Source organism: Pleuronectes platessa, chromosome 7 (assembly GCF_947347685.1).
Source record: "Pleuronectes platessa chromosome 7, fPlePla1.1, whole genome shotgun sequence".
In the NCBI taxonomy this organism is placed as follows: Eukaryota; Metazoa; Chordata; class Actinopteri; order Pleuronectiformes; family Pleuronectidae; genus Pleuronectes; species Pleuronectes platessa.
The window spans coordinates 22485884-22557972 of record NC_070632.1 but is presented as its reverse complement, the minus strand read 5'-3'; the positions used below and the strand labels follow the sequence as shown (position 1 = coordinate 22557972).

The window sequence follows — 72089 nt, the reverse complement described above, 5'->3', positions numbered from 1 at the left end:
ATAGCTTTTAAGTCAGATTACTAGTTTAAAGACCTCATTCGTGTGTGCATGTCTGACGTGGAGCCGGTGATAGACCAGTGCGGCACTGGCCCACCCACATAATTCACTGACCCAACCAGCCATATAGGGATACCCCTTCCACTTCGATCAAAAAATATTCTAGCTGTTGCCGCAATGTTAGTAGCAGGTGACAACATTGAAGTTGACTATTGTCATGAAGTTAGATTCCACATTGCTTTTTAAAATCCACTTGACTCAGTGATTAAATGTCATTTCACCATCTCATCTGTTTGTTTGTCTTTTATACAACCGGCAATGTGTGCACAGCACTGGAGCCAATGTCATAACAGCTTATCATTTTCATTATTGAGAAATAATGTGGCTGCTGGGAACCTGTGGAATTACAGTTTGGAAGTGAACCACATGCAACCATGGATAGACAACTCTGGCAGCGAGCTTGACACATAATCCAATGAGAATCAGCAGCTAGCAGCAGCAGCAGCGATGATGCTACATGCGTCTACTCACAAACCATCATTTCATAGCAAGGGTAAAACTTAAAAGTGTTGGCATAAACAAGTCATGCTGGTGTGCTGCCGGCATTCTAAAAGCTCCGCTGTGCTGACTGCTGTTATTGTATTTGTAATATAATGTATGCTCTCTGCTTTTATAGTCATCAGCCTGCTTCTTTATTGTCTAAATGATTCACAAACTGAAACTTGGAGCACTTGTCAAACACAGAATATTCATGAATCAGCCTTAAACACAGTAACAGGGAGCTGCCTGACCTGAAAACTGCTGTTTATTCCTGCAGTGTACCATATACAGGCTTCATAAAACCCAGAGCTGGGACCAGATTGTCTAACAGGCAGGTTCATTCCTCAGATAATGAAAATTTTCTACCCAATTTTTCACAGTATTCTAGCGACAAATATATTTATCTTTTTATATTGATCCCATAAGCTCTTATTAATTTTGTGATGCTTCCTACCCCCCGCCATATACACGTCACTCATGACGCCAATCAGAAACCCATACAATGTAAGCCTGTAGGCTATGGCTGCAGGTTTATGTTTCAAAACAATAAAAATAAAACTTAAACAACTGTATCAATAGCTTTGGCTATGCAACGTTAATAAAAGCCTGCAGGCTGTGTGGCTGCAGCTTTATCGTTCAACGATAAAATAAAATCTCAGTCATTAAGCTTTGGCTAAACAATGTATACATAAACGTTTAATTTCGTCCACATACGAGCGCCCTGTGACATCGTTTTGATGTCGCCCCTTTAGTCAAACACAGTGTCAGAACACGGCGCGATCTGGAAGGGACTGTCTAACAAAAGACAGACAGACCATAACATGGACTGTCTAGCTCAGTTACTGAGACTGGGAGACACACTCAATACTCCCATGGGGTTTTTCTCTGTCGCTCTGTTTCCGTGACCAGAGGGCCAGTCCTGCATTCTCTCATCAAAGTTGTGAACAGTGACACCTGCTTTGATACGATGAGGGCCCCCTGCCAAGTGAGCATAAAGGGCACTGAGCTAATTATTGACTGCAGGTAAGCCGATTTGCCTTCTTAGCCAAGTTCATGGTAACTGGTAGCTAATTACATTAGCCTGCTAAACCTGCCAAGAGTATTCACAGACCAAGGAGCAAGTCTGGAAGAAAATAATGAGTAGTTTTACTTTGAGTTTGTTGGTTACAGCTGAACTGCATCTGTTGCTTTGCCTTAGACCGTATGCTGCATAAAGATTGAGGATATGACTCTTCCCTAAAAGTGAAAGCCTCTCGATCACTACGTTGGAGTTGGCTACAGCATGGGTCAAAAGTCATGCCTCCTCCTTGTTGCTGGATGGGAGATTGACCAGACTAAAAAGTCAAAATACAGATCAAATTCATTTTCATCAAAGATGGTTTCTGTCATTTTAGGTAGTTCTTACTGCAGGTCACAGCCACAAGTGCTCATTTCTGGTACGTTTGGTTTTAAGGAACTATTTGATGCGTACAAATGGAGTGAAACATCATGACTGATAGCTGAGCCTGACTCACAATTGGTTGATCTTGTGTCTTGGCAAGACCTCGCTACCATGGTTTCATCCCTGCGACCACTACCGCGCACACGCTGACTTCAAGTGTGGAAAATGGCAGCGTTCATGTCAGATAAATTTAAATTTCTTGATAGTGGGAAGAAGAGATGTGCTGTCCATCTTTATATCGGTTGACCCATCAATCTTGGGTAACTTATATAAGGTTTAATGTTAAACTTGACAGTATGGTGCTCAGGAATGGACAGATGCAAGAAATAGCATTATGTAGATATGCTATATCCATACATACGTTAACAATATGCTAATCTGAATCCTTAAAGTGTTATGCCAACCCTTTAAGGATTTAAGTGGGTGGATAAAGGTTTGCTATCTGCCCTGCTGAGGGTTTACCTGATTTATACATTGTTAACATTTTTAATCATTAAGCACAAGTAGGTATTTAAAACTTAACCTTGACCTTGACTGTTGGCTGATCAGCTCCAAAGATTAATCATCTGAGGATACCCTCCCATGCAAGAAGAAAAAATCGAAGTGAGAGATACATCATTCACAGGACTAAATGTAAGTGTAACGAGAGAAGTCTTCGCCTCACAAGTATTAGAGTTACAGACTCATTCACCAGGAGGCTATTAGTGGTTTTGCAAATATCAATAGATGAGTAGAGTACCCCGAGAGATAAATCGAATCCCCCAAAAGGGGATCCAACTGCTACATAAAACCCTACAATGCTCTTGGCACCCAAACTGTAAATCAAATCATAGTTTCTGTGAAAAAAACATCTTCAATTCCCACTGCAGTCACACTGTCTGTAACCTCGAGAAAAACTTGGCAAATACGAGCTCTGCTATTAAAAACCGTGAGGAGATGTTACAGTGTTAGTCACATGTTGTTCTGTGCTGCCTTGTTATCACTTCATCAGCTTCCAGGAATGTCTCTAATGCCGCTGTCATCTATTTAGCTCAGTGAGAAGTCGGAGCAGTCATCGAGTCACAAAACGAAAATGGGAAAGCTTTGGTGGTGCTGCCTTGACACAGCACACCGGTACAAAATACTGTGTGTGGCTTTTTATAGAGCACTTCGCTGCACCTGCTTCTGTGTCTTTGTCTCTTTTTAATCTGTGTCTTCTCTACGGGAACCTTCATTCTCCTTTACCAGGTGTGCAGCTGTCATGAATTGTCTGCGTCTGCAAATCTGTGCCTCTGCCATTGACTCACAAATTACTACCCTGTGCAGGTATGACAAAAACAGCACTAATTATTTTTCTTGTTTTCTTTACAATATCTCAATCTGCACTTTTTTCAGAAGTGCCAAGCTGTGGTATAACAACACACTTGTTTTTGCTTTTTTCCCCTTAACAATACTTTTTAAAACCACACGCTCCCAGTTTATAAGGATTTCGTGGTTTCAGAGATCTTAGAACTTTAGAGTCTCAAGGCCATCTTTATTGTGTCAAGAAACTAGTCCTCAGGTAAATTCACCCCAGGAACACTTGGTCTCTGCAGTCAGAGGTGTCACAGCATCTGTCAGTGTGGGATTAGTGAACAGATTCTTCCTCACTCGCTTGTACCATTGTTCCAGATTGCTGAGCCTACTAACATAGGCAGGCAGCAGGTGGAAATTTAGATATGTTGTCTCTAGGGCAAAACTTTGCAGCTCCTACTTCCAGTTACAGCTGACCATGACACAACTTAGTTGTCATAGCCTTTATGTTCCAAAACGTAGGCTCTCACATAATATTAGCTGTAGACACACTTATGGTTCACACGCAAAATACTTACTCATCCACATTTGATGAAATTAAGGGAAACAGTAATTCACAGCCTCAAATGGAACATAATAATATAATCTTGTCATTATTATTATTTATATTATTATCTCAGCCAAGATAGTTCTGTTATCAACCCTGTCCGTTTGCGTGTTGGTTGGTTCGCACAATTTTTTGAAAAAGATTACACAAAGACTGCAGGACGGAGGAATGCTGGCTGTTGTACAATATTACACTTGAATTCTTAGGGAATAATTCATGGATCTTGATTAAAAAAATGTATGCATTTTTAGGAAACTGATATCTCGGTATGTGCAACTTGATTTCGAACATACATTGCAATTTGTACTTTTTCATAAATATTTAATTAACGGATTTTTTTTTAGATCAAGTAATTTGTAATTTACATTTTCTAAAGGTAGGGATTTTTTTGAATTTGAACAAAAAGTGCTCAGGCAACCTCGCTCTCGATAATTAAGCTGCATATTAGAAAGCTGAACATGTATTCCATAATTACTCACATTACATCTACATATGCAAATTCAACCCCATGTCATGAGCAGTCCATGCAAATCCACAAAGAAAAGCACCAAGCGTCTTGAGCTTTGTCGTTAAACTGAATCAAAGAGCAGAAGTCAACACGTTGGCAGTGGCTGATATTGTGTTCGTGCAACTTGTAGAACCAACAAGCCAAAGCTGCTTTAGTGTTTCTTTACAAACCTCATCTCATGTTGTACTGTCTGATAAGTGAAGTCATTGTAATGATGAAATATTGTTGGTACAGTCTATAGACCTGCTCTGAGATAGCTCCTGCTATGATGTGGCGCTAAATAAAAAAAAAAGAGCTTGACTTGTATATTTGAGTGAAAAGATATTTGGCTATTTGTTGTGCACAGATTTTGATTGTAAGATGATATCTATATATATATGTATTTTTGTTGGAGCTCAGTTTATACAGGTCAATCTACCTTATCACCGTGTTTTTGTTTTCTTGCCAATCATCAGTGTTTATTTGATAGTTGAACAGACATGTTAATAGCTTTCAGGACGGAGCAGAGAGTGGAAAGTATACAGCTCAAGCGGATTAGTTGTGTAGAAATTCGTCCAGAGCTTTTCTAGAGCACTCAGATTTAGGCTGACCTGGCTCTGATGTACAGTGGACATGTGCAAAAATTCTGGGGAACAGACTACCATCTACCAACTATTATTGTCCTGTAATGGTATGAGAATTGTATTTGTATTCAAGCAGAGACATGCTAGTTGCTAATGGATAAAATGTTCTGGTTTATTTTTTTATTTAATTTTTTTCACAAACTTGAAAATGACTAGAGACAATCAAACCAGTAATTAGATCACACACTCAACATGTTGGAGTTCTGACCTGCGGGTAGATTCAAGTACTATTAGATGACTATTTAACGCTCATTACCATATATTTACTTGAGTACTCTCTGTTTGAAGCCTTTTTGATTTAAAATTAAAGTAAAGTAGTTAATTTAAAATCGTATGCTTTGATTGTGTTGATAGAAATATGTCCACAGTTGAATGTGTAGCCGCCACATTGCTCAAGGCCACCTCTGTGAAGGCTCCTGCTACAAGAACCACATGTTGCCATGGTGACACACACACACCTACACACACACACACACACACACACACACACATAAACAGACTCACAGGATGCAGACAATAGCAAAGGCACTTTGTGGAAAATGTTTTTGCTTTAAAAGTGATGAATACATTCTAGACAGTCGTTTTTAAACGTTCAAAGTTTTATTTCTCACAATTACAAACAAGCTATTTAATTGCCTGGGGATTGTAAGCTTACTTATTCTTGAGCTAATTAGCTGAGCCAACTCCTCTGCTGCCAAAATACTGCAATACATTATATGGTTTTTCACACCCTGCAGCATCTTATTTTACTGTCATTCTGATCTGTGAGTAAAATAGGCTTTTAGCATATAATAGCCCAAATTACTGGATAATAATTCTTCCTTTTAAAGCTGAAATAACAACAGAAAATTAGCTGATGTCTAATGATTTGTTTGTTACAAAAATCTACTTTCTGACATTTCATAACAAACACACCTTATTGGCACAATACACAAGCTGCTGGTGTTGGTGTTGTTTTGATGCAGGGAATAGGCAATTTCACAGCCAAGTAATCCAAAGTCCGAAAAAAGGGAGAAATAAAGGAATGTCAGTGCACTCTGTATTATTCTATTTGACAACTGAGGCATCTCAAGGGCTCTCCTCTGTGGCGTAATGTGAGAGAAACAGGATTTTCTCACCCTCATCTCTCTCCCTGTGACTCCTTTTAAATAATTGAAAGCCGAGCAAAGCCGGGCAATTCTGTCCCACTGAATGAGGGGAAATTCTTCTTTGGGCTCCTGCAGTGAGACTGTTGAAAAAGCCAAAACAGCTTAGATTTGTAATATCTCCACAGCTGTGTGGCGCCTTGCCATTGTTGCATTGCTCATCCCCAGAGCTTTGCACAGAGGAAGTCTTTGCTGAGACATTCAACTGGTTTTCTGACATCGGTGCTATTTTACTCCGATGGATTTGGGTTTCAGAGAGACTGGATTGATCGGAGCTCATTTTTGTGCTGCTGAATCCCTCTGAAGATGTTTCAATGGGAAGTTTGAGATTTCAATTGGTCCTTTGAAGTTACCCTGTCACATCTTTATTACCTCCACAGAAAATTACCTTCTGTCTCTGTAAATTACTGCATTTGACAAAGCCCATTCCAAACAATAATTATAATGTTCAGCCATTATAATAGTAAGTGATTTTAAAACACGTTCTGTATCCAGCATGTAATCAATCAATATGGAGTCTTTTCACTGTATGCACTTGTAATATAGGGAGCACATTGATCATAATGATGACAGCCTTTTTAATGCAGCCTATCATTATTTTAATGAGTGCTTGAATGTGCTCAATTGGGAAAACGGGCATTTGATTAGGCACAGCTGTGTTTTGGGAATTATTTACTTCTAGTATACAAGGCATGAGAGTTTCCATCGACTATTCAGTGGTTGTTTTGCCCAACGAACTGGAGCTTATCATTGTGAAGGTGTTCAGGATGTAATCACGTATAGTAAGAATTTTTTAAGTGGGAATAATATTAGGAGTTTTCTGAAATAATAATTGTAAACCCTTTATTTTCTAATGAACAGTTTTGCATACTGAAAAATAATTTGTACTGTTTTCTTATCATTCAACAAAGTAATGCAGAGAAAAGAGGAAATAAAGCAGAGCATATGAAGATGTGTTTCTGGCTAGGACAGAGCTCGGTGTCTCAATGTGGATCCCATTCCCCTCAGGACCAATGGACCTTCATTGAGCAGTGAGCAAAGGCCGAGACACTCAAACATCACAAACACAGCCTCTGAGTTGATTACAGCTCTGTCCGGTCCACCGTGGGGCTGCAATACACCCGGGAACGTAAGGGAAGATTTAAGTCTGTCAATAACTTCAATTGAACAGATAACGGATAAAGGGACTAAACTAACAGCACTGAGACCTGGGAATTAGATCGCTTTGTGGTAAGACAGTATAAAGATAGCTAAGAACTGCAGCTCTCATTTCCATCATATACCTTTTACTCATCTTTTATTTATGACACATTTTAGATTCATCAAATTATGGACTAAATGGCCGGACTATCAGTGATGGAATATAAGAAGTACATTTACCTTGTTACTGTTCTTTAATACATTTTTCATGTGTCTGTACTTCAATGAAGCAGATATATTTTCAGGTCTGTATTATTCTTGTATTAAATAGAATATACAGAAGGCACAGCGAATGGAGTAGTTGGGCTGTTGCATTAGGGAATAGGATATACCTTGCAAGTTACTTTTAATACTTTAAGCTTTAAATATATTCAAATTTCAGTACTTGTACTGACATTGTGTTTTTGTAAAGAAATGACCGGAGTTGCCACAGTTGCAGGGCAGCTCCCAGCAGAAGGACCTAATTGTCGGCGGGTGTCCCTGAGACGTCTTTGAGGATCATCCAATCACATTAGATTAAAAAAAAGTAAATCAATACCAATTTGCTGTAAATAAAAGTGGGAGTGTCTGTTCCGCAGAGAGCTTCATCCCGAGGAAGCTCTTATTTGGCTGGCGCCCTACACCAGGAAGTAAATGTATTTAGACAGAAATTAATCCAATACAATTGAACGCTCAAAGGAGCTTACCGTCTATAAGACATGTCAAAGATGTTATCTAGGATTTTTGTTCTCATGATGTTAGCGGGGGCACCCCCCTATTAACAAGATGTCACTGATATAAATTATAGCTGTATTAAATACCACAGAATTAAATGCATGCAATGTAACATGAATAACAATCGTATTAACACCAACTAATGGGATCCTCCGTTTCTGGATCTAATTTTATGAGAGCAAAGCCAAACAATAGCAGATGTACCAACATCACACAATTTCAATTTCTTTTTTGTGTTATTTATGTACATGATGATGAACCTTTAACATCCCGGAGCTGACGTGATGGTTGGCGCTCTGAAAAACTCCTTAGACCAGAACCCAATAACAGAGGGCAGATGTAGAAAATAATGAAAAATGAAGCCCACACTCACCTGCAGATATCTTGGAACAATGCTGACAAATGGAGGCAGCATCCCGGCTGGGCCGTTTTCATCAGATCACGTCGTCTATCTTGCAATGGCACCTGCCTCCGCTGCCCCATCAAATTTCAGCAGCTCGCTGTCCTTGAGGCAAGTACGCAGAAGCCAAATTATTTGCAGACTGGTTAGTCACTTCAAGGTGAAACAACAACTGAGCTCTCAATTATTTCACAGTGGCATATTCAGGCCTGACGTGAGGGAATTGGAAATAGGGCAGAATTATAGGATGGATCACCCCTTGCCTCCTCACCTATTCACCGTGATAATCATTTCCCAGATCACCTTGGTGATACATCTGCCTGCAAACAAACTGCTTTCCCAATAAAGTGAGCACGAATTATAGGTCCGGAATAGACGCTCCCCGGTGGTGAAGCCATTTTAGCAGCCTGCCAGAAAGATGGTTTTAATGGCAGACAGATGCAGTCTTTTGGCTGTCGCATTTTTGGAATTGGGAACTCATAACTCTTTCATGGGGTTGTTAAATAAATAAGGAGGGTGGATTGAGTCACCTACAGAGACATGAGCTGTGGCATATGGCCCAGGCAAATATGGGCCTCAACAGATCCCCCTTTTGGATGCCATCCTGCTGCATGCTATAGCCACGAGCCAGCCTAGACTGTAAAACAATAGCAAGGCAGTTAAAGGCAAGTAACAGAGGAGAGTCAGGTGGCTTTTTATTTATTTTTTCAAGCAGCAGGGCTCAGGGAGGTGGTTATTGACTATGCAGATCTGTCTGCTCAACATCAAAGCAAAAGCTAAGTCCCCTCATGGGAGCCACAGCAGACATAAACCTGTGAACCCAGAAGGATCAAAGTTTCACCTACTATTGAACTTAAAGCACATTAAATACAAATGAATATTCTGAATATATAATATGATGTCATAAATAGAAGTAAACCACCCAAAACACCAGGAAACCATCTGTCATATTATCCAATGTTAATTTGTTGGAGAATGTACAGTGAGTAGACGTCATAACCCCCCTAATGATCCAGTGCGGTATAGTAGTGGGTTACTTTTACTTTTAGTGAGTAACTTTTGCTTGATTGTTTTTCGCTAATGCTTATGTTTCTTTTATCATTTTCTTTGCTATAACTTTTAATTGATGTTGTATCATATTTTGCCTTTGATTTTAGATTTAGTTTAAGATCATTTATTGTATTTTACATTAAATGTAATTATGCTAATTTGCTTCTTGCCTTCAATGTTTTTTATTTTATTTGTTGTATTTGTTGTATTTGTCTTTTTTGCGAAGGTTTAAAAGGTCCAATACTATAATTATAATAATAACAACTGTTATTAATTCATTTAATTATTATTTTTATTATTATTATTATTACTACATCTACTTTTTCTACTTTCTACTTTAATATCCAGTCCCAGTAGCTGCTGTTCCAGTGAGGGTCCCATAGGAAACAGAAGGTCACTATCACCTTGGGAACATCCAGTAAATGCAGTTGAGGACGTGCAGGCACAAATCCATATGGGATCAGTGAAGCGGTGTCCCAGCTAACAATGATATAAAGTGGGCTTGCTGCTGTCTGGCTTATCTGGTAGCCCCTGTAACTTTATCACTCAGTCCATGGGAATCGCTAACAAAATCAACTGTCATGTCCTTTTCCCCCCCAACAAACCTGAGAAGAGAAACCCAGTCTCCAGTAACTGACACATTGCTGCTTGCTCCTTAACAAAGAACGCTGCTGCTTTGATTTGTTCTTCTCTCAGTGAAACAAGACGAGACGCTCCTGCGCTTTGTTCCCCGTCTCTTCAGCAGCAGCAATCTGTCTAGCCACATGTACTGTGGTCAGTCTTATTCACATAATGGCTGAATTTCATGAACTCAATCATATCTATATGTATTTACAAAATCCATGCTTGTTAGGTTGTATTCGACCGAAGATACCAAATCATGTATGAAAGTGCCGGCTTTGTGAACATGTATAGTGTGCGTGTTTGTACAACATGCTGATTTAGTTGTTTTGTATTTTAATCAAGATTTGTTTGGGTTAAAGTTGTTTTCATGGGCGTTTAGCCGAGCGTCTACCTGTTCTAATTAGGTATAGCATGTCAGTATTAACACTTTATTTCGTATATGCCAAGGTGTGAGTAATGTCCACCAGGTTGGTTCAGAGAGATGCAAACTTCTCTTTTCTAAGTAAATAAAAACACAACTGCTTCTTAGAATAGGTCTTGAGGGTTAAGTTAAGGAGTATTTTGTACATAAACCTGTACCCTGTATATTCAGTAATGACAGAACATCTGTAGTCAGTCTGAGAACATCTGACGCGTGCAAATCTATTTACTTAATCCTCCTCTCATCCCTCTGGTTTTCCTTCATGGAGTACTTAGCCTGAAATCACTTTAAAAGCAAAGGATGCTAACTGGACAGACAGATCACAAATGTTCAGTGCCTGACATGTGCAAATATATTGTTCCTTGTGAAATAAGAAGAAATTCCATTCGCAGACATGTATATCTAAATTTAAAGAACAATCAAACAAACTAGTATGATACCCTTTGTGATCGGCACATGCACCCAGCCAATTGCAGAGTAACCATGGAAGCCTTCCACAAAGAACAGTCAAATGATAAAAAATAAGCAGCCATGTGTGACTGTCGGGGGAATTGATGCTTTCAGACGCCAGAGTTAACGCTGTTTTGTTGAAAATTGTTTGCCGCTACAGCCTGTTTTGCCTTAATGATGCGTGCAAATGACTATCTGCAGCAGACAAAGTTTTACAACAGCGAAGTAATAAACCCTAAACAACCACACCACTCCACGTTAAGCATGATAAGTTCTACGTCTCTGAGCCGAACGCATCCCATCACATTAGTACAGTAGTCATTTCACTATTTAAAAAAGCATTAAAGCTGGTATTTCGGATTTCACCTTGTACATAAGACTTCAATTTGTGTCTGGGGGGTTTCCAATTGGAAATGATTGTCTGAAAGAGATTATGAGATACAATATTCATATTGGTATCATAACCAATGCTTATTCTAGGATTTTTATATGGTTTTAATACATTGAATGTGGCTCTTTCCAGTGCACCTCCAGACAAATCAATGGACCATACAAGTCATATTGTATGGTTGAGCCTATTTAGAGTCGTGTACTTTGCAAGCAGGTGTACCGATTGATTTTGACTTGTATGTCCAATGGTATGGTCTTTGAAAAGTCCCTCCAGGATCTATGCATATTGCTCTGTGGTAGCTGAGAGGTTATCGAATGAAGTGAGGATACTGAATATGTACAAATTCTGATTAATATGTAATAAGAAGGTTATCAAACCCTCTACTATGTAAGATTTATAAGAAGAATCCATGTATTTAATTCAACTGCTCTACTGGGCTACAGCTATACTCTTGACAATATTTGTTTCATGTGACTATAGGTTTTTTATTGTATATTCTTTTACAACATGTTGTAAGGGGTAGGTGCTGCATTTCATTAGTGGACTAGTGTCAATTGCAACACATTACAGTATAATCTCTAATTTCATAGAGTAGGCTGTTTGATGCAGTTGCCTGATTTAAGTAATTAAAATGTAACCCTTGTGAATTAAATGGCATTTGATAGTTAATAGATGCTGTGGCACAATAAAATACTTGATTTACAGTCCACTAATCCTTATTTCATTAGTTCAGTCCTGGGAATTTGACATATGTTGGACTGGCAGTTTGTAAAATAGAAGAATTAGCATAAAGTAGGCATAATAAACACACCCGTACCTCGTAGAGCTAAACAAGGCTTTAAATGGGAGTCTTTGATATGGATATGAGAAACAGCAAACCTGCCATGAGTTGGGATTCAACATCTAAACATGAATCTCAAGTGATTTCCTCTTTATTTTAGGAATCTGAAGCGTCTGTTGTGTGACAGAGGCACCGCCAAAAGCAAATTCACACTTTTGTTTGCTTACATGCAGTGTTTCCCCAATGTTGTGAAGCACATGGATTTGGATGAGTGCAAGGGACACCCAGAGGTGCGTCTGTATTTTCATGCTCAGTTGAGGAGAGGCGACTTGTCGCACGGTGTCAGAATCCATCAGTTTGTTCCTGACCTAGAATTTTTTAAGCACAGATCTAATATCTAAGGAATGAAAACAATGGATGTCTCCATTACTCCCTGAGGCTGTGAGGCCTCAAGAATAGCTTCTCAACGCTTCTATTCTGCCTGTCTTATTTCAAGTCAGAAGATAAATGAGCATGCTTTGATACAGCTTGAGGGGGGAAGAGAACGGCATACGTCCCTGTAGAGTCCTAACCAAGGCAGCCAAGATGTGAAATAAAAGGGAAAGGGACCGAGATCCAAATTTAATGCAGAGCAGCACCATGTTTTATAAAACTAGGCTGTCCCAGTCATATCCCTGGTCATTTCCCGTAACCTTCAAAGTGTAAACTCATTTTCTAATGTTTTGCTTCGAGACTTTCCGGATTAAAAACAGTTGTTCAATGCAATGCAGCTACTAATGTTTGTTTCATTTTGAACTTCATTAACTAATTACTTGACCAATTTTGTCTCTTTAAGATGACAAATGTGCAGCATAAATTAGTAATATTCCCTTAAAAGATCATCATGTCTGTGATCCTTCACTAATGGCGGCTAATTAATGTTTAGAGGCCAGGCAAGTAAACAAGTGAACTACCAATTCCCCTGTAAACAAGCAATTACCACTGGAACATGTTATATAAATTACCTTGCAGATTGCATCATCATTTAATGAGGAAATCAATCATATGAATCAAACATTAAATTGCTCATTTGGTCATTGACACGTGAAAATCACACCCACACATTCAGCTAGACTTTAGTTTCTGCTTGGTTGGCAAAGCGCTAAATTTCGCTTTCATAAATCAAGATAGGACCATAATGTGTTTAAAAAAGTCCATAGATTGTTTAATACAACATACCATATTCTCAACAATTCAACATCAACAAAATTTTGTTAATTAAAAAAAAAATCTGCATATTACCTTTATTGCACAGAACAATTTAAATGTATTTTCCATAGATTTCTTTTTTTAGTATCTTTTTTTGTAAAAAGTTGGCTCGAACTACATGGTCAATATAGTCCAGGGTCAAAATTTAAAAAAAAGAATAACGGAAAAGAAAAAAACAGAATCCCGGGTTCACTCGGGACCAAAAAAAGGCTAGGTACAGTAGCCACACTTTGAACGAAGAGAGCATTCATTATCAGCAAGAGGGAGAACCATGAGCCATATCCAGTCTTGTTTTTTTTTTCCTTTATGCAAAACGGATTACACCAAAGCTGCTTCATATTGCTCCTTGGGTGAAAACATCTGCGTCCCTCCAACCATCTGCATATCAGTCCATAGTTCCAGGCCATTACTGTGTCATTGTCTGTAATGTCATCCATGGTTAATGACCTAGCCTTTATCCTCACACACGTTTGCAAAGCCCAGCAGTCCACAGTGTGTACTTGTGAAGGTAAGGCTGTAACATCGGTTTTGCGTATGCAGGACCAACTGGGAGCTTAATATGTGGCAGTTCTTTTTTCCCCTCACAAACAATACACATTTCATGGGGAGTAGCAAACCTGTAAATGATCCTGGTGGGTAATATTTCCATGGCTTTAATGGGGGGGGGCAGGCGCATTAGTAAATCACTGATTTCATCAAACAATCAAGAAAAATAACCCCACAACGAAAGGAAATATTCTACAGCTTGAGGAGCACATTGTGTCCAATGGCACCCTGACTTGTATTCCTCACAATCACGTTGAGCACGAAATAATACCATTACATAATCGTTTTTTTTAATGCAATTTCAAAGGTCAGGGATAAGCTTTTATAGTATCAAGGAACCAACGCCAACCACACAGTTTGATGGCTGAACTGTGTGACAGATGTTGCATCTATTCTTGTTACAAAGTTGTTACAAATCATATCTACAACCTCTCACAGTTCTTTCTGTATCATGCTCTCAATCTATGAGTGTGTACCGTCCCGGTTGCATCTGAGAACTGGAGGGGGAGTGACTCTGATCAGATACAGGGCTCAAAAGGCTACATCAGAGCATTTCCTCAATGTTAAAGTCTTACATTAACAACTGGACTTTCCTCTACTTTTCATAACTAAAACATGAACATGAACCTTTCTAACAACGTCATTACTCTTACATACTTTTAGATCTTATTGTGCTGTATGGAGAAATGGTATTCATAGTAAAGGTGAGTTGATGCATCCCCATGTCACTGAATCTACACATTTTCAGAGCACTTACTCTTGTACATCATTCAGTTTTTCAGGTCACATGATGGCCAGTGTCAGGAGCGTCATGCAAGCCAAAATACCGGGGGGGCACATTTAGAGCTGGGCTATGGACAATATATATATATATTAGACTTTTGGTTTGGATTATTTCACTTAATGTGTTTAAGAGCGCTGTTAAACTCCCAACTGATTTCAGGATAAATATTTATGAATATTTAGATTTAGATTACCATGTCAATTTATTCTGCCGTTATGTTTAATTAAAGAGATACTTTGACACATCTGCTAGTTTTATTGATTAAGATTTAAATCTTGTCCACTACACAACCCGCCTTCACTGTGAACCTATAGACTGAAGCATAAGCTAATGTCTTGACGTTTTTCTTAAGAATGACTATTTTCCTCTGCATCTTCACCTCAAGATATCACATGGAATACGGTGTTTTTTCTAGTGGTGTCCACAAGCTTGAGACAGCTCTTACCAATGCTATATTGCATTTGACTAGCTAGTAGGCCAGAGGGCTAAACAACCATATTGAGCGATGGCTATTAACTATCTTGCAAGGCAAACAATGCAACATTTCTCAAATGCAGTCAAGTGTGAATAACTAATTGCATTTTGTATGCAAATTTGAAGAATTGATTTATGCTTAACAAAGCACCACAGCAAAATACCATTGAGCTGTAGCCTATGTCTTCTAAAATGTTTTGCAACAAAGCCCTGTGCAGGAATAACCCAATAAGACAAGGACATGGAGTGTGTGACTTTTTGAGGTATAATCTATATTTCTTATTATGCTATATTATAAAAAATAACTTAGAAAAATAAGATATTAAATCATTTGGTGAAGCATGTGCCCCCCAGTTTAAAAGGGCATGACGCATGTGACAGGTGTAAACTTTTGTATCCAGTCCCATTCCCTATACTTTTTTGCTTAACAAGATGGTTACAGTTGCAGTTTACATACGACAGTTTTGTATTTCCCATAATTATTGTTGTGTCATACTAACTCATGTATTTCTACAAATTGCTGGGGAATATAACTTCAACAGAGTTTATCATGTACTGTGACAGAGATATACATTTGATGGATCACAGTACAATCATCACTGTAAGAAAGAAATGGACCCTATGTAGCACATAGCATTCACTATTGAAACACTAATGAATTGTAATGATGTAATGCATCCAAGTGGCATAAATGTGCTCACCGACCCATACACATCTCTTTCATAACTTGACATCTAACCTTTGAAACAAAAAACAAACTTTAAATTAAAAATACAGACAAAAAAAGCGATGGCCAAACTATGATCTGCCCCTTCCATTCTGGCTGTTTGAAGTCTTTTTCTTTTCTGATAAATTTTTTCCCTATATAAATCCACAGAAATATGAACCGCTTTTGTCAAATCTGCTGTTCAATCAGTGCCCCCACAGGCCATGTAGAATCCACCAATGCCCTGTAGTACTGGGTGAGCTTTTATTCCCTCTCACTTGTGAAAGTCAGGAACTGAAACTCCTCTCTAGTCCTTCAGGTTAGGAAAAACATATTACTCTGTGTTGACAGACCAGGATCCACAGGAAAGAAAATGTCTTCTGTTCCATTTTTCTTATCGTTAAGTTCAAAATTAGTAAATTCCACACCTCCGTTAAATCATTTTCATGTTGAACTTGCGAGGAGCATCCACTGTGCCGCTGCTCATGCCAGCGTCGGATTTCCGTGGCACATACTCGATCTCAATATTGTGTTTAGTGTTGCCTTTTCCTCTGCTCCAAAGGAAGAGCAGCACCAGACAAAACAAGACAACACCGAGAAAAGAGATGAAGCCCATTGTGGTCGCAATGATCAACGTCTTTATGTCAAACGGGAATGGGACATTGGCTCTTGTGCCATTAGCACCTGTTTCTGTGGGCTGGTTGGAAATAAAGGCAAACGTCTTATTGGGCTGGTGTGGCCAGTCGGGCGAGTAGCTATGGATATGCAGGTGAGAAAGGGAGGTGTCATTACCGCCTGCGTTGCTAGCTATACAGACATATGTTCCATTGTCTTGAATCTGGGCATAGCGCACCTCAAGGGTACCGTCTGGCAGCACGGAGAGCCTTCCAATTGTCTTGCTGGTGATGAACTTTTTCTGTGGGGATAGCCACATTATCACTGGAGAAGGATCTCCATCTGCTTGACAAGCAAAATGAACAATGGCTCCCTCGTCAACAAACTTCTGCTGGGGCTTGCGATCTCTAATCCTTGATTTGCGACATGTGAAGTAGTTTGGCTGCAGAACATCTGGGAAGTCCTTGAATTCTTTGCCTTGCACGAACTCGGGAGAGGCACAGGTGGGCTGTTGCCTGTTGAAGTTCAGTCGCCAGCGTCGCCTGAAAACCCATAACAGTCGGCAGTCACAGGCCAGGGGATTATCATACAAGGCGAGGGTTTCCAGGTTGCCGACTGAATGAAAAGCAGACTCCTCTAAAGTGGTAAGAGAGTTACCAGACACATTTAGAATCTTCAGGTAGTTCAGACCACGGAACGAGTAGGGCTCAATCATTGCCAGTCTGCCTCCCACCAGGTGGAACTCCTGCAGACGCAGAAGATCATGGAGCTTATTCCCCTCAATGGTATGGATAGGATTATATGAAAGATTAAGAAAGCGCAAATAAACCAGGTGGCGCAGGGCGACATAAGGGATTGTGGTCAGGTTGGCATTTGCAATTGTCAGGGAGGTGAGATTTAATCCGTACAGGCAATTAGGAGTCATGGTATCCAAGTATGGCCAGTTTGCTATTTCCAGCACTTTCAGCCGATAGAGCCTTTTAAAGGAGTAATCCCGTATCACATTGATATTGAGATGACGCAGCTTGAGAGTGATCAAACTGTGGAGGTGAGTAAACGCCTCTGTTGGCACAGAGGACAAGTTGCACTTCTCGAGACTCAAGTGCTCAAGGCTACTTAGGCCATGAAAAGCCCGGTGGGAGATGAAAACCAGATCGTTATCACCTACCTCTAAAGATCGAAGGTTGTACAAATCCTGGAACATATAGTCCAACAGGATGACGATTTTGTTCTCACTTATGTCCAGCTGTGTGAGATTGCTTAGGCCTGTGAAGACACCGAGCTGGATCAGCTTAAGCTTGTTGCTACGCAGCCCCAATGTCCGCAAGCCGTAAAGGTTGTTGAACGCTCCGGGTTCAATAGTGGAAATCGTGTTTTCACTGAGCTCCAGGTGTTCGAGGTTGGCAAAGTTGACAAACTCATCTGGGTTAATGGTTCTAATGCGGTTCTTGCTCAGATCCAGCAGTCTTGTTTCTGCAGGGATGCCCTCAGGAACTGTCATGAGCTTCTTGCGGTGGCACATCACAGAGCGCTCTTGAACATTGCACTCACAGCGGGATGGACAGCCTGTGGTGGAGCCAGACAGCACAGTGCCCAGCATCAGGATCAGAATGGGCTGCCAGCAAGCCACCAGGTAGCTGTGCCCAGTCGCTTCCCTGGCCACCATCTTATCGGTTACCTGGGGAGACACATAGATAAGCAGAACATTTAGAAGATTAAATCACACGGCTGTGACACTGACGATTTCGACAACCCAATCCAAAGGTCCGTTGTGAATCTTTTTTTAAGGCAAGGGGATTTTTCATTGCAGATTGCAATACATTCAAATGCATCAGCTCACACGTGGACAATAGAAGGATATTCAAAAGAGATATTATTGCCTCCATACCACTGAGCTATGGGCTGATATTCAAATCAGCAACTTTGTGCTAAATTCAGCAATTTCTCATCACATATGGTGGACATGACGGACAGCAGTATGAAATCACATCAATGTGAACACTTCCCTTTGGACATTGTGTCTATTTTCGGCAAGTTAGTGCTGCAATAATAAGTGCTAAAAGGATTGCATTCTCATGTGACACAGTTCCTAACAGAACAGAGAATAGGATTCCTGCTGCAAAATTGATGCCACGGACACCAGATGAATGGAGATGGGCGGCTACAAGGAATAAGGTATGTGTTTGCATAATTGAGAGTGCTGACAGTTTCGAATTCTGCATTGTTCACTTTGTGCACAAAGCTTCAAAAGGCTATTTCAAATACAAGTTACTGCTGCGGATGTTCAGCGTTCTATCAGACCCATTTATGATGTAGAAAAGTAGTTAATGAACCTAGCTAGAAAATCACAGGCCAAATGCTCCTGGTAAATTACATATATCTGGCACTGCACCCTCATTTTGTCTGCAGTGGAATGCTGAGCACCATTTCCACTGCACACCTTGCAGGCGATCAATCAGTCAATGCTATCACCCTGATATGAAGTGAAGGGGCACGGCTTCAAGTGGAATTAACAGCATTTTTCAGATAGTAATCCAATTCCTGCTGTGTCCCAGACACATCTGCTGAGAACATCTGTGGTTTGCTCTGTCTTTTTTCGCCCCTGCTCTTTTCTTTGTGCTTCCAGTCTGAATTTTGTGCGCGGGCAAAAACGGTGGGGGGTGGAGCAGCAGTAGCAGGAGGATGCAATCAAAGACGGATGGTGGCAAGTGTGATGTATGTGCTCTGGCTGACGCGCGGCTCATGCAATCTTTTATGATAAAATATAGACCACACAGCACCAGGGAATTGGATACAGAGGGATAAATACAGGCTTTAACAGCAAAAAAAACAAACCCTATTTAATTTGAAATACCATCTGTTAGTGTGACTCCTCCCTTACAGCTAACAGTGCAATCAACAGCTCAGATGATCAAAACAGAGTTTCCAGCTTTATGCAAAAATGGAACCAGTTAAATTAAAGCACGGAAATTAACATGGCAAATTAACATTTTTAATGGTATGAAAATTTGACAGACTGCTAGCCAAACAGCTAACTATTCATGTACAGTATGTCCAACCAGCTACTTAATTTCATTAAACCTGTTTAACTTATTAAATCTATTTAACCCTGATAAAATAGTTTTGATTAATACACAGCATGTTGCTTTCTTTTATTACTACAGTCCTATTCAAAACAATGTGTGCATGGTGATAGAGAAACGCGCCTGTTTGTATCAGTCGAGCCCCGACATGGTCTATAGGGATGTAGAGAGTAGGAGAGTATTCCTCAGTGATACATTAGCAAAATAATTGATGACAACAAACGATTAATTGTTGCAGTGATTGCACAGACAGGGAACGTCCTACTAAGACAACGAAATGTCCACTGAAAGTGCCTCACTTTCCATATACGCCACCTTTTCAGAGCGGAACATCTCTAATAAATTTGAAACACACTAAAACACTCAGTGGATTCAAAGTAACATGTACAAGTGAAATATAGAATATGCCTCACTGTAGTATTTTCTGGAACACTACAGTATGTTCTTCGATTGACTCATTGTGCTGACTTATGGTTTAAAAATACAACGTGATGCAACTTCCTCCAATAATATACAGTTTATGATTAATTAATTGTTTCTTCACATCATACATTTCATCCCTACTGGACACAGTGAAAGTCTCAATAAATAAATACAACTAAACATAAAAAAGTAAGGTCATTCAGTCAATATGGTTTATTAAACTATTTAAAGATTATTTGAGTCAAAACATTTCTCCTTAAAAACAATTCACTCAAAATTTGGTAAGGAAAGTCATTAAAATGTGCAATAATTAAGAATTTGCCCGAGGCCATTCAATTTGGGCTTTTAAGGCCGAAATGTTTGTTAAGTGTGGGACGATGTGTGAGTCTGTGGAAGGCTACTTTTCCTCACTGCCTGGATCCTATGTCTCCTCGTGGAAAGCCCTGAGGAGGTATTTCTACCGAAGCAAATGGAGGTGGAGTTTTTATTTACTGACATAATGTAGGCAAGAAAAAAAAAAACTCACATCTAATTCACACTCAATTTAAGTCATGTCTCTTGGGAACTCCTGTCTATGTGTGGTGGCTGTTATCATACTACATAGCATTTTGCCAGAGGTACGCAGCTTCATCTCTTGTTTTATATTTGTCTTTGAGGTTGATTGCGAAGTGGACACATTGCGCTTCTTCCTGATTCACATAAGGTTTTTTGAAGAATGATATTGTACCTCTTTTTGCTTCAGCTCATTTCAAACACCTTATCACATTTGGCAGATTAAGACTGTAAGGAAGGAGGAGGAATATGCATTTATTATGGTTGACATGGCACTGCCATTGTGGTCATCACTAATAACTTTTAGTCAGTCAGCTGGACATCAGACTTATCTAAAAAGGGGGCTTTATGAGTGAGATTTACTTTACTCCATTTCATTTGATTCCCTCCAAGGTCAGAGTTCAGATTGGGGAATAGATGATACCATCTCTAATCAAGGGAAAGCAAGTGATTTCAAAACAGGCAGAGATGATGGTGTGTCGGAGATCAGAGACCTGCGCCGCAGCCTGCTGTGCTCCTTGTTGCCTTCAGCTATACTAAATCATTCTTATTCTGTAACCCACATTGATCAAGTCGGTGCTGAGCGCTGTGAGATGGAGTAGTGTGGGGCTTTGTGTGGCATACTAAGACACCTAAGAAGGAGTGGCCTTTTCACAGGCTCAATTACCTCTGTCACCGTCTATCATGTGGCTATCACATATTTGATATCAGTCTATGAGATCGTATTGTCCAATTTTATTACCAGTGACACTGAAACGCAATCAGGAAAACAATCAAATCATAATCCCTCATTGGTAAAGCTCCATAACTGCAGCAGGTTATAGACGCCAGTCAAGACATCTCAATGAGTCCTTGGAGTCCTCCACACAGGGGGGAAATGGCCACAAAAAACAATACACTTCACTAAAGTATTTTAAGCAGCTGTTATGAAGGGGGAATTGTTTTCCTAAAGCTTTTACAATCACTCCCTCAAATTGTGCGCAGCCCAGACATGCAATGCACGTGACTTAGGCGGCAAATACGCAGAGAGACGAGCAAAGACAGGGACACATTAAGATGAAGTGTGTCATCCAATGGGTAAACATCCACAGCTCTGTTTTGTTAATGATCTGGTGTTATCGTTCCCTCACAGGCATGTAGCCTGAATGCATTTCCTCATTCCAATCAGCACTCCAGTGAGCTCCCAGAGAATTACATTAATTGAGGTGAAATGAGAGGGGGCGTGCTTCTGAAAGGAATAAATGTGGTTGAGGATAAGTAAGACAACGGTGCTCAATAAATGAGGACCCGCTGGTCCAACACCAGTAATAACTAGATCGGTGAATGGTGAGATTAACGCCTTTATGACAGGATCCACTGGGATCCCAAAGATGTTGCTTGGCTTCTTGAAGAGGATGTAGCCCTTCGGTCCTTCTACAATAGATGGCATTACAGCAGTCACTTCATCGGTGGATGTACTTGGTGGATCATAATTAAATGGACGACAGGTACAATTTTCACTTTCCCTTTGCACCGAATAACAATGTGAGGGTTCACACCTTCAGCTCCGGCCCCATTGTAGTCATCAGATCAGGTTAATTGGAAAGTGTAAATTGCATATAATTCTCTCTCTGAGGCTGCTTTCTTCTATGAGGGTCACTATTCCTTTGATTATCTTCCTTTAAGACGTTTGGCTCCCCATTAAACAAGTTGAATGCACCCACTTGTTGTAAGTTATTGATTGCCTTGTGTGGCTTTCACATACAATACGCTATTGCTTACCTAAATCTCCCTCTGTGCATCTGAATGAGTCTGTCTATCATCATTAAGTTCTCCACAATAAGCACATTATACACAGGTAGGGAGGGGCATTGTTAAGACCTAACCATCGCCCGCGCTTTAGTTTACCTGTCACCAGCGATCACTCCTGAGCCCTGTTAAATACCATAGTCAAACACCTGTAAGCTTCTGGGAAATCCTTGAGATGATGCTGACGTTATCTGTAGCACAAAGTGTTAAAATCCTTTAATGCCCATTCCTCTGTAAAACTGCTCAGTCAGCTGCTAGGCTAATCCTGAATGGACGGACCCGGCTGCAGGAATTTATTTGCTGTACTATATGCATGACTTTGATAGTCTATCCAGTAGAAATTGCAAGGCTTTTACAGGTTTTTAGAGGTAAGCAGATGTCCCTATCTCCAATTTAATCTTTTAGCAGATGTAACTTATATCAGTTAAATTTTTCAGGAGATAATATTAGATAAACTGCTTCTTAAGATGCTTACTGATTCAACTTTCTCTTATTAGAAGCAGCTTTGACTTTTAACACAGAACATCTATATTGACAGCCATACTTTGCCCAAAATCCATCTTAACCAGGAGCGTCTGACCTTTAGCTCCCCAAGTAAGCTCACTTTCACACTGCTTTGGGGTCGCTGCGCAGAATTTTGAGAGAAAGGTTACCTTCGTGTCATTGAGAAGCTAAGCCGCCTGCTGGGATTGCTGGCCGTGGCCTGGCCTGTGAAATGGCAGGGCTTAAATGTAAGCCAACGCCCGACAGATGGACGGCAAAGCCCTAATCCAGGCGAAGAAGCTGGTTGGTGCAACAAGGTGCAGAATTCCAACAGTGGCCAGCTGTTGTCCCGAGGAAACTCTGTCATGAATCCTGTCAACATGTCCCACCTGAACTTCACCTCCGGGAGGGGTCATTTAGTGGCTCTTTGCGGGTCCTCAGCTTACTGATGCTGCACGGCTACAAATATATTTAATTAGAGGATATCACATCTAGAGGGACTAGGACAGTGGCGCTTGCACACAGTCAAGTTAATAGAGAATTTTAGGTTTATCTGATTTAAATTAATGGGGCAGAGAAAAATATTTGTATAGGCCATGTTTATTTAAATTTTTCTCTGATGTACTCAGGTCTCTCACAAAAAAATATTGATTATTTGAACGTCTTAATAATGAAACGTTATAATAATGCAATAATTCACCTGTATCACACACTGTGGCAAACAAATTTGAATTAAATTGGAAAAAAAATAACCTACGACTGTAACCTTTCAAGACATCAGGCTGCACTGCAAGACTAACGTACTGAATAGACTTCATTACCTTTAGCCAGACGTCCCTATTAACCTGGAGACTGAGTGGATATCCTTTATCTGCAGGTATTTAAATACATGGCTTGTAAGAGTAAAATAAAAGGTTAATATGAGAGATGCGAGAGTCTTATATAAATTGAAAATTTTCTGATCCAAAAGTGATATTGTCACCTGTAAGGGCTATTGGCCCTCTGCTATGACCTTACTTTTTTTTGTTTTGTGGGTGAAAACAGTCAATAAAAAATATTATTGTTGAAACTCTGAAAGTTACATTTCTCCAACAGAACCCCATAGATGTGGTTCTGTGTGAGAGAGGGACTTTGCCTCCCTTTGTGATGTTCCATCATTATTAAGCTCATTAGCCCTGTCTCCCCAGCTCGATTCAGAGAATCACCATGAATTTTTTGCTCATAAGGAGACGTGTTTTCAAAGAGGAGCGGCCTCCAGAATGTCAGACTTTCATAAAGTGGATCCAGGACTGCGGAAGGACTCTGATCAGTGCTCGCTAATGAGAACCTGTGTTTCTTGCACGACATCCAGCTAATGGAAAGAAGCCAGCCAACAGAGTGTTTAGAGGAATTAAAAAACCAGACCTCATTTCCCCATGAAAACTAAATTTGACTGATATCAAGACTGGTTTAGCAGTGCAAACGTTTCTAATAATGTCAGCATCTGGCTACATTAGATCTAAATAAAAAAGCTACAGGAAACTATATGCCTGTGAAAAAAGAGGGCAGTATAGTGTATTCAGTATATTTTTAAATGAATAATATACTTTGTCTAATATTTAGCTTGTTTGGAAGGCCTTTATTTGATTTCACCTGTGAAAGGATGAAACCTGTAAAACCAGTGAAATATGAGAACATATAGGCTGTATTAAACTACTCACCTACCTTATACCCAACATATTCAATTTATTACTTGTATAACCTTGATCAAAAGTCTTTAAAGTGCCTCTAAGGTAAAGCATAAAGTTCTTACATGAATTTCACTCTTATAAACCTAGTCTACAATTGTATTATATCATATTTTTTTTAATTCAAAACTCAGAAAAGGGAACCATGGTTCGCAGTTTCAACAAAAGCATTTTCTACGTGGACTCACAGTACTGATCTTCTGAGCTGAATGCTAAAATCCTGATGCTAATATGATCATTAAAACAACCCTGCTTTGTTGATGTTTAGCAGGTAGACTGATCAGTGGGTTGTCCTGATCATTTGTCTTTGGTTGTGCAGTTATTGCTTCATAAATCAAGATCATGAATATTGACTGACCCGATGACGGCAATGTACAAAAAGGAATTTGATCACCAAAATAAGTACAACTCAATTTTGACTGTCTTTTCCAAAATTCTAAAACAAAACACTCTTAGTCTCTAAATACAGATAAAACATGCAAAGACTTAAAGGTTCAGTGTGTAGAATTATGTGACATCTAATGGTGAGGTTGCACATTGCAGAAGAATACCCCTCACCTTACCATCCCCTTCTAAAAATGAAAGAGAACCAGTTTGTCCAGTTCGGATGACTGTAAAAAACCTGGCAGCCTCCTTAGAGAGGACCCACGCCGGATATAGATAAATAAAATATTTAAATATAAAGGGTCCATTCTAGGGTAAAGAAAACAACAATTCATACAATTTAGATGAAACACACTAGTTTAAACATCACTAGGTTTTATATAAAATGTCTACCACAAATACCTTTCACCTTAATCGTACACACTGGTACCTTTTTAAAGTATCAACCAATTACTCCGGACATACAGTGCTCGGAGTGGGGGACATATTTATTTTAACAGGCCAACTGAAGTGTTTGGGCACAAAGTCAGTAAACAGAACAGCTACACTGGGAAAGGTTGAGCTCCCCCAGAGAGAGGTGCTGGAATGGCAGTTTCCTTTTTTTCCCCTTAAGGCTGAGAGAAAATGCTTGTCAGGCAACACACACATGCACACACACACACACACACACAATGCTGCCAATGCTGTTATAAAATCTCTGTTTGTCTGTGCGTTGCTTTGTCCCATAATACTGTGCCCCTTACTCTGAGACTTGATCTTTTAGTTTGGGGACAACTTGCTGACGGAGCCTTCAACACTTGAGGCGATTATGTCTCGGGCCACACGCAGCTGCACATTGACTCCTCTGCAAACACTACAGGAGACGCCATCCTTCGGTTCACCGCAGCACCACCGAGTGATACACTGGAAAAACACAGTGACAGTGAATGTAGGACAGACAATATTCCATGAAGGTCACACAAGGTTTTTATGTTATACTTGGATACTGATCTTGGGTTTTGTGTGTTGCTGTAAATAATGTGCGTGGGACGAACCTGGCCGGATCTACTTTGTTTAGTTTGGAAGATAGAGAGGCCAGTACTAACAAGGCCCCAGGAGGTTCCTTTTGTCTGTTTAAAGCAACAGGCCAATGGGCACGGTCCTTTCTTCAGTTTTCAGTTTTTTTCAGACTATTTTATTAAAGTTTGTGATTATCATCTTATTTCACCAACCAGTCACACAAATTGTTCGCAAGATGTAAACGACTGTCAGGCCAGCCATGTTTAAAGAGTCAGCCTCCGATCCAATCTTATTCATCGATCCACGGAGGATAGCCGGACAAGATTGATAAGCGATTAATGATTAAATTGACTTTATCAAGAAAGATATCACATATTAGCTCGTTCTGGATTCTTAAACTGGAGAAGTTGCTGTAATTCAGATTTCTTTCATCAAAATGAAAAATCTTAGCTTTTTCTTGGTTGGTAACCTCCTTTAAGACGTGACCATTGGAACTGATGGGCCTTTTTGTGACATTTATTTATAACAATGAACTGAAATGTAAAAAATGTACCTGTCATTCAAATATTCATCTTTCGTAGCCCCACTCAAATAACAAGCAAGCAGTTATTCTGGAACTCAGTGGTGGAAGTGATTTCACACAGTGTTGGTGCAGGGCTGTGTCTGAGCATCCAGAATGTGTGCACTGTGCACACAGACGATATTTGCCACTGAACTTCTGAACTTTTCTGTTTGCAAACAAAGTCAACTTCCTAGAAAAGGTTAGTTCAGATCAATTTGCTTTACCTTAGTCAGTACACACGTTTTTCTCGACAGGAACTTAACTGAAAATAGGCCCGGATATGTTTCTTCATATAAACCCTTTTAATAGTAATAAAAAAGAAAGAGGCCCTGATTGTTTGCACTACAAACATGAGCTAACAGTTAAGATAATTTTTTTTTTAAATGACACTTTATTTCATTCTTCCCTTGTAGTTTTTCATTTCCAAAATTAAGGAACCCCCTTTCCTCTCTGGCATCAGGGAGCACAAGCTTCTGATTATGAAGAAACACTCACGTCTCAATATTATTGTTGTAATGAATTCACAGGCTTTTGTGCAAGAAGCAAAGGAGCTTAGGCCAATAAGCAGGTTCGCCCATTGCTGCTTTGTGGAGCACCCATGAAAACATTTAACTTGTGTAATAATCCATCTTTTTTTCATCTGCACGATGCAGCTTTTTTGTTGCACAGAACTAGAATAGATTTTTATTAAAAAGCAGCTGTAAGAGAATTGACTAAAACTCGACTTAAAACATAGACCAGTAGTAACTGAAATTTCACAAATGACTGCTTCATTTGCTTTTCACCTTAAATATTTTATTTTTTGATATGACCATCTACAGTGGAGTCCAACAACTGACTTTCCCATGAATGAGAAACGGTGCACTGTTCATGTTTTTATGTATGGCATTAAAGACTGATATTGAGGAATCTATTTGCACAAGGCTGCAGGACATATACAGTTAGATAAACAAACAAAGTGCCTATCCGTGCAGCCACACTGATTTAAATTAATCCATACTTTACCTCAGAATTAATAATTCATGACCGATGAGTTAATATTATGCAGCAAAATCAAGCTCTTACCTCTTCTCTTGCACATAAGTGATTGCCGAGACACAGTGTCAGATTAAATTTAAGAATGACAGGACTAGTCCTCGAGTAGTGCTATGGGGGGAGGATAGTTTTTTCCTTTTTTGAAAGGTGGAGACGTTGAAATTGTAAAACTTCTGCTTGAGAACCCTACAGAATATCTCAGCAAATTAATTCAAGGGTGTCTCAACTTTAACTAAGGGGGGAGCCACTGAAATATTACTCTTCTCACTCAATTTGTGAGTGAATAAATTTTTTCCCTGAGATGAAGTGAGTGAATTTGGCAGTTGCCCAGAGTGAGTATGTGCGCTCTCATGCTAAATGGGGAAGATCCACTATATCTACTCCTACCACACTCGGCTGTAGCTTGTAGCTTCCTAAGCTGCGACTTCACCGCAAGCTACACTGGCTCCACAATTACGGGAGTCAACATGGAAATATGCCTTCATTTCATAATACATAATTTAGTCTATATCCTGTCTGCTGCTAGGAAACGTGATGGGCACAGTGTGCTGCGGCTCAAGGCCATATTGACTTTAATAGTGACTGGCAACGAAAGGCTTGCCTCTCAGTGTGGTGAAGGAAATGTGCCTTCGCTGCTTAGCCGGCCCTGCAGTGCACAGTGAGGCATTTAAAGGAAAACGAGCTGTAATTAGTTGATGGAGAGGTGACCCTGATGCAGAAAATGCCACACTAATGCACTGAGATCTCTCATCTGAGGATGCTGCTGCATAACATACTGTGGTGGAGAGCAGCGAAGATTACAGACCAAACAGTGGCGAATGTGAACTCTAACAAAACAAGGATTGTTTTCCACATTGATTACTGTTTGTGTCGGTCTTTGTGTTCTAGAAATACGCACAAAGAAATGCTTGTTTGGTTGAAAAGGACAAATGATAAAGATACTGCATTCCGTGTTTGTACTGTTCAATGGGCTTCAAATGGTAAATTGGCTGCTTCAGTATTAGAGATTCTGATAATTGTCAATTGCATGTACAGTCTTCCGGTATCACTTCATGTGTTTCCTGATAAATAAGAATGTGAGCAATAGAAATGCCACAGATGCATTATAGGTAGTTTAGGGAGAGTCTAGGAATTATTGACTTTTAGAAAGCACTGACACATTTATTTTATGACTGTAAAATGTCCTGTGGAGGCTACAGTTCATTTTTAATAACCACTTTAATAGGATTTGTTTTTTGCTTTCAATTATTTATTTACATTTTTTTTATAATGGTAAGTTCTGTTTGCAGTCAATTCTGTTACCAATTTATGTATTACTTTAAGGGACTCTGGTACAACACCTTAAAGTATTGAGTTGAGTGCCACCCATTTACCATAAACTTATTACTTCTTTATATGCGTTGGACTGCAAATCATTGTGATATTTAAATTGACGCACACCTGGATTTATCACAATTTGTCTTTATATTTGTTATTACAATGAGGCATAATTTTATGGACAATCACACTGACTGCTAACCATAGTAGCTTTTATAGCTTATCCCAAATATTTCAGTCTTTACAGAAATGTCAGTCCAGAAAGACATTTTTTCAAAATATATAACTGTTAACGTTACATTTGTCTGTTAACATTAAAGCCTCTATAAGATCATAACTAAATATTGTTTTTAATATTGGACAACAATAATATAAATGCCCTTGTTGTTATTGGCATCGAAAAAATCTGCTGTTGGTTTGACTCTTTTCGTTTCTTTGTTTAAAACAAGCTTTAAATCTTTGTAATAAACCTTGAATGTCAGGATTTATCTTTAAATATCCCTTTATGACTTTCCCTTTATGGCTAGAGAGAAAATGTTCAATATTACTCGAAAGGATTTCTAATAATGCAGTCGTGAGTTGCAACAGTCATTTTTATTCAAGCAAGAATTCAGTGGCATTGGACTGATTAAAGCCACAGTCGTGCCATCCATCTCCCACGGTCTCTATATGTACCATTTCACACTTCGCCAATAGCACGTTTTCACATGTATCACAAAAAAGGGAAAATAAGCAATAAAACAACTCCCCTGCCTCAGCCTTGGGGCTATTCATCTCCCTCTCCCTTTTTTTTAAATGCTTAGTCATTTTCTTATTTTCTTCCAAATACTTGGTTGTTGTAGAATGTCCGTGAAGGTGACCCTCCCTCCCACCATCACCACACCATAGGTCTTGATTTATGGCTCTTAAATGTTCAGGCTCTTGTATAAAACAGCCGAAGGGAAGAGACTTCGGTTTACTCATTTAGGATTTATCTCCTCCAATGGCACGGGCTCAGACAAAAGCACTGTCTCATAGGTGCTTTATCAAAAACCAGAGGTGCACGTGAGCCAAAGCTCTGAGTCGGATTGTGTCTCTGCACCAAACAAAACAAAAGGTTTTCTTTGCGACGATCTCCGCAGCAATGAGAGAAAAGGGAGATTTAACCTCCTTAATAATCAGTGATGGGTCGACAGTGGATCACTATGAGGTCTTCCCTCTCATCCTCTGTGTGGATCGTTCGCGTAATTTGGCTGTTGTTTTTAATGAGGCCTGACCCGGACCTTCATCTGTCGACATTCAGTGCTAAAATGTCGAGTGGACCCACAACAACAAGGCAATTGAAATTCATATGGTGCCGCTCTTGCGCTGGCAAACGGTGACTCAGGATGCCGGCTCCAACTCAAATGGACAACCTGATTGTTTATGTAAACAAAATGGAGTCTGTTGAGGCAGTCAAACCGACTGTAAACGAATTGTCCGAAGGCCACAGTCTGCCGGGGTATCAATCCAAATGGCTCTCTGTTGGTAAAACAGGCACATACATTGACGCACAAAAACACAAAGATTTTGTGTATTGTTTTTGTAGATGGTGGGCAGTCTAAGCTTTTACACACAGGACGTGAATCGATGAAAAGCAAACACAATCCTGCACATTCTGAGCTTGCAGGGTGTGTGATTCCCGCGTTTGGCATGCAATATTTATATTCTTCTCCTTCTCAAGAGTATCGTTTCACAGAAAAACAACCTTAACATGTCAATGCTTTTCCCACCCCAGCGCAGAGAGAGAGGGAAGCGCAGGCTTGGCCGACCCCACCGTGGCTCCAGTGCAGAGATAGGGGAGCTTAATCCATGTCCTCTGAGAGATCGCCCAGAAAGATGAAGCCTTAATTAGCCAGATAAAACCCCACATAATGACTCTATTGATACAGACTGGGAAATGAGGACTAAGCAGAAGAGGGGGGGGGGAACAAATACTTTTGTATATGGGGCTGAGATTGGCTTAGGAGACAGTTAGCAAAGTAAGTCCTGAAAGAAAACATTGGACAGTTCACTCTCGCTCTCGACTCCAGCGAGGGAGTTTCGTCTCATCTCTCCGCGCAATCCACCTGCTCCAAATTCGTTCATAAGTAGCTTAGAGGAAAAAAACGCTGACCTTCATATAATCAAAGATTGCGTGCAGGAAAACAACAACAGTTTTTGGAGTACTTAAGCAACAGCACTCATGGGAGGTTCGAGCAATTAAAGGCAAAATTACTTGTCTAAGCTGTCCTTGTATCCTCCCCATTCCCTATCTTTGGCTCCCCGTAGTACGAGAGGAGGTCATAAAGATAGTGAAAAGAAGAGAATCACATCTCACTGGCTCTGCTAATCCGCCGGGTACTAGAGGAAGCAGAATCTCATCTTTACGAAAGGCATCTAGGTATTTCACATGCTGCACATAGATCAGGGATAAGGTGACCCTGTGTAGTATTACCGGATGACATTAGGGTGGCGGAGACACGGCAAATCCCCTGTCAACACTTGTGCACCCTCTTAGAAATCATTACAGAAGAAAAAAAGATTCGTTAAAATGTTGCTCCTTTTTGGCTTCGAAATCCTCAAAGCGATTCTGATAGAACAGATTTTAAATGGTCCATTTTGATAAGCTCATATATACACCATGTGTGAATTTATATCTCCTGGAAAACCCTCTTTATAATCTTATTAAAATTGGTATCAAAGCTGGTCCAGCGTCAGTCTGTGGAGCGAAGGCAGTGAGATCCGCTCTGCCACTTGTGCCTTAATTAAGGAGTACGACTGCTTTTTTTTCTCTTCTTCTCACAAAGCGCTGCGTTGCTACTGACAGGCACGTACATTTTAGAAAGTCCATCTTTGTCGTCTTGTCATGTTCGCCCCGTTGTGATGTAACTTGTATGACATTTACAGAGGAGACCCACGCAGGCAGAGCTGACAGCAGACTGCAGACATGTTTCTTTTTTTTTTTTTATAAAAATCTGTGCAGTCTGGGTGATTAAACACTTATTTATAGCTTTTGGCCGACGGACGAAATAACAGAAATGGTGGATTAACAGACACCATCCTGCTAAGATGAAAGCTATCCTGAAACTAAACAGAGACCAGACGATAAACAGATGCACTGCAGTGGTCTAATTTTAGTATCATTTAAATGCTGCACTCAGAATTAAATAGGTCTATTAATCGATGAGTCATTCAACAGAGAAATCTATTAATAACTATATTCATAATTCAAACAATTCCTTCTAAGTATTTACCAAGCAAAACATTTCTTGTGTTTAGATTGTTGGCCAAAACAAGATGGATGACAACCCTCCAGACTCCGGGCTTGTTTTGAAGAATGGATCCTACCTTTGCCCTGTGTCATTTTTGTTTTTGTACGTTCTCTTTGGGCTCCTTCCCATGTGATCAAGGTCTTGAGTCACACGAAATAAACAAAATAATAAAATGAGAATAAGACATTTGAGATAAAAACAATTAAATTGAATCTATAAATTGAATTATAGTTGTGTATATTTAAGGTGGACTGTTATCTACTGTTGTCTGTGATGCAATATTAAGCAGAAAGCAAACCAGATGATAAAGAAAATAACTGGGCGCATGCTGTTAAGGGGCTGAGGCTGAGGGACGAGCTATGGGAAATGGAAAATACACTTGTTTTTCTTACTGTTTGACTCATTATTGCCAACATGGCAGGTACCAGCACAAAGAAATACGGAAGATCTGAATTATTTATATGAAATTTGCATATCTACCACATGTTTAAGACAAGGGTGAGGAGGGATCATATTAACACTCCTGTGTTTTTTTATACAGAAAAAGCTTTGCCTATTCACAGCCTCAATGCAAAGTGAGACCTATGACACGTTTCACTACAATAATATATATATATTATATATATATATATATATATATATATATATTCATTTTATCATCGTAATGACTTGTTCCCACCTTTGCACCTTGGGAGTCCCATGCTAAATCACTATGAGATGGAAGGCAAAAAAAATGCTTAGCCCATCCTCGCCATTCTGCAGACCCCCCCCCCCTCTATTCCCACAGGTTCCCAAACTACTTTGCACTTCTGTGGCAGAGCGTCACTCACCAGTGTCCAACAAGGTCAAATGCCATGTCATTTTCTCGCCTTTGATCTCTGACTGGCTCTTTCATCAGTCTCAGCCTCCCCACCCACCCACATGCCACCACCACCAGCACCACCAGCAGAACCTTCTCACTGGTTAAACTGCCCTCCCCCATCTTCACCGGATGTGACTGGCGGTGACGGGAGTTTAAGAAAAAAAGTCTGTCCAGAGGTAATAACAGGAGCAATCGATCTCCAGCTCGTGAAGTCGGAGCTACACTTTGCTTTTAGACCAGATGAGAAAAATAATCAGAGTGGACCGAGGTGTGGATTTAGTTGTGCCAAACATTAATCTCAAAGTCGTCGGCCGCATTTGAAAAAAGCTCCCTGCGTTCTCTTCCGACTAAATGAGAATCTCCATCTTGGCTCTCTGCGTAATCAGCCCCGCCTGCACCGTGCAGCTCCGCTCCGAGAAGGAGGCTGCGTTTTGTGCTGCCATCAAACAAACCACATATTTCAGATCAAATCTCTCTCACATCAGAGCCACAGCACTTCAGCATGCTGCCGTGTGTGAAACAGATTTAGGGGTTTCATATGGTGGACATGAAATAACAACATCCCTGGTTTGAGTACGACTAGGAATCCCACCTCCCCTCCCACCCCTCTTATATCTTTTATCCATTAAAATAAACAATCAACCAAAAAAAAGAAATTGAATATCTCAGGTAAAATGTATTGATACAGTATGTTATGCATTTCAAACCCGCAAACTAGCTTATACTTCCAAACAGCTATACTACATATATATTCTCCGGAGCTCTAATATTATTATATTTCAGACATGAACTCTCTCTAGCTCTCGTTAGGTAAGGACATTGTTCAGAGTTTGCCTTGAACACATGAATAACGCAGCAGGAGATACTCCGCTCAATAACACGTTTATATTTCACTGTGGAGATCACGTGTTTTTTGTTTACAGCACATCATCACCGGTGTCGATTGAGCTCTTGAATCTCGTTGTTTTTTTCCAAGTTGAAATCTTCTACGTTTACGGCAACTGTTTTTCATCCTGAGATATTTATATTCTCTCTTGCTGAGTTTTCACATGGGTTCACTCAGACATTATGTCGGGGCTTTACTGGGGAACTGACTTGGACTTTCTCACTCTCACATACAGCCCCTCCTGTTATTTTAATGAGATTATCCAGAGTTCGGTTCATTCCTGAAAGCAGCTTCGATATCTAAATATATATTTAAACAGTCAACAGATTTTGATCTGGACTAAATCGTGAAGTATCTCAGCAAACATCTTCTTCAACTGTGAGGATGCTATGATCATTCATGTTAAATAATTGAAGGTGTGCCTGAATAATCACATGTTACAATAAAAATGTATTATATTTTTTCAACGATCAATCATCAGATCTTTTAGCCGTCTATAGGTGAAAAGGTTATGTTTAGATTGAGACTTGCTGGATATGGATTTGACAGTCCTGAGAGTTGCTTGCTGCGGTTTCTTCTTGTTTTCACATCATTAAATTGAATGCTCTGGGCTTTTAGCCGCTGGTCGGACTAATTAAGCAATTTTGACAAATCGCTTTGGCTCTGGAAACTTGTGCTCGGGATTCGTCATTATTTTTGAAAGTATTGTTGAGTAAACAACGATGTTTGTGAGGAGAAAAATTATCAGGGATTAAAATGGTTATTAGTTACAGCGCTGATATATTCTGGATTTCTCAGTATGATTTCTCAGCGCTCCATCTTGGACATGTTTTCCACTAAACGGGAACGCACATGACAAAATGGAAACTGCCTGTGCATTGTTTGTCACAAACCAAAGACAGAAAGGATATTGTGTCACATCCCAGCTGTCATAATCGGGTATTCCATTTCCAAGACAGAGGAATCCCAGAATATCAAAAGAATATGGAACTTATGTTAAAGAGCCGATTACGCTAATTCCACTGTATTCTTTCATAGTAGCTCTTTAAGATATGAGTAAGCTCTGTTTCAGGTCTAACCATTGGGCGCGATTACTGCCGCTTCTTCATGTCTAGCAAACTAACATCTCCCTCAAGCCACCCAGGCTGGTCGATAACCTGAAATCCGACCTCTTGTTTCCACCCTGCACTTTCGCTCTCCTCCATCGACGGTATTAGTGGGTCTTTATTACATTGTTCTGTCATTCCTCTCTCTCTCTCGGCATTGACAGCGAGTGGGTGAAAAGGGGGAGAGAGAGAGAGAGAGAGAGAGAGAGAGAGAGAGAGAGAGAGAGAGAGAGAGAGAGAGAGAGAGAGAGAGAGAGAGAGAGAGAGCTTTCAGGGAAGTTTAACAGAGGGAGTGAGAGCAAAGAGACTGGGAAAGTGAGCTTTTAGGGGACTAAAAGCCTCCTGCCGATGCCCGTGTTGTCTTGAATCACATGATAAATGGGACCAGACTGTCAAGGGATGATAAAGCAACTTCTCTGATCTGACATAAGGAGGAGATACTGGCCACATTCAAATATTTGAATTATCAGGGAGCGCTCTAATCCAAGTATCACGAAGGGCAGCCTTTGTGTACTGTACTGTGGGAGCACTTGAACAGGGGTGTCCATGATCTTCTAATGGTTTCTAATTGGATGAGTTGATGGCACTTTTGAAAGAGCAGTACAAGTTCAGCGACATGTTCATATCTATTCAAAATGAATTTGCTTATTGTGAAACGGTGGACTGTTTCCACATCATGGAAAATATGAGCCTAAAATGTTTTTCTTTTTTTTTAAAATGACAAATTGATATATTTTAAGCTCCAGCAACTTTGAAACCGGAGCAAACCTGAAGCAGATCGGATGTAAATGACAACTCCACTCCTAAGTAGCTACTCGGTTGGCCTTCTACCCAGAGACGAGAGGGCTGAGAGCGCTAATATTGTTTCTAAACACCGAACTCACTGAACTCTGAATCTCAACAGGGTGTTTTAACAGCCATTACATCAGGGAGATGAGGCAAAAGACAAATCTTGCCTCCATTTATGGGAAATATCACACGCTCCATTTAAGTGTGGCAGTGTAAGTGGAGCTGCTGTTGTATTTCCAGTGGCCACTGAATAGTGCAGTTTGAATAGATGCTCGCTGTGGAGCAGATGCAACATATTGTCATTTTGTTGCACAATGCTAATCATCACGGCTGCAAACAATTTCCTCCGAGTCTAGTCAGAAATGCGAGTATCAAATGAGACAATAATGTCCATTGTCTGCAGATGGAAAGAAAGGGAAGACATTGTTAATAACAATGGATTTAGAAATCACACCAAAATAGATCACATTTGGTTTTGTGCTGCTTTGTGTCGAGCTTATATACTTGAAATATAACCAGCGCCAAGAATAAATTTCAGATGGCTACCGGCAGCAAACAGAAGTTAGAGAGAGAACTTTCCCTGTTGGAACTCACTGTCGTTGTTTTAGCAGCGACGTCTTCTACGAAGCAGCCAGTCTGAGGACATCTACCGCCTGAGCCGCTGTAGCACCAGCAGCACTGTTCCCTTATGTGTCAATCACACAATCTTCTCAAAGAGAGATGTCTACGTTTAAATCTGCCTGGCAACAGGGGCACCGGCATAGGCATTGATTAGTTCCTCTGCAGTGAATACAAATGCCTTCTCCAGGGTGTTGGAGCGGAGCCTTAGTAAGCACAATAACACCTCCCCAACCCTTGACCCATAACCTCGTCCACCATCAATGCCTTTTTTAATGATGCATCCTCCAAGGGGACTCCGAGTGCTTTATAGCAGGAGGTTATTTCAGGCTTGACAATGATTAGGAGTTTGCATCTAATTAAAGTAAACGCTTCGCAATATAATTTCATTGAAAGTTGAAGGTGAGGGAATTCAAGAGATCATCAAAATAAGAGCAGTGGTCAAGTCCTATTACATATATAATATATGGATGCACTTGCATGTGGGTTGAATACGGTAAAAGCGTGGAAGAACAGGACTCTCGCTCTTCTGTGTGGATATCTTGATTTTTTTTTTACGCAGGCATGAAATGTGCAATTGCTCCCTCAGGCCACCTTTGCAGAAATTCCCTAAAGGTTTCTCTTTCTCAGCGCTGTGAAGCAGATCACAATAAGCTGAATCCTTTAAAAGGTGAATGAACCCTACAGGCTAATGTGAATGCATTTTGACAGGCCCCTGACAACTACTGTGCAGTGACTCTTCACCTAAAGAATCCATTCAAATACTAATATTGTTGTCATCATAATTGGCCAGTCTTTTTTTAATAGCTGTGTTTAGTAAGAATGAGCCGTGGAAATATAGCCACTTAACTAATGAGCACAATCACAGATGTGAATATTAATATTTAAAAATGTGCTATTTGCAGCTTTGCGGCCACTTTCATTGATGTGAAAAATACATGCTAACCTATTTTGTATGAATTATTATTGTATACATTAATTATGTTAATGTGTCAAACATCATGGGATTGAGAGCAATGGACAAATGATGCAGTTAGAGCCACTTTCCCACTAATGAAGGTAAAGTAGAGGGCAACACACAGGTTTCATGTGTGTTTATATATTGCAGCATTCACTGCTGAAACCCTGGATAAATTTCATATATATTCGACTGAGTTTAGTTAAAGCAGCATGAAATGTCTGGTGCCTAACAGATGAGCTTCTTTTGATTATTGGTCACCCAGAGGCCTGCAAACCATAAAGCTGTTCCCGCTGCGAGAGCAATAAATGACTGAGCATGCTGCATGCTGCAAATAACAAGACCTGGTGTTTTGGGGGCAGAGTGCAACCAGACAACCATTTGCTACTATGCTTCAGATGTTAGACTCATTTCGAAACAAGTGAATTGAATATTAGATCGATGATATTATGAAGCTGTGTTAAATGCCAGTGCAACAGTGACTAGGACAATTTAACCATAGGTGGCACATACCCTGCTCCAAGGGAATGCGCGGCTGAACCTGTAAAAGACAGACCAAAAAAAGAATCCTGATGATTTTTTAAACAATTGCTGCTGCTGTTCTTCCTCCATATCTGATTCACAAGACATCTACCAAGGACAACACAGACTTGTGAGCAGCCGCACCCTCCCCCCGCCAATCAAACAGCTACTACGGGCCTTTTATAAACATGCCACCCAGCCTCGGGCACTGACGTATCAAGGCAGTGGCATCAAGTAGAATGGCAGTCGGGTCTTATGAAAACAACTTAATTGCGGTCCCGGGTGGAAGCTCTCAGCACTGTGTCATCGTAGCATTATGAAGGCATCATGGCCTCGCAACTGGGAGCTAATAAACACCTTGTCATTGCAGTAGGTGTCAGCTTTACACCCAGGATGACTGTCTCCAGGAGACATGCATATACACGTCATAAGCCAGCATTACCCTGCTCACTAGGATTATTGGTCATTTAGTGTGTGATCAGTCATCATGCAGCCGCATCCTTGTCCACACCATCGCCGCCCACTCGGTCTCGGTTGCTCCTCTGCCCCGTCACGCCGACAAAACTATGGCGAGGGCTGATTTCTTTCATAAATGATTTAAATGCTCCACACACGTATTCTTGCCTTATTGGTGAGCTTCCCCATTCTTCTCATATGCGATTAAATTACAAACATGCTAAGACGTAATAATCACTCCATAAATTCCCTGATATATAATGCTGTTATCAGGAGCATGATTTCCCTGACATCTGATACTCTGTTATACTGGCCACTATGTAGAGGTTTGGCTTATTGCAAACATTGATCAACGTGTTGTAATTCAATACAGCGTGTCACCAGCAGCATAATGTTGTGGGGTAGAAGGGTGGTGGTGGTGCTCTTTGCTGCATATGTCCTATAGCCTGCTGCAGGGCAAAGAGGTGAATCTCATTGACGGCTGGTGGATGGTCAAGGTCAGCGGCCGCACATTTGTTTAATGAAGGCGGCCAGAGGGGTTGGGGCAAAGCGGATCGCACTCTTCAGCCGCCCCGCTTTCCTGAGACGGACATTATTGAGTCTGCAGCAACACATTCATCAACTGGATCAACCGGGAAACCGCACAGAAAAAGAGGATTTCAATCCTGGGAGTGAAATCAAACATGCCTTTAGGGATGATGTGACACCTTGCTGGAATACGGAGAAACATTTAATGTGATAAGGTCGCTCTAAAATAACTACTGAAATGGAAAAGATATCGTTTGGTAAAAAGAGCACACAAAAACTGAGGGGAAAACACAAAACAAAGGATAGGCAATAATGCCCCTTTAAACCCCCCCCTCCTTGTGCCACACCCTTGCCCCTGTATCTGCGTGACATCTCAGAGGGTATCAGCCATCTATCATCTTGGATTGTGGGTCCAGATAAAGCTGGAGAGGCTGTGCTGCTGCGGCTCCAACTACAGGAGGCAGCTCCTGCTGTATCTGGCTGTCCGCTCCCTCCGGCTATTTATAACCAATACAGCTACAGCACTTTATGAATGTCCGCAGGCACAGCATCACAGAGTCTTCTGATACTCTGCCGCAACTGGGTTTCTGGTGTGTCATTATGAGAGCCAGTGCCGGACAATAGAGGGCGAGAAAAGGGAAATAAGGAGAAGAAATAATCAGGGGAGGCCACTGTCATATATTCTGTGGAAAATTCTGCCTTGAATAACCAACAACCGACGGTGTGTGGCACCCACCAACACACAAGTTTCACCCTGTCTCCTGTGTAGTGGCAGTGTGGGATCCCACGACTGCTGCCTTGATGAAAACAAGAATCCCCAAGTCATTTTGAGAGGAATCAATAGAAATGCACAACTCCTTTTGCAGCAGAAGCCCTGGCTAGCTTTTTGTTTTGTTTTTGTGTATATACACAGCCCATTTAACAGATAGCCATCTTTTTTTTGCAGATGAATAAAATGGCATGCGGGGAGGACCTGCCTCACACTTCCACACAATGAGGAATGGTAACCTCAGCCCATTGCGTGTACGGGGCCAAATAAAGGCTAGATTAAGATAAACAATTTCAATTCAACCCCCCCCCACCCCCTCCATCTCCAACACAGACACACACACACACATTTGCGGGACAATTAAATTTGATTAATGGCTTAAGCCTTCATCCTCTCAGACAGGCACACACACACACACACACACACACACACACACACACACACACACACACACACACACACGAATGACCAGAAAAGATGATTAAATGTCCGAAGGTTCATCGATAACAAATCTATAAATTAATTTTCATAATCTGCGCGGGTGGGATGCGTTTTTTACCTGCAGAGGACGCGCCTAACCACACTCCGAGAACCTGCTCCTGCTTCCCTGCCCTGACAACCAGTGCTGCCTGGTGATCACCGCGGACTTTGCAGGATCCGATATGATACCGGGATGAGCTCCGTCGTTATCTTTGCTGAAGTAAAGTCTCCGTTGTTCGGAAGCACACTAAGAAGTCACACGTTTGAGCGATGTGTTTTCTCCCAAGTAGCGCAGAGATCGTGTTCTAGCTGCATTCCATCAAAAAAGCTTGGCCCACATTAAACTGCGGCTACATTACGCACGAACACCGTGGGGACAATAGAAGAAAGACCCGGTTTTTGTGCCATCTGGATCGGACACTCACCTGCTGTAGCCTTCACTGCTTCCAAGCATCCTTTCGCATTTCTTCCCGACGGCAACTCCCAGCCACCAAGACGCAAATTGAGACGCACTATCTCAAGTCCATCGGCTTGAAACACAGCTCTCGGAAAAAAGGCGAAAACGACGCAGCCAGTCGTTTCTATGCAGATTTCCAACGATTTCCAGAGGTCGTGTACCGAGGACAGCTGTGGTTGGAAAAGCCAAAACCCTCACCGCAGACACACACGGGGACACACGCACGTACAAAGCGGCGATGCTCCCTCGGTGGGTGATGGGACTCCCTGCGCGCCCCGGACTCGTCCGAGGATGAGCGTAAAGAGCCGGAGAATAAAGACGGAATGCAAATGGCAGGTGGAGCGAGAACAACTCCCACGCACCCGCTCCCCGATGCAAGAAGCTCTCGATGCAGTCTCTCGACCCACAGGCTCGCACTCTCTCTCAGCACTGTGGCAGGAGGAAGAAGCGCACACAATCCGCTGGCTGGAGGGAGGGACGGAGATGATCGGCGGAACGCACTCTGCCCAGTGTCCTACTCAGCTGTGTGCGCGCGTGTATGTGTGGAAGGGTGTGTGTGCGCAGTTTTGTGCCCATATGAGTCTGATCACCATACGCACGCAGTCTGTCCATTTGCTTGCGTGTGTGTTCAGATTCTGCACGTTTTGGGAAGCAGCCTTATCTGTCCAGATTTGTCTGCCAAGATCCCAGCCACCCCTCCCGAGCACACTGGTTTACGCGCACGAAGACGCACGGAGACACCCACATAGGACACGTCTACTGAGGGTGTAGTGAATACAAAAAAAAGAACTCACAGTAGCAGCACAACATGCACACGTTCAAAGGTTTCACAGAGAAGCTGCTGGCAAATATAAATAAGAATCAAATTTAAGGCTGGAGTGGAGACAGTGGTGAGGAGGCACCAGAAAGTAGCAGTTCCTCTTTTGAGGGCCTGATGGCACTGTGGGCTTCATATACTGTTCACACACACACACACACACACACACACACACACAGGGTAAAGTTACAACACACAGTCTCTTCCAGGAGGCTGGTATCAGTGTATATGTTATCTGGGACATATCTGATCCTCGGTCTATCCTCTGTGACTTTAGATGTGGTGTTAATCAGCCAGAAATTGAAGCATACATATTTCATAGCTTAAAACTCTTATCTTGTCCACTCTGTTATTGTCTGTTATCTTTAATGTGATAACCAAGAAGAAGATTGTTGTTCTTCAATACATGATGATGAAGGGAACTCAGCCTCACCCATTCATCTTTAAATGATCCGGGATCTATTCTGTTCAGGTTTATTGCATCTCAAGTCGATATAAGCAGCCGAATGATAGAATTAATTTGCAATCGCCGCCCATGTTATACATTGATTAGCTACGGATTCCTTGTGGGTGTTTGTCAACACTGGAGCCTCTGCTGGACTGTGAGAGGCCCCGGTTAGTCATTAGTCTCCTGCGTGTTGTGGGGGATGAGGGCATATTTGATCTCAGTCAAAGACTGAGATCACTTTATAGTCAATACAAGCTATAGATAACATTCTCTAAGGGACAAAATAATTAAATAAAAAACTATGTATCTGTTAAAAGTATTATTACTCATGAAGTTTGGACGGTTGAGAGGAATAAAAGAAGTTCTTATCAGATTGTATCTGTAGATCTTTGGCCAGTGACAGCACATTTCACACAAATACAGCAATTTTAGCATTTTAAATCAAAATGATTATTAGTATTATGTCCATGAACAATCCATAATGGCGCTCGGAATGCATACCTTCACCAAGGCCGCAGTTTGACACCACATTTAACTTAGATCCAGTTTTTTGTTTGGATCTGCACCAAATTTCACCATAAATACGATTACCTTAAACATGTCTGATTAAAATAATAATAACAATAATTCCTGGATCCGGATTCCACAGCAGTGCAATGTTCCTCTGGCCACGCCCCCCCATAACAATGTCATGGATAACAGTCAACTAGCTCTTATGTAGTCCTGTTAACTAACAAACAAACACACAAACATCACCTCCTTGTTGGAGGCAAACAGGTTTATAATGTTCCCAAAGGTAGCATGAGGAATGAGACAAAAAAAACTTAAGAGCTCGCGCTGAATCAACAGCTGCCTCTGGCTGTGTCTAAAACCATTTCCTTGTTTACCCATTCACTCTTGCCTAACAGTTTACTCTCTAGTGAGCAGTGAAGTGAGATTTCAGATTATCCTGCACCAACTCTTAACCCTTACATTACACTAATTAGCAGTTAATTAGCAATTTACTTATTGGAAGGAGACCAGACACTGTCAGGTGTAATAAGCAGTGTGTTGCATGGTGCGATAGGTGAAAAAAAGAAAAAGAAGTTATACCCTCACCATTCTGAGAACACTGAATATCTAAGGATCCATTATAGGCTAAACAAATGCAGGGACATGGTTTAAAGGGATTAGGTTCATCTAACCTGTCAGTAATTGAATGTATAAGTTATTCAAATATGGCATGGGTAGATAATGTGAGCTGAATATGATGAAAGATGGAGAAGTAATGGTGCATTTGCCTCACCTCGTCTAACACTCTCATCACGTGTATGTTTCCGTGAAGTTTTCCCTCTGAGCGCACAACACAGGAAATGCCACAAAAGTATTTGTCTGGCAGTGTTGAAATGCGTCTCTGTCCTCCTCGCATCCTCCAGCGTCTCTGCAGAGACCCTCCGAGCAACTTAAACCACTCAGGCATCCCAGCTACATGTGAATGTCATCAGCATCAGTTCACGCATGGCCAGGGCACCCTTGCCATGGGTACATGGTATTTTCTCTGTCTTTTACAGCTGTTTTCTACTGGCTGGCCGTGAAACCACTCCTTGAGGGCGGGATTCAGGCTCTTTCTTTCCAGATCAGTTCACTCACACTGACCAGCTCCAAACTCAAATACGGGGGTTACTCAACGGCTACTTCAAACTACTCAGTTGACATTAAATTTCTTTGTGAACGCTAATGAATTCCATTCGGAACAATTTAAAATAATTAGTTACTGATGCATTTCAACGTGTTTTTATACGTGCTTGTGTGACACTCTTATCAGCTCAATCCTTTTAATGTGTTAAACCCAATAAACCAACCATGACCCATGTGTGTGTGCCCCGGTCAAAATGTGTGGCGAGTGTTGCTGGCTGAATAAAACACAGAGAGAATGAGATTTAAAGAATAGCTTTGACAGGATGCGCTTCATTGGGAGGGAGGAGAGAGGGGGGGGAAATTCCTCGCTGCCCCACTAAGAGCTGCGAACAACAACAACATAGGTAACAATGGATACCTAGTGACGCCACAAGCTTTTAAAGCATCCCATCAATAATTAATTTGTTCTGCTGTGTTCCTCAATGCTGGCACGCACGCTTGTCCTTAATCTTTTGTTATACTGGATGTGAGGGCCGCCTGTCACACGGACACTATCAAATAAATAGCTCAACGATGAATAACCATTTTGTGATTGCGATCATTCTAGCTATTGATTAGGCTCATTCTATAATGAGCATCACTTCTATTCTGATATTAATACACTTCACTGCATCATGACAACACAGCCACACAATGACAAGATTGCGAAAGGGTTGGAATTCAGACACCCTTTCAACCAAAGTCATGCAACGTGTCTGCAAGTCGAGCTCCTACTCCAGCTGGGATTTTAAGAGTGAAATCTAGGCAAGGTGAAAGCAGAATTCACATGTGCACACTTTTTCTGCCTATATATCTTTTACAGTCAAACGTGACGGATGGGTTCGGACCACAAATCGTTTCTATTTGATGTGAGAACAGGTGTTCATGGTCTTTTTTCTGAGTAAATTACAAAAATCTGTAAATAATCTTTAAAATCCTTAAAAATCTTTAAAAAGACCCAGAGAAACAAAAGAAATGTAGCCCAGAAAAGGTATCGTGTGCAGTAATGTATTCAACACTCGACTGCACTTGACCACTTTATTGCACTGTAGTTGATATGATATATCTGAAGCATAAATGCAGTATTGTTACGCAAAAAAAAATCAAGAGCTGAAGAAAAATAATAGAGGAGACATTCACAAGCAGGGGACATTTGAGGTTCAGAGTAAGAAAGAGAGACAGCGCTGTTGAATGAAGATGGGGATGAAACCCATACGTTGCTGGTGAACGTTTTGTCAGTGAGGGAGTTTCTCTCTGTGCAGGGTCTGTTATCAGAGAAGTTTGAAACTTTAGTGGAAAGTATTTTTTGATTCAGGTCCAAACAGCAGTTTGCACCATGCTGTGACAGCAGCACGGCCAAAGCGCTGTCACAGTTCTTCTCCCAGCGCATGATTTGGATTGCTCTTGATAAGAGAAGAAGTCAGCCAAGGCCCCCTACTGAAAACAAACAAACACAGAATCTGATCTATAGGAAGTAGAACCACCCCCCCTCTTCTATTAAATAAGCCTTTCAAACTCATTACAAACAGTCAAGCACCACTACACCCAGTTGCATTGACATAGATTAAATAACATGAACATATATGAATGCTATAATTTGTAGCTGCATGACAGGTTACTTATACACTCTGATTTCAGGAACATGCAGAGCAGCGTTCTATCACCACCCTGCATATATCCAGATTCTAGCAGCATATCCACAGTCTCATGGACGCCATGTTGTCCTTTTTACAGCAGCCCGCACAGAAGCCCAGATACATTAGAGTCTCATTATTTACCGTCCTGTTCTTAATTTATCCCAGTCAACAAGGACAGGGCAGCCTCTGCTACTGCAGCAGGAGGAGAAACCCCAGATGTGAACGGCTAAACTTGGCCTGCGAGAGTCATGTCAACAGTATTTCTTTCCAAGGTCTGTCGGTTTCAGAAATATTATTGCCCATGGGTGTCAAGGTCACATTTAGAAAGCTGATACTGGCACAAAAAATCATCGATATGATTGACATTCCGAGCAGGGGCTGTATTTGAGCAACCACATGTCCAATGAGAGGCTCCAGGCTTTCTCCAGACATTCTTTTGCCAGTCCCTTGGTTAAGACTCGGGATAATGAGCTGAAGAGAACACAGCAGGGGATCTTCCACAGGAATCACAGCAAACCAGTGGGCACGTTGATGACTTTTTTTAAACCAGACAGGTGCAAACCAGATAATTTGCAGATCCACGTGTAAAAGAGACAGACGAAGCTGCCATGTTGTGGTAAGGGCCGACGATGTGCTGTAAACAAAAACAGGTGATCTCTCCACAGTGGAGTTGATACGGAACATGCTGCCACTGCTGCACCCCCCCCCCCCCCCCCCTCACCCAAGCGCTCGGATTTCTGTGGGGCTGAGAACGTGTCTGAGCGGAGGATCCCCGCTGCGTCGTTCATGTGTGAAAGACAAACTCTGGAGAAAGTCCAGGCCAAATTCTGCTGACATTCTACGCAATAATTGATACGGATATGTCTTCCAAAGTCAGTTCACAATGACGACAAACTTCACCTGAAAAATTACTCAATCATAAACTACATATTATATATGGCAACTAAATGCTAGGCTTTGTAAAATTACAAGTTGTTGGAATGAGGCTTTGGTTTAACCCTTTGATACACAAGCTATGCAAACCCCTTCAAGGCACAACATGGGTCAAAAATGACTCGTATTGACCTACAATGTTATTTCATGCACGGCTGAGTGTTTCTTTGCTATATTTTTGGAAATCAATTTATTTGATCATTTAATATACAAAGTATTCATTAAATATCTTGTTTTTGATTACCACAAATCATTATTTTCATTCTATCTTTCTCAATTTATGAACTAAAATGTTTTTTGTATTTTTACATCAAGTTTACACACATGGGTCAAAAATGACCCGGTGGAGTTTTAATTGTAAATATCTTTGCAATGAATTTATTTCATCATTCAGAATTACAGGATTTCCTCAATTAACTATAGATTTTAAAAAGATATAGCAAAGAAGCACAGCCATGCATGAAATAACTTGTGAAATGAATACGGGTCATTTTTTACCCATGTTGGGCCTTAGAAAAGTAGTGATATGAAAATGATTTTTCTTAAAAAAGTAGAAAAGGACAAATGAAGAATTTGTGATGATCAAAAACAACGTGGGCCTTTTGACCCACGTTGTGTATCAAAGGGTCAAAAAGGAAGAGCCAGATGTTCACATCAAACCCACACCTCAGTTTAGTGACACCGGTGTTGCGACACTTCCATGTCAGACCAGTATTCTGTGGAGCTGAAATAAAAACTGAGCAAACCAATAAAACGTGTTTAATAGTTCAGCCTGAAAATTGCTTTTAAAGAAATCTGACATCCTTGAAAGTATAGTTTTCCAATGTGCAAGGTCTTTTCAGTGTCTTTTGTTAATAGATTAGATTAACACCTGATTTAAAAAATATATATATATTGTGATTTTGCTCAAGCAGCCCAAGTATTATCACAACAAGACCAATACAGCAATCCTATGCTCCTTGTTACCTTTTTAGCCGTGTCTCCCAAAATTCCCTCGGTTTCACCCCCATCATTGTACATGCCTCTCCGTCTGACCTTTTAATTGAGTATACTTTACTGGGACAGGCACTTTTTATATTTCTGAACTAGGCTTGTACCTCCTTGCGGGGTTTCCTGGCAGAAACACCAAACAGACTCTTTCTTCCTCTCTCTACTCCCACTGTACAGGACGTAGGCACACAAACACGCAAAGATGTCCTGCACGACACATCCTTTCATTTTCCGTGCGTCAGATCCACCTCACATTATCAGTGGGCACACACACAGAGGCAAAGTACTGCTAAATTAATTGGATTGAATTGATCCGGGCCTCATCAGTTTTGCTTTGTGAGAACACAATTGGATTCACAGTTAACAGCAGAGTTACACTTTGTCTCCTTGTGACAAGATAACAAAGGTGCGCAACTTTAGTCTCACTTCAATATAACTTTCTATTTCTTTCACTGCATCTTATTCAAAAACACACACAAACACACACAAACACACACACAGACATACACATTGACTCACTCATTGCTGCTCACTCTCACCCTCGCAGCCACTCATTTGCCCTCACTTGTATTAGTATGCTGCTATGTGAAATGACTGGTGCAGTGGAAATAGAAAGCAGTGTGTTTAGCGAGGTTGGAGGGGGGGAAACTACCCTCAATGGGTTACGAATGGCCGAGGCTCTGAATAAGCATTATAATACAGGCTTGCAGGCAGCGACCAGATGTGCACGGAATTCGATGTGGCATTACTTACATGTGGTTTTGTCCTTGCACATGCATAACCCACACAAAGACAGACTAAGAAATCCTGATAATACCCTCCTCTCATTTACTGTATAGGATAGTGTTCAGTGGCTGCATAGGGCTTCTGGGAGGGGCATTTTGGCTTTGCAATATGCAACGTCCTTGTATAAAAGCAATTTAAATGACAGGCAGCTCAAAACTGTAATGTTGCCAAGGTGCCGAAGCAACGGGGTAATGACAGCCATCAAGAAAGTGAAAATGTGCTGGAGACAAAGGCGCTTCTCCAGGGGACTGTCTTTGTGCAGGTTATAAAGATGACAAAATGTTCTCAACGAGCAGCTAACTACACCCAGCATCTTAAAACTCATAATCATAGCAAAAGCAATCATTAAACAGTTGCTTCCACACAAACGTTCCCACACAGGATCGGAATAAACCTTAGATAGAAGTCTAACTCTAACGTTCTTTGGTTACTACCTCTACGACGAGTGTAGCACTGGAATTATCCGCTAATACCAGATTGTTAGGTGCACACCGTCCACTGATCTATCCTGGATTTCAAAGGGATACGAATGGGGCTTGTTAACACAAAGTGGAGTAAATTGGAGCCAGCTCCGCTAGGCCAGTGGTCATGTGAGCAACACTTTGTCTTCGGTGGTTTAGACTTCTAACAAAACAATCGGCAAGCTCAGCCTCAGCGCTGGGCAAGAAAGACTGCAAAGAGAAGCGATGCTCCCCCGCCACTTGCACACACTGCTTGGGGCAGACTATCACTCCCATTAAACTAATAACAGTTAGCTTCTTATCTTGCAATGTCTTGGCAAAGTCACTTCCACCCTTGAACAAAACATATTGCCTTTGAATGCTGGAGCTTAATCTATCACTGAGGCCCAAATGAAAATGCATAATCCTCTGCAATTTGCCTTCTTGCATTCCACATCGCCACAGATTTCCGCGGCAATTTTACTACATAAACTTCTCGTTACGGGGACATTGATTGCGTCCTTCAACGTCCCAGGCAGACACAAGTAAATAATCTTTCATTTTACTGCTCAAACAACAACAATGGATTAATACATATAACCATTGTGCAGGATGGGATTCTTCTCACAACGAGCCTCTTGTGTGTTTATTTTGTGAGAATATTAAAGCTAAATGTTACCATTAAACATTCCGGCACAAATACTTCAGGCTAAAAACTTGGTGAAAATGTTGTCGTTCCGAGACGAATATGAATGCCGGGTAAGTATACTTTTAAATATACTGTCAAAAGAGTGAGCAGTCAGTCAAACAGACGTGATGATAACAATATGTCAGCACAGAAAAATTTTACTATAATACGACCTCAGTTCTAAGATGTTTTGCCACAGTTGTAATAGCCAATATAACGGATCACTTGTTTCTCTAATGGCTCATTGTCACAGAACAATAACAGCATCAAGACTACATTTGTGACTCAACCCTGAAAATAAAGGATTTTTTCTTTTAATTTCATGGGAGAAAATAGGCATTTGTAAATCATGCATAACTACACTAAGTTTGATGTGTTGTCGTCTGAAAGGCCATCGTCAGTAAACTTAATATCAGAACGCTCTGTTTCTCTTTGATAAATGGCACAACAGTCAGTATTTGTCTTGAGAAGTAAGTGTCAGTTATTTTAATATTAGAAATTTAAAACAGAGTGTCATCTGGATAATAAGAAATGCAGCGTCTTGTACCGTTGAGAGTCACTTGTGAGATTACACAGGGTGAATTTATTGACACACTCCATTTATGAAGGTGTTTCATAGACGTATAATTAGATGTGTAGCAGAAATAAAAAGTTCACACATATACCGACCCAGGTGTAGTCAAATTCGTTCAGTGTACGGAGACAGAACTTCTTGCAACTGGGTTCACTCGAGTCTTTAAACACAGTATTACCCCAGATCAGACTTTACTATTGAAATAGGTTTAAACTAGATATTTCAAAAGTATCCTCTCCACTCATTAGAAATGAAGTTCAAAGCAACCTTTCAATGGGTATCAGTTGCATCAGCCTCAAGTAATTTAGTAAGTCTGGCAAAATACGTCCGAGTATATCAACAATGGCTGGGGGGGGGAGGGGACTGAACAGAGCGTTCGAACTGTCCAACAGAGGCTGTGATGGAAAGTAAAGGAAGTTGAGGAATGTCATTTTGTGGAATAAGGACTGGTGAAAGCATTACTTAACTCTCAAGGTAGTGTGAATAACTCAGCATGTTTGCTTTGACAACATTTTTTCTTTTTAAGACTCACTGTCAACAGCCAGACAAGTATTTCGGTGCTCTTATAAAATTTATTTTTTGTGTTTTGATGTCGTCTTACTGGAGTATTAAAATAATAAAACTGCTAAGTTTCATAAACCATTCATATCTGCATGTGCTGTGACTGATTTTTCACAGGGAAAAACAATCCAAATTGTAATGATTATTAAAATTATATATATGCAAATGCAAATATGCAAAGGAAATGATTGGGGAAACTGTTATATATATATATATATATATGTATATCAGTCATTAAAGAGATATTCAAGACTTAAGGAAATGCACTCCCTAGGCAGTACAAAATCACAGGGCTATATGAAAGCCCAGGCCATGCATTTACTGGTCAACAAATGTAGATGCTATTTCATCTTGTAAAGCCATTTGGTTTTCGTTTTGCCAACAAGACAAATGTGACAAATGTATTTCCCAATAGACAAACTATTACGAGCAGCTCTTTGGCCTGAGACCCCTGCTGATATTCTGCTCATGGCCTCCGCGTCCATTTGTATTTATTTTTTTCATCTGCAGGGCACCATCCATCGCCGGGGCTACTCACCTGTCATCTCACTGCACAGACAATGGCTTCCTGACACGATAGCTCCTTGTAAAAGATGTTGCCACCCCTCGATCTCTGTGCGACACAGACCCCCATAAACATGTGCATGGACGCATGTTGCCACAGACATGCAAACACATGAGCACACAGAAATCAAATCTGGCTCTAAATCAAATCCCATCATTTTGATTTTCAGAATCAAGTGGAGGGTGAGGAATCGGATGAGAATATTGTACGCTGGTTAAGTAATCACTGCCGTTTTGGATTCACCCCCTCCCCGCCACATCACCACACCATTCCAAAGGGTGGAGAGATTTCAATCACTTTATCATTGCCATGATGGCTTTGGTAAATGGTTGACAGCCAAATCCATGTCAATCCTTTGAGTGATTGCATGCTGCGAAAGGTCCAATCTCATTTTCTCTTCAGTGTCTGCTGGACTGTAAATGAACACGCATGAAGTTTAGGTCCTTTGTATTTTCCCCTTATCAGATTCTGAGTTGAAAGAAAGTTAGGAGCATCATGAGAAGATACCAATCCTGAAACCCAGAGCTTTACCGACTTGATACAGGCTATTGTAGAAGGGCCAATTCCTTCAGCTGACACATGCAGTGCTGGTCTTACAACATGGACACAATATGATGAAGTCACTTTGCACTTCACAGAGGCTTCTTACAAAGATGTAGATTGTCGGGTTCCTGGATTTTGCTGATTTTGCTGATATAACATACATAAAAATGCTTATAGAGGCCCAGTGCCTCTAGCTTCTTTCCCAGTGCCTCCACTCTTAATGCTATTCATTCATTTAATATTGTCACCAAAATGCCTGAGTCATGGAAAAATTAGTAGGCAATGTATATGAGCTGCACTGCCTCAAAAATAGATGAAAAAAGGGCAATTTCATACAAAAAATAAAATTGATGGATTCCAAGGATCATGTTCAATAATCATTGTATAACCTTAATGATTATAGAGAAAAAAGAAAGAAAGAAAGAAATAATTCTTTTGATGAATAATGTGAGAAAAAAGGAAAGAAAACCTTTAATGTAATAAATGCCTATTCAGCTATATTTACAACGGCCCCCGGGGAACATTGTGATTCTGTGCTGTTTCTTCTACTTTGTATAAAATAAATTCACTCAACCTATTCATCCAGTATTCATGAGTTGACCCATACTGTCTGACTATATACTGCTGCTAAAAAGACACATTAAGGCAATGATGTATAAATATTATCATTATGTCAACACCCAAACACCGGAATGCAAAGTGACTTCACATTCTTATCATGCAACATCGAAGCTCTACCTTCCCCTTGACAAACTGTCTTCCACTTACCTGTCTGTTATTTGCTGTGCAGCGCAGCTCCACTGGGACAGCACAAATCCATTCCTCTTTAAACATCATTTGTTTTCTTAGCAGAGCACCTTCATAATAAGCACCTGACAGACAGATTGCTTTTTAACCCCTCACACTGGGGAAATGCTAAATGGCTTGGATCCACTGCCTCGTCTGAACAAGGTGGCGACTCGGACCAAGCAGGTTCCCATCAGTTCATGTCTGAGGGCTAGTACCTGAATAAACCCTAATACACTAATGGAATGGTTTCTAGGTCTTTCATGTTGCAAGATTCCCCCCCGCCCCCCAACTTTTATGTTTGAACCTGGAAATAAACAACACACACATAATGTCACATAAAGGTGGACCAGGTATAGATTAAACAATGACAATTAATGAATACAAAAAACATTAATTATTATTCTGTCATGCCAATGCATTTGGCCCATCCCTTCTTGTGAATACCAGACAGCCATAATTAACAAACATAAACCTCCTCTTCCTGTATAACAAACAAAACATGGCAAAAAGAGAAGACACACGAACACACACACAGACATGAAATTGAAAATCAAAAAGCAGAGCTAATACCTATCTGTAAATTGACTTTATAAAAAGCTTGTTTTTCTCTTCTGGCTTTCTCCAAATAACTTTGTAATTTAATACATATTCTGTTATGTTTATACACAGTTGGACATTGTAGCGTAACGTTCATTTGAACTGCCGCTGTCTTCTAAACTAAACTAAATTGTACAGGATACATTTGGCCATAACAAAGTTCCACTTGCCATTACTGTCAGGTAAAAGAGTCAGAGATGTTTTTCCTGCCAGCCCCCCAGTAAAACAGGGCGTTGTTTCTATCAGGCGACAGATGCAAAACTGAAAGGATGAAAAATGGTCTAATTCACGGAGTAGACTTAGATAAAGAAAGACTATTATAGTTTAAAGAGCTTTTGGTTTTACGGGATGGGGACGCCAGCAGAGCTGGGCAAGTTACTGAAAATTAGTACTTAGTTACAGTTACTAGTTACTTCTTTTAAAAGTAATTGAATTACTTCACCAGTAACTGTATATCAAAAGTAATTAGTTACTAGGCAAAGTAACTTTAAGTTACTTCTTTTATTTTATTGTGAAAATGTTTTATTGTGAAAATGTTACATGATTTTATTTTGAAACGGTTCCGGTAGAGTCGCAGACATCCTGTGATGACTACAACGGCGCTACGGAAAAGGTTTATGTTTTTAGCAACCCTCCGAAGGTGCACAATGTCTTACGGTGTCCACGGTTGTTTTAAGGTGTTTCTAAGTTGTTCAAAGTTGTATTAAGGTGTACGGTGTTACAAGGACGGCTCAAATAAACGACCAGAACATCAGTTTAAATCTCGACCATCTTTCGTGGGATCTGGTTCACTTGTCTTCTTGTCTGCAAGTGTTCAGTTTTCTCAAAAGAGAGTAACGTGAGTAACAAACTCATTTAAATTTCAGAAATTGTAACTGCGCTACTTGATTTAAAAAAAATACTTCGTTACATGCTCGTTACCGCTAAAAGTAGTGGAATTACAGTAACGCGTTACTTTGTAGCGCGTTACTCCCAACACTGGACGCCAGTGTTAACGTGATGTAAACAGAAGCAGATGATCCCAACAGCAGACTTTAAACGTTATGTCCTGCCTCCTGCAGGCTCTACCCCAAACACCACCCCTCACCTGAACCCTCCAGTCGGACTCAGAGAACCTCCTGCTGCGTTCTTCATATGTGAAAAACAAACTCTGCACAACATCCGGAACCCCATTGTCTGGACATTTCCCAGAGTGCATGTACGAAAACAGGGTCAGATTCTTCTGGGTCTGCTTCCAGTAAATATACCCCCACGTACCTCTAACAACAACCCTCACCTCCCAGCACTTACCCGTAGCATCTGTATAAAAGAACGATACACCGCCAGTGATCACAGTAAAAGCACTACAGCCTTCATTCTGGGTTAGAAATTCACATTTTACTGTAGGGGATACTTTGAGTATTTCACTGTAAGACATGGTGGGTGGTAATATATTTCCCCTCAGAGCCTATGAATCCATGCTGTGCTGTGGACCAAATAATCATCTCCCTGTTTCATCAGCTGGATGTAGCTACCATTGCTTATGCAATTTATGTCACTATACAGCACATTTCTTTGACTGAATTTCAAATCACTGTCACAACAATTCACCAGCTCCACTGTCAGATTGGGATGGACACATGAGGAGTCGTCCTGTGCAGTGTTCAGCAGCACATATAAGCACACCACATTCGATTTGGTGATAACTGGCAACCCTCAGAGTGCTATAATAGGCATTTTACTACATTGGTAATTAGCGTAAAATTGCCCTTTGAGATTCTACTGTTAATTTTTGACGTACTTCATTTGCATCTTTGTCTTTAATGTGCGAAAGTCCTTGAGCATTTCAGAGTGACCTTGCTGGAAGTCTACTGGCTGCTATCTGACACAACACACCATGGTGTTTGGCTTATTAATCACAGTGATTCAAATGAAAACAGAATCCACAGCTCTTGTCTTGTTTGATTTACAACAATGTGCGATCCAGCACGGACAACCCACTGTGATCCAAAGTCTGTCAGGAACGCAGTCAAACAGAGCTGCATCTGCCAACGCTTGCTGGAAATGTTTAGAACAAAAAACAAGTCGAATTTACACACCAAAGAACAACAGTTTCTTTTTTTCTCGTCTATAATGAAACCTGAGAGAATTTTCTTTTACAACTGGTACCAGAAGTGTCATGAGTGTTATAAAGAGTGTAATCTTATTGGCTGGAGTGTTGAACTCCCTCCTCACCAAATAAATAATAATATGATAATAATTCTACTTTATTGATCTCCGTGGCACACTAAACACTCTCGAAGCTTGCTGACGCTTAGGCTTGAACACTTACTTTCCGACTGCGGGACGGATACTATTCACTTCAGCTCCCTGTTGCCTCCACTAATTCAAAAAATAAATAAAATAAGTGTGTCCATGAATTGTTGAGAACTGCTAGATTAGAAAATATTAATAAATAATGTGCAAGAGCAGCACATATCCTCTAACAGTCTTACTTAGCAATGTCTAGCTTCTACCAGGATGGAAATGGCCGGCAAGATTATGAAATATAAAAAAGGCAAAAATGATTATCCCTCCATTATTATTAGTAGTATTATCCTATTTAGAGTAGTGGGGGGAGCTGGTGTCGATCCCAGCTGACCTTGGGCAAAAGGAAGGTTACACACTGGACAGGTCGCCAAGCCAACGTACGAAGACAACTTCACACAAATGCGGCAACAGAGAACCACCGCACTACCCTGCTGCCCAAATATATTATTATTATGACAACATATTTTTCTTAATAAAATAAATTAAGAAAGTACTTGATGTCCTTTAGGGTGGGCCCCTCAGTCTATGTTCATCACATCATGATCAGGGGGAAGTGAACACACATGCATGTCTTACATGTTAAAGCAGCATCATGGCTACTGTCATGGAAAGAAAAGTAGGTACAGTATGTTGCACTTTCCAAAATCAATAGATTTGTATTTGTTGAATCAAAAGAAAAGCCAGTGCCAGTGTGTCTAGAGCGTCATTATAGCTTTAAACATGTACATTAACTAGATGAACTGCGACTATAGAACAAGGTAATAGCTAAGAAGCTGACACGTCATTCAGGAGGAGAGTTTGTGGAGGAGAGCCTTGTTGCCACTGTTGATCTGCTCGCACTGGGAAAAAAATCAAATTGTGCATTGTGCGCAAACACTGTGCGTTAAACGACTGTGCAGGAACAAAACCCTGCTATGGCATCTGCCGGGGAGTTTGCAAACCTTCAGGAATTCAGGACAAAGAAAAGTATACTGAAGGAATTGAACAAATCTTTTTGTTTCTTTGGTATTTTTGCCTTTATTACACAGAGAGAGTGAAGCAGAGACAGGAAAGAGAAGAGGTAAATGGTCCAGCTGGCCAGGGGATATTCCTGCTGCACCCTCACCATTCAGCTGTCGGGTTGCCCCTGAATGTATTTGTTAAAGCATTTATTGTGGAACCAGCGGATGTGGCTGAGCACCTACAACACAAAATCATAGAGCTGCAAAGCAATGACAAGCTCGAAGGTCGGCACAACAACTTCCTTCTGCCGGATCTCTACAAACTACACAGAGGATTTTCCTATTCTGTGGATACATGCACTGATGTTCACGTCTGTTAGGGACAAACCTACTTTTTAGTTCTTTTCAAAACTGACTCTTCAAAGACTTTGACTCCACTCAAAACTGCATGACCCAAACCTGAAATACCTGCACCAAGTAACACCGTGCTAAGGAGAAGCAGTTCCATCCATCAAATTAGAAAGGTCATGGTGATATACAGTGGAAACAGTGATCAACCATTTCAATGGATCAAAAACTTGGGACAGAACCGCTTCTATACAAATGCTGTTTATGGTGATCAGGTAAAACGCTTACGGTGTTGGTTGGGTCTTTTCGTACATGTCTGGACTGTTCAAATGTAGTTTTGGACAGATTTCACCAGCTCTGTCCGCAATTTAAATCTCCTCTGTGTGACTTTAACCTAATCGAGCAGAATCAAGCCAAACAAAGCACCCCACCATCTCCCCCGGCTCTCCAGACATTACCTAAGTTTACAAATTCTGTTGTTTCTACCAAGTCAGAGTTAACACATGAGTCTGATGACACTATTTGCATGTGTCCGACCTTGAATACAATTTTAAACTAACATTTTAGTAGCATCTGTTTTTGTGTGTGTGTGAGAGAGAGAGAGAGAGAGAGAGAGAGAGAGAGAGAGAGAGGAGAGAGAGAGAGAGAGAGAGAGAGAGAGAGAGAGAGAGAGAGAGAGAGAGAGAGAGAGAGAGAGAGAGAGAAGAGAGAGAGAGAGAGAGAGAGAGAGAGAGAGAGAGCATGCACCTTTCCTTCAAGTTCTGGGACTATCCTAAAGAAGTTAGGCATTCGTTTGTAGAACAGCACATTTTTTCTAACATACAACTCTTAAAAGAGTTCGCTCTCTTGTAGTGGTTGGCTCGTGGCATATCGGTCCGTATAAAGCAATGGGATGAAATCTGTTATTGTAACCTTCTTTCCCAGGTTTTTTTCGGAGGATAACTATCGCTGCACAATGGCAATTTCACAGGAGCATGAAGATAGGATTTTCAGGAGAACTAACAGGCTGTAGCGAATACAAGCATTTAACCTCTTCAACCTGTGTACCCTGGCGAGGCAAATGGCAATTACATAAATGTTTGGGGCGCACACACACACACACACACACTAAAATATCCACGCACAGAGTCAAGCTAACTGTGGGAAGACTGGAGACAATATACTGCATATTGCAGTCAGTCTTGTCGCCGCATTGTGTCGGCAGAATCTCATTATTTCCATTCAGCTTCTGAGGCAATTATCGGTCGGGGAAAAACTAGCTCTCTATTGGGTGGCTTTATTTGTCCGAGGGTTATGGCCATTTCTCAGTGTGTGGCTCAGAGCGACATGCCAGTCCCCTTGCGGTGTGTGCGTGTCACTGAATGGGTTCGGATGCGTTCTGATTGTTGTTTGCGCTTCCACTGTTGAAAAGCCATTGCGGAATTGGCTGCGGGGAATTTAAGTCACTTTGGTGTCAAATGTCAAAGAGGACTCTGCTTTTCTTCTGGTAATTACAGAGGGCTGAACTAAACTGCACTGAGCAGAGCTTAGCCAGAAACAATACAGGGAGCTTCCTATTGACCCCCACCCACTCCACCAAGTTTCTGATGTATTAATTTCCCTCCATTCAGAGCACCAAATGCAGTCCAATGTCAAAGGAGAAGATCATTTGGCCCGGCAGTGCTCACGTATGAGGATGAGAATATCACTGAAAACTTAATTGTGGGCCGAGCCCATCTAGTTTTATTCATAGAATAAGATGTAGCTTCTTGCATCAACAGTAGTAGTGAGTAGGTTGGTTTAATTTTGAGTGGACTGAGATGTGGTAGCTTCCAGGTTGAATTTGTTATTACGAGTTGATGTGATCAGTGGAATTTCACAGAGTGTGTGCTATGCCCTTGTTTTGGTTATTGATTTTTTCCTCCCTATGGGTTCTGCCAAGAAAAAATTATGCACTTCTATCGTATCTCTGATTACGAAAGAAGTGCAGTAAATAAGCCCAGGAAGTCTAAAAAGATGAACTATGGACGGCACGAATTGAGTGAATGATGCTGTTGTTTACTCATGTAGTGTAATTGGGATCAGGATCTCTCTATCTTCCTTTGGACAATAGACAAACAGTGTAAACATAAACAACGGTACGTGCTTCCATGATGTTGTTCTACTTTGGTTTCAAAATGTGGTGCCTTAGAGTATACTGTAGAGTACAAGGTTTTTACAGGAATGAAAGGGGCTAACAAACCAACCTAATATACTAATGTATTGTTTCAATGCTGTCCCACATTGTGGCTTATTTAGGTTTAAGGTCAAATTACTTGAAACTCATCTCCTGAGTCTTTATGCAGCCCCACAACAAATGAATATATTTTATCACCAATCTCACACAGTGCATCACTGCAGTTTGAGGAAAACATAGGTCATGAAAGTGACCTTGAGGAGCCCACAGAGAAACATGCTGTGAAACGCACATGGCACATGTTTAAGAACACAAAAAGCACTTTGCATCACAAATACATTAAACGCCGTACTCGGGTCGTTTTTCATGATTGCTGATGCATGGCACAGTGATTCTGACACTAACAGCAGGATTTTCTCATGAGGACTGTTGGGGCGTTCACTGTTCACCTGAAATAAGAGCTCGGGCAGCACATGTCGTCAAAAATAAAAGCCTTTCAGCACATGTTAAGTGATTCTTGCTTTGAGATGAGCTATCATTAACATAGTACGTTACTTCTCCCTCACAAGGAGAGCCCTGTGGTGCTAAATTACATTTGAAAAATTACATTTGACACTGAATGATGATTGAAGGTTAATTACATGCCAAGGCTGAGGAGGGGGAGACATGTAGCTATTCAACCATGTCCGCTCTAAGACTCGCACCTGTGATACTTAAGGCCCAGTGTCAATGCTAAAATCTAGATAAACCCGTCAGGGATTCTCTCTTAGGAGCCTTTGTGCTGGCAAATCAGTCGACATTTGATAAGAGTAGAAATGAATAACGGAATGAGTGATGGATATGTTGTACTGAAGAGATTACATGTAACAAAGACAAATTCAAAGTTATATTGTTGTGTAATTTATAGTGTGTCACAATTCAGTCAGTGCTGTCAAAGATATTACACATGATTCTTTTTTTCTCAATATGAAAGACAAAGATCCTACATTTCAACAGAAGATTATGCTGCACCCAAGATCACATTTCAATAGATTGGATGACAATTTATCCCACGTAACTTCATTTTAAATTCCTCTCATAACCCTATTGTCCTCAATGATATGAAAATAAATCATAATGTTTTTTAGAAATGTGTACAAAATAAATCTCATCTATAAAATGTCCATATGAGGTAGTACTGTTGAAACCAAATATACTTCAGGCCTTCATGAAACATACGCATCACACTTTCAATGAATAACTCAATCAGCTATTGGACCAAAGGGATAACTTGTTGTGCAATAAGTCAGAAACGGTTTAAGTTAACAATTGAGTTAAATCAGTCAGTGTTTTGTACTGAAATACTTTGAGATTTGTGAATATGTTTAACCAGATCAATAAGAACAATGAACTAGACACTGAATCTGTGTTTAGTTGAGTTTGCCAGTTCAACTGAGGGCTGGCTTACACTTACCGACAGTTATATTGGAACCAAGAAAGTCTACATGACACACACACACACACACACACAAATCCGCTGCCTAACCCTGAACCACTCATCCTAACATAGCCAGCCCTGCACTCTAATGTTATGCTATCCAATCTTTTTAATTGTATTCAAATTATCTCCTAAAACACAAAATACCTTAATCACTTTTCCTTAATGGGTTTCTGCTTCCTAGTTTCAAACATGTACGCACTCTACTAACTGGAGTCGTGACTCCGCACTTGTCTGCTGGTGTAAATATTCCCTTTCTCTCTCTCATAAGCAGGAAGAAAATATTTACAAACATAAATTAATTGAATTTGGCCAATCTGGGAAAGATCATGGACTAATAGGGTTAGGGTCTTTCAATTTTAGAAGTTGTGACCTTTAATTACACAGCCTAATCTGAATCATTAGTATAAAACTAAAACAGAGTGGCAACGTTTGTCTTCCTGGCATGGTCAGGCAAATGACAGCACTACAAGAGATAATATATGTTAGTAGATAGTATTTCAGTTAAGTCACTGTATTTGATCTGATCAAAAGTTTAATTTATATGTCGAGAGGAACAGAAGTTATGGCGGTGCCCTCGATATAACTGTGCTTCACTCTATTTAAGAGCGCTAAAGAAGACCGGAGTTTGTAGTTGATGGGTGAAGTCAAAGAACGACACAGCCTTGGCAGGAATCTCGGAATGAATGGTGAGGCAGGCCACCACAAGTATCCTACTGATACTAAAGCCAATAAACACTTGCTGCTCCCAGCTGGAGAAGAGCCAATGCCACAGGGAAGCAGCAGGATTAAAAGGTCTCCTGAGCGATTCATAGGGCAAGGTGAGCTCAGCAAAGTGTGTACAATGACACATGCTGTGTGGCCTTACAGCAGTGCTTTATACTGCTTTTCATCTAAAAATAAAATTATTGTTGCTATATAATTTTGTTCCCTCACCGAAATACAGGGAAATTAACTCTTTCATAGAGTTTTACTTCGCCTGAAAGACACAGAGTTTTGTTGTCAAACTGGTTACCTGACCAAAAGGAATCTTGTTATGCTGCTTCTTCCTATTAAAGGCCAAATTAATAGTGTTTGTTAATGTAACACACCATGTAAGTTTAACAAACAGTTGAAGTGTAAGAATTCTACAATAAAAAACAGTCACATTCTCTCACTTAGGATACCTTTAATATTTATTGATGAGGTTCATATTGGGGGCCAAACGATCAGCGAAGGTCTCCTCAACCACAAAATGATACAACTGGACAATATAATTCATAAAAACCCAGAATAAAGCAGTTTGACTTTAAATAAATTATTTCAGGCTTAAACTATCTCACTTATAATGTATAATATAATTATAAGTATATTAAACTGTCATGACAATAAAGGCTTAATGCCCAAAATAATATATTTGAAAAACACATTTTCTCTCTGTTGCTCCAATGCTGTTTGGTGGACTAAGGATGTCCCAGAGGGGCATATGGCCAAGCTACCGTGAACACTTGCTCACCTAGTTTCACCAGTAATCTAAGGTTTAGATGTAAAGCGGTGGTATCTCAGGCATGTCCTGTATGTCTGGAGGACATGCAAGTCCTTAATCAGCTGATCCAGGAGGCCAAACAGAGCAAAGGCAATCAAGTTGTCTGGCTCAACTTGGGAAACATGTATGGATGAATCAATCACAGCCTGTTCAACACAGCATGTGGTGGGAGGTATGGTAGGGTTGACACCACACCTCCCACCACAACAGGGAATTGATCACCAGTTACATTCGAATATCCAAGTGGGACAAGACTGCCAATTTCACCACCTATTGGCAGAATCAGGAAAAGCTTAACTATTAAATGCAGATAACCATAACAACTCAACAATCCTAAATACAAGTAGAAGAAGAGAAGAATTCCAGCGCCTAGACCAGGAAGAGGATGTACCATTGATTGACGAAAACCCAATAACCATGTTTAAATGGTATAATTCCTCGGGCACTGTCGGAAGCATCATACCCAGGTCAGTGAAATAGGCAGAGGAAAGGCTGAGACAAATAAAGGGATCACACTTACCAGGTTGTTTCAACAAGTGCAGAGTAAGATGATGTGCTGAGGTCAAGTCAGATGTGCAGGCATCACCACAAGATCAGGATGCAAAGTGGACAGCTGAAACACCAGTGACACAAGCAGAAAACATGCTTAAATTGAAGGTCATCTTTGGGAATTCATGCAGAAGGTGGCCCACCCACCTACAGCCATGGGGGAAAACAGGTACAGGGCATTGGAATAACATGATCCAAGCCAAGGGCCTCCAAGGCAGGGTGCAAGGATTGCACTTAACCATGTCCACTGAAAGTTGGATGTTACCCGACAAGATCTTTCCTGGCCAAACCATTCTGTCATTCCTGACTATAATTTTAAGTAACTTTATTGGTGTAGTCAATATTCCAGAATTTTGTTTGCAGAAATGTTACTAAATAAATGTAACTCTTGTACTGTCAGCACTTTTTGGCAACATGTCTTTTGAGTTTCTCTTTGTAATAGTGGGAATCAAGTCACACGTTGTGTCTATATTGGTGTCTGATTGTAACCTTTATTTCAAGTCATTTCCCATTTCCTTCTTACCCTAACCCCTGGTTGTAGAACTACTTGTTCCTTAATGGCCTGTAAGGATAAAACCTTAATGGTATCCTGAAAAAAATATTTATAAAATGTAGTTGCTGTTTACTGAAACTGTATTTGTTTGAGATTAAATACAGATAATCAAATCCAAAACTTCATGCCAAGTGCTTGATGAAGAAATCCAAACTACACCACTTTTAACATTCATCTCAGTCTTGTATTTTTGCTCGATTTATGGCCTAACTTTTCAAGTACAAGTGGATTCCTAATTGTTTATTTAGGCTGGATAATTATGTGTCATTAGACACATGCATGTCATTGAATGGGGATGATGAGGGACTCTTGGTCGTCTGGATGCATTTGCTGCCTAATCTACATTGTTTATAATTCAAATTGCTTTTGAATAGTTCCAGATTGCAATTTTTCAAAAGTAGCACTTTGTGTGTTTTCTTTCAATCTTCTGCTGTGAGCATCATGAAGGTTAAACTCTAGGTTATAAAACTTGTTGACCGATTTATAAATATTGGTACCATCTATTTCATAAAAATTGTTGAGTGAAGTTGTTGTTAGGAACTGCTACGCCGGAATCAAAGGAAGACCTTGTGCTTTTATTTGTGACTGTGTGAATTGCTTAATACTAAAACCTCCCTTCAAGTGTCATGACACAACTAAATAGCATTGAAAGAGGGGAATTGAGGGATAGGCAGTACACTTTTCAATTGAGGTAGTTTGTTATTCCATTGAACACATTATATGCAGCAAGACTTCAACAAAGTGGAACTATTAATAGAATGGAGAAGTGGAATTATTAACATTGAGAGTGATACCTGAGCATCAAAAGTGCTTTAGTGAACTAGCAATTCAATTAACTGTCTATTATGCATGCCAGTATACTGAGTTTGAATTCGGTTGAATTTTGAACATCAAATTTGTCATTTATCCAGAAGCTGTCCCATTCTGGAATGCAGATTCCAAACAAATGTGTTTCCTGAAGCCTTTCACAGATGTGCCAATCTCAAAACAACATAAATCTCCACTTCCCAGAGATCAGAGCACATTCAGTTACGGTCTAAAGGTGACCTTGAAGTGACATTTTGCACGGCCCCTTGAGTCCTACTTAGCCCTTCACTTTTGAAGTTATAGGCACAATGTTCCGGCATGAAAGAATTTCAGGGGGAAAAAGGCAACTTAATTGCTGTTGTAAGGAACCCATTTTGAAGTCTCAAGGGTTCTAATGTAATTCCCATGATAGTGGCATTATCTAACGTGCCTTTCAACCTCCCACAGTGATATGCTCGGAGCTGCGAGTAATCATGGGTAGAGGAAAAGATTAGAAGCTGTGCTCAGAGGGCCTTGGTCTGCAATTACCTTGATGCCTCTCTTTTACAAATGATTAATTGCCCTTCACTCTTTTTCAGTGATCCAATTGCCAGATCATTAAAGCACCTTTGGCTTGATCTTTGTTGTGGCACACATCATCTACAGCAACCTCCCTCCCACCCGCTGACCTGCACCTCCAGCATCGAGAAACCATCCTTCACGTTCGGCAAAAACAACACCCAACAAATCGCCTCTCAATAGGGAGTAAATGACTCTTTCAGAATCAATGCTATTTCCCTCAGATGCAACACATTAGTAACTGCCACTTGGTACCACCGCAAGTTATTTGTCAAACAACAGGTTCAAGTATGCTGTTGGTGAGGCTGCGTTACTAGATTGGTTTCCCAGTGAAAAGGAGCAATGAGACTGACGGCTGACTTCAACATTAAAGTGGCCATGATTAAGAATCTTACAGTACACTGCTATTAAACACTCCTGGACCTCACAAAGAACATAAATCTTTGCCATGCAGGTGCTTTAGATGATGTCTACTTGATAAGAGTGCTGGAGGACCACGGTGCTGTCTCACACTGCAGACCACACAGGCAGCGTGGGAATGGCTGTGTAGCTTTCCACTGGCTCTGGGTCTAATGAAATGCTCCTGTGATCTGAGACTAGCATCATCAGTAGTATTCTCTTTGTTGGTTGTCCTAATCAAACTCACTGAAGCTAATACCAGGACACCTAGTCTCACTAAACCAATGGGCTGCTCACTGTGATGTGCTGCGCTTCATTGCTAGCAGACACAATTGGTAGTATCAATTAAGGTCTGCTTACTGTCTTACCACAGCACTGGCATGCTTCACCGATCTCCAGGCTTGGAAAGAACTACATTTAAACCAAAATAATTATAATAATAATCATTACAATTTAGTTTATGTCTGGCAAATCTGTTTCAGTTCAGATATGTTTTTCCCTTGGAGTGCGCCTATTGTTATGATTGAATTTTTTATAAAGAAAGTTTAAAGAGCATTAAACCCAAACGTCTTTTGTTATTTTCCTTCAGAGATTTGTCTGTCACCAAGGATGAAAAAGCAATTTCTCGACTTCTCTGTTTCTCTCTAATGCTTTCTCCTTGACCTTGAGGAGGAAATACCTCTGTGATCATTGTCTTTTTCCCCACCTGTCTACCTCGGCTTGAGAAAATGGGCTCCTGCTCCAAGAGACAATAAGCAAAGCTTGCTGAGCTGAATACTGGCTGTTATTTATCCGTCTTTCTCTGTGTGTGTAAGTGAGTGAGACATAGAGAGAAATGTTTTTGGTTTTTCACACCGTGCATCATATGTGACAAAAGTTTCTGTCATCAGCTTTGATCATCATGCAGGATAAAAGTAAAATAATAAATTCACCTAGGGGTGATAGAACTGAAACATTCAACACTTAAGAAAAATGTCATGAGATCCACATTTTTAAAGCACTTTGAGTGGATGATCAGAATATATTAATTCATGATATAACCTATGATGATGTACGGGTTGATTTATGAGCTGGCTTTGATGAAATGAATGTTTTGAAAAGTCTGCCTCATTTAGCCGAATATTGTTTGACCCATATCCTTTATGTTTGTATCCAGAATTTGACTATTCACTGAAATATTACAGGCAAAACCATGTTCTGGCAAAGGTATTTAATGAGGGCGCGGTTGTAATTGGCTAAAGCGTTAAGTTTGAGAGACGTGCCGCAACTACAGTCGGCAATATAAAAACGACCATACCCATTTGTAACATGGAAGGACTGTGAGCCTAGTTGTGCTGTTGTGAATGTTACAACCAATTTGAATGAGCCCAACAAAAAAACTCCAGTACAGATGCCACTTGAAGTACAATAGGTTTTAAGGTGTTTTCCTAAAAGATAGTGAGGCAAACTAAAAATTTTGCCAAATGCAACAAGGTCACACAAGATATATGGTATTAGTAGGTTTTGATGTTTGTATATCTGTGTGTGGGGGGGAGGATGCATTAATCAGGTGAGGTAAATAAGAATACTTTGCTCGATGTAAAAATTATGCAGTTATTGTTGAACAGGTGGGTACTGATGGAAATAAGCTTCTCCTCTTCCTTCCTCTTCAGCTAAAAGCCGAGACAAACAACAAATCATGAGTGCGCAGCAGCTTCCTGTGTCTTACAGCCACATCCCTCTCTGATAGAAAAGGTTCATTCATGGAAACGACTAGCAACTGGTAAATAGAGTGAACATAGAAGACAAATGGCACGAGGATTTTTGTTTCCAGGGCTTTCCCTGAGATAGAAGTAGGTGCCCTGTGCCTTTAAGTAAAGGATTGTGATGTGAGTGATGTCTTCCGAGAGTCAAATGGTCTTATCCACAGGGTACGATCATGAACGCGATTGACTTCGCAAGCACGAACTATATGGTGACCTAGAAAATAGCTAGATCAACCCGTGACCAAAACATAATAAGCTAAATCAAGTTGACAGCAGCCAGTGTGTCCATCAATAGCTATGTCCAGTGAAAGTGGCCTCGACCTTGAACAAGACACTAAAATCCCTCTTTCCCAATTACTGTAAATCAAGCCTGATAAGAGCATCAACCACATGTCAAAGACAAAATGAACATAATGAAATCCATGTGTCAAGACAGGTTTATCAAGACGTCTCCGGGGGTGGGCTCCTATCGACATTACTGTCATACAGTGTCCAGTCAGAGTACATGCACACTTTCTGAAATTTAATGTCATTGATTGAACACGTCTTCCCTGAACTAAAGCCCTGCAGGGTGAACCGCAGAAATGTTTACGTCTAAAACCTATTCTTTTATACTTATTAAATCATAATTTATTTATTATCACCAATGTGTTAATCTAAAATGGCAAATGAATGAATCAGTGTTATGAGAGAAGTCTTCACAGTGACTGAGGAGTGTTTCTTGTAACCATATCACGACTTCTACTCTTTGATGTGGTTTATCATCTTAAGCACAGCGGCCCTGAGCACTCAACACACTGCAACGTAAGAAAACACAAACAAATGAAAAGAACATTGTTGTTTCTCCAGTTGAAATCTAGAATTGCATTCGACTTACCACAACGATTTACCAAGAGGAGTGTATGCTTTCAATTCCATTGATAAATAAGAAGAATGTTGTTGAAATGGTCATTAATGGTAAATAGAAAAGTACTGGGGAAAAGAAAAACTAAACAATTAACCACTTATGTAAATGCCCGGATCAGATTTAATTGATCCAGATATTTTAAGATATCTCTAGACCTTGAAGATCTCTTTTTTTCCAATTTAAGTTGGTTTTATCTCATTTTCTAGTAACCCCTGAAATGTACATTTGATTCCTTCCATTGACTTTCTAACTCTCTGTTGGTAGGTGGACTGCATTTGCCGATGAACTCCATCCACTGTGAGTCATGCCCCGTTCAATAAAAGCTGACCTTGGATGAGGCTCGGCCGTATAATCTTTAGTCAAGCAGTGGGTGATGACCTTCATGAGAGGTCATCACGAGGCAGATGCTTTGCAATAATCTTAAAAGCAGAATACACATGTCATCAGACTGAATCATCACAGGAGGAAGTTGCTGTTGACTTGATCCAACAGCTCAAACTCATATATTTGATTGATCCTTAAGCTTTGACATTGCAATGCAAAAAAAAGAAAGTGATGTAATATTTAAACTTACACACACATATATATTATTTAGATAATCTTTTCCTTAGAGCACACTGCTTTCCTACAGTCAGTGCTTCTTAGAAAGACCCTGATGGATGCATTTTGAATTTAGATTTAGAGGAACATTAAAACATAAATCCTGAAAAAAAAACATGATGCGTTTGCGTTTCTTCTGTCGCAGCGTGTGAATGGGTTTGTTGACAACCACACAGATAATACCTCAAATCCCAGTGATGCTCCTAATTGGTTCGAGCTTTTGTGTATCTGCGTGTTCCGTTTGCAAACACCCCTGTATACGACAATTCACCACCTGTTTCCACGGCAACACCTCATGGAAAATACAGTGTTTAAACACACAACGGGACGGATTGTATATACCTTTACTTTGAGGTTTGTAAATAAACAACAAAAGAATAACAAAAAAAATTTAGATTTTCTTTACTCGTTATGCATGTTCTTTCTGTGCATTACATCCCTGGGTGGTAGCTTTCAAGCATTTGCCTTTATATTGGTCTTTGGAAGTGTGCTCAGATACAATTGTGTGTCTGCTGTGAGACAACGGTAGCAGAGTACTTATGTACCACAAAGCTGTACCCGGTAAATCCCTTTACATGATAGAAATATGGCCCCTGCATCCTTTGGAAAGCTGACCTTGGATTCTTGTTTTGCGCTTAGCAGCGGGGATTAGAGGAAATCTTCCACAAACACACATTTTGCTTCAAGAGATCTGGGCATATTTTGCCTCAGCTTTATTTCAAAAACGCAAAACAAGGCTACTTTTGAAATGAACTCTGTGGATATTGACAGGAAAGGGAAAATACTGTGCAAGGGGCTGATTTTTCTCTTATCGTTTTCTTTTCTCGTGTGTCAAAAGTAGGTCGAGCTGAAAGGCACAGCAACTTACTGATATTTAGTTCTGAGAAGAAAGGACTTTCCAAAAGTCAAGTTAAACTCTTGGGCAACATGACCTTCCCATACATTAATGAACCTTCATTTTTACTTTAGTTTTTAACTCTCTGTCATGATCTGGGTGCCTATTTGTGCTAAAATGACTGAGCCCCAGAAGTGTTCCGGCTGGCTGGATCTATTAGATAAATGGATGTATTGGCTTTTTCATTCACTCAATCAATCAATCAAAAACATTTTATTTGAATAGCCCATATTCATAAAATCACAATTTGTCTCATAGGACATTCGTAAGTGTTGTTCTCATAAACCTGATGGTGCAGATGACGTAATTCCAGTTCAATTTCTGTATTAACAACATTAGAAATCTCAATGTGGGCAGGATGTTGGTCTGGTGAAAGACAGTGGCCATGTTTGGAGACAGTAATAACCACAATCAACTAAAGCTGCTTTCAGACATGCACTGAACTCCAGGTAATCTCCTGAGAACACAGCAAGAGATCCTACGCAGGACTCAATGAAGAAGACCGATGTTCACACCAAACCAATACTTCAGTTTAGTGCTGGTGCTGGTATGGCAGTTTCATTTCCGACCATGTATTCTTATGTATGGAGAACTGTTGGAGCGTCTCATATTCCCCCCTCAGCTGACTCTGCACTTCTTTGATTACCTTCCCGCACATCAGGGAGCTTGTTGAACAGCTTATCGGAATGTAATGGAACTTATCTTCCACTTCTAATGCTGCTCTGCTGCTCGAGGGCCAGTCGTCGATTATACGGGGACACACCTGGAATTAAATGTACAACTGCAAGTTTGTTGACTGGCTGTTGAATATTCTACAACCCAACGGAGGAGACAAAGATGGTGAAATCCCCACTAAAGAGACCGTATGCATTCATTTCAAGTTTACGTGATGCTGAGATCTGTAGCTGGAAAAAACACTGGTCATCTTGGCAGATTTAATACCTCACATGAGGTCATGGATGAAACTTTGTAATTTTTAACTGAGGGGATGTGCTCACATATTCTGTACGAGACATCTGTGAAGTCTACATATTGTGTATCTGTGTATCAGTGCACCGGCGTACAAGTTAGGAGAGGAAAGGAGAAAAATTAATACACTTATTTAGGAACACCAGTGCACCTGCTTATTCATACAATTATTCAATCTGTCAATGCATTAAATCCTGCAGATCCAGTTCGGGAGCTTCAGTTAAATATCCACATCAAACATCCGTATGGAGATTAAAATGTGATCTCAGTAAGTTTGACTCTGGCACGATTGTCACTTACAGATGGGTTTGTTTCGAAGTATTCTTGAAATAGGATTTTCATGCACAATGGCGGAATTACCTGAAAATAATCTAAATCAAATATTATCCAGTCATATTAGGGTCAATTAGAGAGGAAGACAAGTTTGAGTATTTGAAAAAGAAGTCCTAATTTTATTAGAATAAAGTCTGGATTTTATTGGAATGAAAAATCCATACGATTTATACTACTTTGTTCTCAAGCATGACTTTATCCTCATTATATTACATTATTCTCAAAATCTCAACTAATATCTTGTTGATGAAGAGAGGTCAGATTGTAATTGCCGGATAGGTTATAGCTGACTCCAGTCACCACTGTGACACACTTTACTACTGTGGTGGCAGAAAAAAATCAGAATACATTATGCATTGCTCCTTTAGCTCAGGGGTCGGGAACCGTTTTTCTATCAAGGGCCATTTACATTTTCTCACATCCTTCAGGGGCCTAAATAAATTATTGTTTATTACGAACACATAAATCACACTAGGGTTCCAGACTAACTTTTTACATTGGTTGCACCTAACTTTTTCAAGTGGGTGCAGCTCCCAATTCACACAGCGCCTGTTGTCACCGCAATAATCCAGGAAAATACTTGTTAGAATATATGTTACCAGCTCAGTAAACGGGATGTAATGGTTCTGTATGAATTGTATTAGCTTAGTACTTCAGCGTCTCACATAGGATTGAATGTTTGTGTTTGTGTGTATATTTGTGTGTGTGTTTGGGTATACCTGTGTGTGTGTGTGTGTTTGGGTATACGTGTGTGTGTGTTAACATGTCTTGTGAACTCAAACAAACACAAAGTAAACTTCCACACTGTTCAGGTCCTAATACCTTTTGTTGAGTGTTGGTGTTTATTGTCAAAGTTTAAAGTGAGCGCTGGTCAGCAGGAGCATGGAGGGAGGACACAACCTAACCTCTCATTCGCGTGAATGAGTTTTCTTCTATCATCTCTGCTCCACTTTGTTTATCCCAGGCTGTGTTCAGAAAGTCAAAATAAGCTCCTTTCCTAACCAATATTCCTTGTCCCAGATGGAACACACCATGGGGTCAAGGAAAGATGAGAAGTAGAAGAGTTAGGAAAGGAGAACCTAGATAGAGTCGGAGGCAATCCGACTCTATTTACACTCTATCTACATTTTTTTTTTAAATACAACTTTATTTTAAAATAAGATATATACTAAATGTACGGTACTATGTGCTGCAGGCCGTGCATTGACAGTGGTAAAAATATTTCACATGACCTGTGTTCTGAGAAAATATGTTTTCAGTTTATACAGAAAAACATGTAATCATCACTTACTCACTGAAATAAACAACAAAACTGATTTAATTGAAAATAAAACAAACAGGACTATAATAATATAATAATGTGAGGAATATGCGTGGAAAACAAACAAATATTGTGTCCATTCCACACTCAGGATATTGAAATATCTTTTATATTGTATTCAGTTTTGATGATGATGTTGTGAACTTTAAGTTTATTATGTTTGTTGTGACTCCTGACTGGACAGAATTCAGATGATCATGTGAGGGTTTTAGTCCTGGATCGTGTCACAGGAATAAAACTGTTCTGTTTTTTATATTTACATGGGTGTGTCCAGGTGCAATTAAAAGATTGTTTTGCTTTACATGTTGCTGCTGCAAAGAATTGTGGGGCAGCATTTTCTCCTTTCCTTTCATAAAGGGCGATGTTTCCTATCCTAAAGGAGATAAGTGAGGCATTGAAGCTCCTTGTCTCACCCTTAAGAGAATTTGAACAGCTCTTATTATGGCGGCCGCTGAAATACCTTTGGGTCATTTCACTCTGTTAGGAAGGTTCTCGCCTGTCCTCTGGTGACATTTTGGAAAAGTCACGTCACGAGATACTAAGGATGAGAGATGAAACGTTTCACCTAATCACATGACATAGCCTCTATAATGGGCTTTAGTTTAATATATGCTGTGATGGAAACTCAGGGGAACATAGGGGCCTGTTCTCGTATGCGAGTACATAATACAAAGCACAATTAAATGTCGACAGGAGCCTATTTCTGACGTTTTTTATTTTGGTGACAGGAAGATATTTAGATGTAGCCTACTGCGTGGGTGGGTTGGATAATCAATCATAGTTTTATTCTTTTATTTTCACCCATAAGTAAGTTTATCCTCAGATTCCCAAATGTCAGCAGAGGGGCTCCGTAGATTCCTAAGCAAAATGGACTATTCAAATGCAGCCCCTGCTGTGAGTGAGTGTGGGGGGGGGGGGGGGGGGTAAGTGCGTGAGTGTAAATTCGGCCTCACTCTCAGAGGAGAGGGGATGAGAAAGAGACCAGTTAAATGTTATAGGTGCAGCTGCACACCGGTTTGGAATATGTTAGTCAAGCTTGGATCTTTGGTCACGTGCGTAAGTTTATTTAAATCTATGAAATGCCTCCAGGGCCGGACCAAA

The 72089-nt window shown here is 40.4% G+C and overlaps 1 protein-coding gene across 2 annotated transcripts; it reads right to left on the bottom strand.

Annotated features, from left to right (window-relative positions):
• Positions 1-13267: 13267 nt before the first annotated feature.
• lingo1a (leucine rich repeat and Ig domain containing 1a) lies at positions 13268-43370 on the bottom strand. Of its 2 annotated transcripts, none has more exons than XM_053427958.1 (2): positions 43144-43370; positions 13268-18215 (listed from the first exon to the last, which is right to left on the bottom strand). In XM_053427958.1, the coding sequence occupies exons 1-2, from the start codon at positions 43315-43317 to the stop codon at positions 16356-16358; spliced, it is 2034 nt and encodes a 677-aa protein (XP_053283933.1). In that variant the 5' UTR covers positions 43318-43370; the 3' UTR covers positions 13268-16355. The 2 variants fall into 2 exon arrangements, with proteins under 2 accessions (XP_053283933.1, XP_053283934.1); XM_053427959.1 differs by lacking the exon at positions 43144-43370 and adding an exon at positions 40562-40770.
• Between the last annotated feature and the right edge of the window lie 28719 nt (positions 43371-72089).

What these genes read in the sequence shown, in the direction of transcription:
- lingo1a (XM_053427958.1), bottom strand. Translation starts at nt 43,317, where the DNA reads ATGCCTGAGTGGTTTAAGTTGCTCGGAGGGTCTCTGCAGAGACGCTGG. An exon ending in TGATGAGAGTGTTAGACGAG is followed by an intron (nt 18,216 to 43,143) that starts GTGAGGCAAATG and finishes GTGTCTCCCCAG; the next exon opens with GTAACCGATAAGATGGTGGC.